Source organism: Dipteris shenzhenensis, chromosome 21, assembly GCF_047967505.1.
Source record: "Dipteris shenzhenensis isolate YYH24624 ecotype China chromosome 21, Dip_SZ_1.0, whole genome shotgun sequence".
Lineage (NCBI taxonomy): Eukaryota > Viridiplantae > Streptophyta > Polypodiopsida > Gleicheniales > Dipteridaceae > Dipteris > Dipteris shenzhenensis.
Window position 1 is genome coordinate 28,592,840 of NC_141616.1, and position 72,089 is coordinate 28,664,928.

General features: G+C 42.3%; 1 protein-coding gene across 2 annotated transcripts; it reads right to left on the minus strand.

Moving 5' to 3' along the window:
- Positions 1-24,371: 24,371 nt before the first annotated feature.
- LOC147888716 (lanC-like protein GCL1) lies at positions 24,372-42,856 on the minus strand. 2 transcript variants are annotated; one of them, XM_087392925.1, is made up of 6 exons: positions 42,549-42,856; positions 26,208-26,452; positions 26,011-26,122; positions 25,708-25,857; positions 25,239-25,553; positions 24,372-25,142 (listed from the first exon to the last, which is right to left on the minus strand). In XM_087392925.1, the coding sequence occupies exons 1-6, from the start codon at positions 42,828-42,830 to the stop codon at positions 24,801-24,803; spliced, it is 1,446 nt and encodes a 481-aa protein (XP_087249051.1). In that variant the 5' UTR covers positions 42,831-42,856; the 3' UTR covers positions 24,372-24,800. The 2 variants fall into 2 exon arrangements, with proteins under 2 accessions (XP_087249051.1, XP_087249052.1); XM_087392926.1 differs by having other exon boundaries at positions 24,373-25,142; positions 26,271-26,452.
- Between the last annotated feature and the right edge of the window lie 29,233 nt (positions 42,857-72,089).

A 72,089-nucleotide genomic window follows, 5' to 3' on the forward strand; every position in this document is an offset into this window, starting at 1 on the left:
CTTCTCCCTGCTGAACCTGAGCTTTGTAGATTTTTTAGTACTAGGAGTAAGCATACTGAGGTGAGGGGGTGATGGGAAAATGTGGTCCACCACTTTCACCATCTTGTAGGACTCTTTCTCTTCTTGCATAGTTTCTCTGCTTTGGCTTGGCCCGAAATGATTGTAATGCACTTGCACAGCACTGACTTCTAATCATGGGATAGTTGTCACACAATCCACAGTGAGTGTCAAAGTGTTACGGCATTAACAATCCTGGAGATCCAAAAAATCAGAATTCCAAGATATGTGAGTAGTCGCAACCGCTTTATGAGCAAGTATAATGATTGTCAACTAACGCCTTGTATTCATGTGACTTGGAATCTTTAGTCATTCATTCAATTCTAGATGCCATTAAATGGTGGATGGTAATATCCAAACATGAACTCGAACCTTTATGGAAGGATGTTTTTCTTCAATTTTTGATTGAAGGAAAACAAATTTTTGTACTTCGAAAACTTGAGGACAAAGAGAATGTCACAGGAGAATATCTAAGAAAAATTGGCATAAACAACAAGACAAATGTTGTGGAGAATGTCATGGGAATGTCCTTTTGTTTTTATTCTTTTTAAATGTAACTTTTAAATTTGTTGCACTTTTCTTTTAAATTTTAAATGTTCATTTTTTAATTTTAAAATTTAAATTTAACCATTTTTGTAGTGCATTTTTTTAAAGCGTTAAGGAGGCTACTATTAGTTAAGGAGGCAACACCTTGAAAAGGCTTAGGTAGTTAACCATACACACTTTTTACATATAAAAGTAAGAAGAGATGTGTCATAACATTCTAATTTAATGTTAGAATGTTTTAATATCATAAATGAAGTAGAGGCTACATACAAAGCTATGGAAAGAAGGGCCTCCTTGACTACCAGTGCTCTACTTGCTAAGGAGAATTTGGGTGAGCTCCAATAGAAGAGCTTGTGCCAAATTCTCTCTAGAGTTGGGGCTATCTTTTGCTTTGTTGAAATCCAACAAAAGGTATCTCACTATCTGTTCCCACGCGACAAAATCCAAAATCAAACCCCCAATCTTGAACCTCTGAACCTCCTTTATGCCATAAAGAAGTCGATGGATTTGTTCCAGTTGATGCGGACTTCGGAGGCCTCACCATAGATAGACAAGCCCCCTCCACATACAAAGATGATAATAATAAGATACTTTAATATGTAGAAAATTTTAGGAAATCATATCTTTGTTTTTCTTAAATTGATTTAAAAATAATATGATATAATATTTCTTTTAAATAAAATCTAACTTACTTTATATAGTAATGTTAAAAGTTATATCTTTAAGTTTTAAAAGCCTAGATATATTAATAATATAAAATTCTGTATAATAAAATAAGTTATTTATATCATTCGTTAAAAAATAAGATTTTTATCTAAATAAAAACTCTAACATTATATCTTTTATCTTTGTAAAATAAAAAATTTAATTATTTTTTAAAATAATATAAAATTTCTTATATAGAAAACTATAAAAACATAAAAAAAAATTTAACATTACATATTTATGTCTGTAAAATATATTTTTTAATTATTATTTGCAAACAATCTATAATTTCTATATAATAAACTATGTATTTATGGGTCAACATTAGGTTAGGTGTAGCAATGGCTAAACTATTTTCGGGGCCATTTTGGGGCCGCGACGCGATGCGTTTCTGGGTGAATATTTGAATTTTGTGCGGACCTGTGCTCTCGTTGAAAATTTTCTCGACGTCATGAAGGTGCACTGGTGTAATAATGAGACGCAATCTATTGGATCAAAACATTGCATAGCTTGACACATGGCATCTCCGCACTGCTTCGCGCAATGCAGTCTCTTGCCTACACTGCCTAATAACTTATTATCATGCAGCCTTTTGCTATAGCTTTGCCACCTATCATTGGACACGTACCCATGTAGATCATTAAAATTGAAGGTTGGCTTAGAGAGACCACCGCGCTGGTTCTTACCGTAATAATTAGATGCAATTTATCATTCTGAACACTGCCGCAGTGCTGGCCTGACCACTTATCATCATGCAGCCTTTTGCCGCTTCTTTGCCCGCAGCCAATGCAAATCATAGGTTGGCTTAGAGAGACCACCACATTAGTTTTTTGCATGATAATGAGATGCGATCTATCATTCTAAGCATTGCCTTAGTGCTGGCATGACCATCTATCATCGCCCAGAATTCAAGGTTGTCTTGGAGAGACCACCGCGTTGGTTCTTGGAGTTATAGCTCCATTACCTATTTTCATGTACTACGGGAGGAGATCTATGAAAGCCAGCGCACTGGTTCTTGGAGTTATATATTTGTGTACCAAGGAAAATGTATTCTGTTGTGCAACCAAACAAAATGCAATTGACGATATGGCCCTTGAGGGGTCTGCTTTAGGGGCAAGGGCCATATCTACGTCCATTATACAATATCTAGGATGCCACTAAATAGAAATGGCATGTCGATATGGCCCTTGCCCCTAAAGGGGACCCCTCAAGGGCCATATCGTCAATTGCATTTTATGACAGTTTAATTGTATTTTTCTAGATGTATCTCCATGCAACCACAACGGTGGGGTCGTTGGAGTTATTTAAGCGCTATTTTGGTCATAAACCAAGGAAATTGTAGCCCTTCTTTCCTAGTATTTTAGTCCTTGTTGTAGTAAATATAAATGATGGAAAAAGTACAATTTATCGAGTGAAAATTGAGCAAAAGAGATTACAATGTACATTTACATCCAATAACAAGTTATATAAAAGTTATCAACTTATAATGAGCAAAAATTGAATAGAGGATCTTACATTTATAAAAACTCGGCAATTGCTGAGAGCCTTAAACAAAAGATTACATGTAGCAGCCATAACCATTCAAATACAAATATAAAAGTTAGCAATAGTGCATACTAAGAGCCTCAAAATGAACAAAAAGAGATTTCATAAATGCCTTAGAGACCAAAACATTACATCTAGTGAGCCAAAAGATCATTGAGCTTGCCCAAAAGATTACATCCAACCATTGCTAAGAGCCTCATTTGAGCAAGAAGGAATTTGCACAACTCAGTTTTTCGCCAGTCTAGCTTATTGCATTAAAAATTTTTAGGGAGCCAAAGGAGGATATGATGGAGAGGCCAAAGACCATGCACATTGCCAGGACTCAGATTATGGCCCCCCTAGCAAGTCAAGAGTACTTTGCTCTGAAAATATTGAGGGCTTCATCGACATCTAAGGGGGCCCCATACAGCACAGCCATAAAGAGGCCCTCTCCTATGAGCATGTTATCCAAGATGATGACATTCAAATGTGTGGGGAGTCACCTGTGGGAACGAAGGGTCTCCACTTGTGCAAGCATTTCTACTCCACGTGAGTGCCACGCAATCACCTTATATGAGAAGGAAGATATTATTATGATCACAAAGCATCGAGGGGGGGACCAACTAGGCATGCTGAAGATGAGTGGGGTGAGCAGAAGATGAGCAGGGGAGTAGATGCAGTGATGAGAGTTGGAGGAGGGAGCATGGAGCAAAGTAGAACAGGGGCAAAAAAGAGAGAGAGGATAGAGGAGGGGTGTGGAGCAAAGTAGCAAAGCATGGGCGGATCAGAGCAACATAGTAAAATGCCAAATGTCACGGATCTTATATATATTATAAAGTTTGAGCCACCACGGTGGCTGGAGCCCAGGGTTCTATCCATATTAATTGCAGGCCACCGCAGTGGAATCCCTAAGACCGGGCTGGTAATCATGAAGAAGATGCCATGTTGTGCCACTCCGGTGGCTGGTAATTAACTTAGCCATGACAGACATGGCTGATGAGAGCCACCACCACCAAACAATAATTCTCATTACCATGTCTAATCACTCATTACCATGCACTCTAGTTCTCTACTGAGCATGTGAGCCCAGTGACTCTTAATTTTTACTACACTCGTAGTGATCATGCATGCTAAAGCGCGGTGGTGGGTGAGCGGTGGTGTGATTGGTAATTTTTGTTGCACTCGTAGTGATCATGCATGCTAAAGCATGGTGGTGGGTGAGTGGTGGCATGGTGGAATCGTAGTCACAACAAACATGGATGATGACAGCCACCACCATTGGGTAGTAATTCCCATAAAAGTAAATCATGAAGCCTAATTACCTCTAATCCCTCATTACTATAATTTACTACACTCGTAGTAATCATGCATGCAAGCTTGGTGGTGGTAATTGGAAGCTGAGTAATTGTGGGCCACTGTGGTGGCTGGTAATCAACTGCCACCCCAGTGGATCTTAGCCGCCACCACAGATGTGGCTAGGAATCTTAGATGCCACCACCTGTAATCATTCATTACCATGCAAGTCAGTACTACCACCTTGAATTATTCAAAATTTGGGCCAACCACCACGGTGGCTCTCACCTTGATAGTAGTCAAGCTACAACCACTATGGTGGCTCTTACCTTGACAGTGTAGTCAGCTATTCCATTCCCTTAACCGTTTCCTCTTATGTCCCTCTTGAATGTTTCGTTCTCCCTTGCAATCTCGAGCCTCCAATATTCCATTTCCTTCACTGCTTCAGCTTCTATCCCTCTTGACCATTTCTTTCTTCCTTGCACTCTTCCTGCAACTTCTATCCCCTCTCATAATGGGCCCTGCATAGTCTAGGAGCTCCTCACACAGTCTTTCCTCCCCTCTGCAGCACAATGCCAGAGCCCCTCCTCCCTTGATCTTGAAATCATGACATATGGAAGCTCCTCTCTCGCTATTCATGAGGATGGTGCAGGAGGTGAACGTGAAGGAGAGGCAACTAGTCTATCAAGGTCACAAGATTACCATCAATGAAAGCGTGATTGAAAAGCCTCTAGAAATTTCTGGAGGCAGTACGCAGAAGATAATTCACTTCTTTCCTAATACGAGAGGAACCTACAAGTTCTGGCAGGTTCAAGCAGCAGTAGAGCAATTGAAAGGACGTGATGTATCTTTCTCAAGGGCAATCTCCAAGAGCGTGTTAACCAACCTGAAGAATTGTGTGGATAGAAAATCCCAATTGTCATCTCACTCCATTGGAGTTGCAATGCACTTGATGGCATCTACCCTCAAAGGGATTTTTGAGCAATACGAGAAGCAGATGTCTCAAAAGGTGACTTTTCTACACGAGAAAGCCACCGATGCAGCAAAGGAAGTGCAACTTGAGAAAAGTCTCAGGGAAGGTGTGGAAGCCAAGGTAGAGGAGGCACAAGCAAGGGCCTTGCAGGCACAAGAGCAAGCTGAGGCCACCATAAAATTGGTCGACATGGAAAGGCATAGAAGAGAAGAAGCAGAGAAGCGCATGAAGGAGCTCCGAGATAGGCTCGAAGAAGTGAGAAATGATGGGGACATGGTAGACAAGGATCTAGAAAAGATGCAAAAGGACCTTGAAGATCAGAGAGCCAAAAAGAAGGGTCTTCACAAACGGCTCTGCAACATGCAGAACTCATTGAACATTGAAAAAATCAGATGATGGAGGAGCTGAAAAGGGAGAATGCAAAAACTAGAAAGGTGATGCAGGAACTGCGAGAGAGCTTCGAGGCCAAGAAGGATGGGGCAAAGAGCAACTAGGGTGGAGAAGAAGACGAGGCAGCTCCTCATGCCAGGAAGGATGCAGAGAGCAGCCATGGTGGAGCACGTTCTAGCCACCATGGTGGAGAAATTTGCAGCAGCCACGGTGAGGGTTGTTTTTTTGAAACACTGTTGGAAGTCCAAAGAGCAAGCTACAATACCTTGCAAGAAGATCACGATAGATGTTTGCACAAGCTTGCCATGGCTTTTGACAGTTATGAAAAGCAGTCTATTGCCCTGCGAGATTTCCAAACTAGAGTGTAAGTCTTGCGCCCATGCAGAAGTTTTTTAGGAATTTATGAAATTTCAATAGATGCTGAGGGATTCAAATGAAGGTGTTGCACAGAGTGAGAAAAAAGTGGAGGAGATGAAGGAGAACATCTGCAGCCTTAGGATGAGGGAGGAAGGAATCAAGAAGCAACTTCATCATGTATAGAGCAAGATTGTGGTATTGATGGCCACAATAGTTAAATCGGATGCCTATCGTGCTATGCAATAGGGTCCAAAATGCATGGTCTGCCATACCCCCATCATAGATGACTGCTATATCCGATGGCCTAAATGCTACCACCCTGTGCACATATTTTGCTTTGGAGTGTGGGTGCATACAAAATCACTATGTAGAGCATGCCATTTGCCATTGCCCAAGTCATGGACAGCAGATCAAATGTGCCTGCCTACTACAGCTATCTACGATGAGAAAGTAGATGCTACAAGTCAATTCGTCATTTGGGCAAAATATCTTAAAGACAAGGAGCTCAAATTGAAGAAGGCCAAGACCAAACCTAATTGCGAGGAAAAGGAGCCTAAAGGGAGGAACCAACCCCCTTTCAAAAAGGAGCAAAAAGGGCTGAGCCTGCAACCAGGAAGCTCAAATCAAGGAAAGAGGAAGCGGCATGAAGGGAAGGAGTCTTTGAGATTGTAATCTATGCAATATGTGTGTTATCTATTGAATTGTTAATCTTCTCCAGAGTTTACTTGGGCAATGTTTTCTCAGCTAAGTGACTAGATAGTGTCCTTTGATCCATGGCAGCACGATGATAATAATGAGACAAAATATTTTGATTTGATCTTGTAAGAAAACAATACAATGTCTGTGCTCAATAGATAACAGGATCTCGTATGCAAGAGAGAAAAATAGATAGTATGGAGAATCAAAAATTTGATTACTATAAAACTGATACAATAGATGGTGCTACCTCCCAGCCGTGTGCTCCTGCGTGAGAAGCTTCGATGGCATGCTGGAAATAGTAGAGGAAGGAGGCTGGATGCTAAGGAATCAGGGTTGCTGTAGCCAGTGATGATAATGGGCTTCATAGGCTTGCTCTTATATAGCCACCAGTCGTAGTCAGTTAGTCCCAATTGGGTGACCGACCCAGTCGGCCCAAAATGGCCGACTAGATGTCAGTCCTGAAATAGGCCACCGACCACACAATAGAATTGTGGTGTAGAATAGAGCCATTTGAGATCATCTGGGGCTCCACCAAATGGGCCCTGCAACCCAAGAGTGGGCTGCCCTGGGAAACGCTCCGTCTACCCTTAGTGCAGTCAATCATGGGATGCCTTCCCACACTTGCATGTAGCCTAGTTGGCAGTGTGCCAACTCTATCTGAAGCTGTCCAGCCATCAGGCCACACATGGCCCCCATCTGGTGTCCAAACTAGGACCTACTGAATAACTGAGCTACTCAAATGCCTTCTCCTCATATGGGGGGCTTACAAGTAGAGTTAGCTGGTTCTCGCGTAGTTACACGAGAGTGGAGCATTGATATCTAACACCCCCCCTCAATGTCTACCTGCAAGTGAACTTACTTTTTCGACCTAATGCCAAGTCGATGAAGATGCCTCTCCAACAAGTCTCTTCCAAGAGCCTTCGTGAAGATGTCCACAGCATTCTCTATAGTCGGACAGTACACCAAGTCGACCTCTATAGGGGTGCCAACTATCTTGCACTCAACCATGCCAAATGCCTTCAGTATCTCTCCAGCATACTTCAGCTGTGAAATGAAGATCTATTTTGGCTCTTGCCAAACTTCAATCCCCAAACAGAATTGCATCATGTCATTTCAAACTCTCTTCCTAGCAAATGCTTTGTCTGCGAGATCTTCTCTTCATGATTCCTTGTTATGACAAGGTCATCCACATAAAGGACCACAATCATACACCTGCCTCCTTCTCGATAGATATAAAAATTTACATCAGATGGGCTCCTCCTGAACCTGTTTTGTAAAAAGTAGGCATCAATCCATTGGTACCATGCTTGTGGGGCCTATTTCAGGCCGTAAAGTGCCTTCTTCAGTTTACAGACTTTATCTTCTGAACTGGGGATCACAAAACCTGGTGGTTGTTCCACGTATACCTCCTCCTTGATATCTCCGTTCAGAAAGGCGTATTTTACATCCATCTGAAACACGGGCCAACTTTCTTGTGCTACTAAAGCCAAAACACTGCGAATTGTGGTTTGTTAGTCGATGTGTGGGAGCAAAAGTATCCTGATAATCAAAACCATGTACGTGTGCAAATCCTTTTGCCACGAGCCGGAGCCTTGTACTTATCCAACGTGCCAACGGACTTGTACTTGGTCTTGTACACCCACTTGGTTCCGATTACCTTGTATTTTGGTGGTCGATCCACAAGGTCCCAAGTGTTGTTCTTCATTATGGAGCCATACTCCGACTGCATAGTCTCCATCCACCTATCATCACCCTGTGCCTCTTCAAGACACTTGGGTTCTTCAACATGGATCACCTCTGTCATTAAAGCGTAGTTGACCAAGTGTTCCTGTGCCCTTCTTTGCTCCTCTAATCTCTTGGACTAGTGGTGTTTAGATGGTTCCTCCTCAATAGCTGGAGGTTCTCTGCCATCCAAAAGCTGCTTTACCCACTTCGGGAATGGTTGTCGTTGTGGTTCTGCAAGCTCTTATTCCTCTTCTTTATCTTGAACCCTCCCAAGCACCATTGGGGGAGTTCGGTCTACTGTTGGTGGTTGTACTGGATGGATATCGTGGTCTTGGTTGTCTGGGAAGGAAGCATCCTCCTCCAATTGATGCGGGTGTTCTAAGAAGACCACATCGTGACTTACTATTACCTTCTTGGTAATAGGATTATAGAGACAGTAACCCTTTGCCTCTTCATTGTAGCCCAAGAAAATACACTTCCGGCTCTTAGGTTCCCATTTGGTCCTGTTAGCATCAGGGACATGCACAAAATAGTCACATCCAAAAACTCTGAAATGTGCAGCTAAAGGTTTCTTACTAGAAAAGGCCTACAGTGGAGTCATCCCATTTACAGCCTTCGTGTAGCTACGATTCAGAATGTAAACTGCCGTGTTACATGCTTCAGCCCAGAAAGTCTTTGGCAAATCTTTCCCTTTCATCATACTCCTGCCCATTTCACAAATAACGCGCATCTTGCGCTCTGCTACTCCATTTTGCTGTGATGTATATGGCGGGGGTTTCTGCCTCTTGATCCCATGACTTTTGCAGTAACTTTTGAATTCACTTGATGTGAACTCACCACCTCTGTCTGATCTCAACTTCTTCACCTTCCTCCCCGTTTCTTTCTCGACCATTACATGCCATTCTTTGAACTTTCTAAAAGCCTCATCTTTATTCTTTAGGAAGTATATCCATATCCTTCTACTGTAGTCATCGATCAGTGTCATGAAGTAGTAGGAACCACCCAAAGCTTTTGTCTCCATCTTTTCGCTGAGGTCCGTGTGAACGAGCTCTAGAGGAGCCTTTACCCTGCCGGCCTCTTTAGGAAAGGGCTGCCGATGCTGCTTGCCTACCATGCAAGCTTCACATACATCGAGCAGATCTGTAATTTCTGGTAGGTCTGCAATCATTCCACTTTTATACATCTCCTTTAAAGAACTAAGGTCTAGATGACCAAACCTCTCATGCCACAGATTAGTGTTGCTCACATTGGCTCGAGCACTAAAAGCTGAGAGTTCGTAGATGTTGTTGCGCCGTGTACCTTTACCAATGACCTTCCCTTGAAGATCCAAAATCTATGTGCCATTCTTATCAAAGTGAACTTTGAGGTCCCGATCCATGATCACAAAAACGAACAACAAGTTCCTCTTGATATCTGGCACATAAAGAACATCGGACAACTATTTTACAACTCCATCTAACTTGAGTGCAATCGTACCTTTTCTTTTTGCTGGACATTTTGCATCATTGCCGACTGCTACCAGGATGTCATTCCCTACCAGATGTAGAGAGGTATACCAATCCTTTCGACTGGTCATGTGGCGCGATGCACCACTCTCAATAATCCAAGGTTCCATCCGCAGGTACATGAACTGCCTTTGTGCAAATCTCCTCAATTGCTATGAACAGCTCTATTGCAATGCCTGCGCACTGTTGCTGGACTCTTTCTTTATTCCATTCTTCTCATTTGCAACCTTTTTCCAGCACTCATTATGCTTGTGCCCTGCCTTGTTGCAATAGAAACACTTGATCTTCTTCTTTCTCTTTTTATCATCAGAAGAAGTCCTTACCCTTACCTTTCTTTGATTTAGCCGAGAGAGCCAAATCTTCTCCAGTCCTCATCTTTTGACGCATCTCCTCCTCCAGAAGCATCGTACTGAAATCCTCAAAGTTGAGGGGCGGATGGTGATGCCAATTGCAGTCATCTGATTGTGCAGATTCTTCACCTTGGTGATGAACTTCTCTGCCATTTCAGACTCAGATAGTTTCTCATTCGCGAGTTGAGTCTCCAGATTCTGAATCCGTGTCTGATTCGTGGTCTCGTACTGAATTTTCAAGACCGTCCATGCCTCCTCTGCTATGGTGACATGTTGAATTAATGCCATGACAGAATCACTTACACTGCAGACAATAGAACACAGTGCATCTGCATTTCTTCTTGTCCACGTGAGAATCTGATCCGTAGTTGGTACTATCTGTTGTCCTGCATTGGCTAGGTTTATTCTCGCAACCAGCTTCATGTCCACCCCAGTAGCAGTATCCCAAAGCTTGTATGTGCTTAGGATGGTCTTCATATTGAACTTCCAGAGTGGATAGTTAGAGCCGTCCAACTTTTCGCTTTCGCCGAACGGTGGGATTCGCAGTCTTGCGGACTGGGCCATCTCTCACAATTTGCTCGCAAACAGAAACACACTACCAAATCTTCTTGCTAGAGCCCAAGCTCTGATACCATGTAAGAAAACAATACAACGTCTATGCTCAATAGATAATAGGATCTCGTATGCAAGAGAGAAAAACAGATAGTATGGAGAATAAAAAATTTGATTACTGTAAAATTGATACAATAGATGGCGCTGCCTCCCAGCCATGTGCTCCTGTGTGAGAAGCTTCGATGGCATGCTAGAAACAGTAGAGGACAGAGGTTGGATGCTAAGGAATCAGGGTTGCTATAGCCAGTGATGATAATGGGCTTCACGGGCTTGCTCTTATATAGCCACCAATCGTAGTTGGTTAGACCGATTGGGTGACCGACCCAGTCAGCCTAAAACAGCCGACTGGAGGTCGGTCTCGAAATAGGCCACCGACCACACGATAGAACCATGGCGCAGATCCATCTGGGATCATTTGGGGCTCCAAACGGGCCTCACAACTCGAGAGTGGGCTGCCCCGAGAAATGCTCCGTCTGCCCTCAGTGCAGTTAGTCATGGGATGCCTTCCCACACTTGCATGTAGCCTAGTTGGTAGTGTGCCAACTCTATCTGAAGCCGTCTAGCCATCAAGCCACACATGGCCCCAATCTGGTGTCCAAACCAGGACCTACCGAATAACCAAGCTACTCAAATGCCTTCTCCTCATATGGAGGGCTTACAAGTAGAGTTAGCTGGTTCCCGCGTAGTTACACGAGAGTGGAGCATTGATATCTAACAGATATGTAATGTGAGACGAAAGATTTTGATTAAATCACTAATGTGAGACAAAGATTTTGATTAGTGAACTATTATACTATGAAAGATTTTGATTAGACAACTAATGTGAGATGAAAGATTTAGATTAGACAACTAACATGAGACTGAAGAATGAAAAGGTTGGGCTCAATGAACTCTCTCCCTTTTTAAGTGCAGTGCAGACACAACTAAGAGCCCATTATGAAATATAGCCCCAAAACTATGTACACCGATCCAAATGCTGTACACTGATCCACCTACTGCGAATCTATGGCATATCCAAAATACTTTGGAATGCTTTTGTTCTATTTGAAACGGATGTTGGATGGCATCCTCATAGAAACAGACCCAAAGGAGGAAAATAGTTGCAAGGAGGACATGCTTCGGTGGTGGGTGTATTACTTGGAGTCAGCACAGATAGTGATTATTAATTTCCCTGGCTATTGTTTCTTCTACTCCTTTAAGGTACTTGTCAAGCTCGTGATGTAGGTTTCTTTTGGTAGGACATGAAAGATGCTCGAAGACATATAGAGCGCAAAGAGCAGGATGAAGAGGACCCCAGTGAAAGGAGGAGATACTATGGGTGTATAAGTCGGCAGAGTCAAGCAAGCAGTGTGTGATCCGAGTGTATGAAGAGGTCTACCATAGTGCAGTAGATTGGCCTCCAGAGTTGGGAGATGCTTGCTTATAGAGAGGTTGATAAGATAGTTGGGAGTTTGGAATTTCCTTGAAATAATAAAAATCTTGTAGACATTTCTTGAAATTGTGGATATTCTCATGGTACTCGTAATACCTAATTTTGTATCGACCTGCTTCCATGTTAGTACTTAAATGTTTTAAGTAGCCGAGTGGTTGAAATATGATAGTTAATTATACCCAGTCTAAAGGGCACTAGCACTGTGCAACAAATTTTAGGATAGCATGGCAGTAGTGTAGGGATAGCATGGTAGGATTAGTGCAAGATAAGTTATCGCCAGTGCGGTGGTTGGTTGCACTAGAATATAAACAACCACCAGTGTAGTGGTTTAATTTGATTCTATTATTACAAGATGAATGGGTTTGCTATGGGAAACCAGTGCAGTGGTTGTTGGGATATACTAAAATCAAGCATGGGATGAAATTTGACGGTTAACGAAACGATAAACAGTTTAAAGGGCACTATTTCAGTATAGCACTGTGTAACAAATTCTAGGATCGCACGATGGTAGTGTAGGGATAGCATAGTAGTAGTGCAGGATAAGTTATCTCCAGCGTGGTGGTTGGTTTGCACTAGGATATGAACAACCACTAGCGTGGTGGTTTGCTTCTATTATTACAAAATGAATGGATTTGTAGGATGTGTGGATTCATTATGGGAAACTAGCACGGTGGTTGTTGGGATATACTAAAAACAAGCATGGGTTTTATCGTTTTCAATTTACAAAAATAATTTAATTAAATGAGCATGGTGGTTGTTTGGGATATACTAAAAAGAAGCAGTCTCAATACAAATTCCATTTTGTAGAACAAGTGGACATATTATTTCCCTGCAATGAGACTACATACATTTTCTTAGTACTATCTCAGTCGTCCTCATCCACTGCTCCAAGACACCCCAAGATGCACTCATGCGTGTCTAAATCCAATTTGAAAACACTCTTGCCCTTCTTTCGTTGTGGCACACGTTGCATCTAGAACTTAATAGCTCTTACTAGATTAGCGTACACGCATGTTTGTGGACTCTTATGTAGCAGTCCGTAATTGCGGCCTCTCTTGGATGTTTTTTTGTACCAAAAATCTTTGATTACTGCATCCCACTTCTCATAGGTTGTTCCCCAATTATCCTTAAATGTTTCCTTAACCTTGTACTTAGGTTTTGTGCACTGCAGCAGAAAGTATGGGTCATCTTCCTTGTTCTCCTAGAGTCTGCAACAACTGCAAAGGTATCCCCCTCTTCCAGATAGTCAGTGAGGTCATCAAAACTCTCCCCAAACTATGGCGATTCATTTGTCTCTCCATTGTTTGTGACTCCATCTGAATGTAGAGGAAAAACTTAGACTCAATCCCATGTCTTCACAATTGCAATGTTCTCACAATCATCATGATCCCCTATGATGCATGCACTGTAGAAACAAGAAGGTTTTCTCATTTTAATTAGTTGGTTGTTTGAAAAGCCCCATATGCTGTGCACACCACGAACTCCTTTAATTTTCTCGCAATCGTGCTGGCTTCTCCTTTGCACTTCATCCACTTTCACTTCATGGAACACTCTACGTACTGCAGTATTCTTAAGGCTTTGTTTATTGTATGTTGAATGCACTCCTATGGAGAGGTTGGCTATAAGCCATGTTACAGCATCATGGGCATTATTGAGTTTTTCTTGAGGGCATGCTAATTGGTGTTTAAATAGAGCTTGCTTAATCATAGCACCACACCTATCATGTTCACCCTTGCCATGGCTAGACCCAAAGAAATTCCTCATCATGTCTGGATCGGTCAGGGATTTGAACCTTGAGACGAAGTAGAATCCATGTGCTCATTTAAATTGAGAGGCAGCACCATCTAACCACACCCAATGTTGTTTTATATTTTCTGCATGGGAATTTTCCTTTTTCAACCATTCCCAATGTAGTGGAAAAGCATGCTGCACAAATAAGGTGTCATGTTCCCTATCATCTGAAATGTAGAAATGGTAAGTGCTTTACACTGACCTGTACTCATGTGAGTCATCAAGCATATTGGCATCAGGCATGGAAGAATCAAGCAAATGCATGTACGTGATATGCACAAGAATTGTTATCTGCTTGTTGTACCAGTGAGCACTTTGTATCTCATCTTGTTCTTAAAAAGAATAATTTTTTGCAAAATCTATGACAGATACAATAGTGTCACAGGGAAAATTGGCAAGGCATGTCCTGAACTGCTTATCCTGCCAGCTGGCCATGAAATTCTGAAGCACATATTTTGGATGGATTGAACCACGTGACCTACAAGCTCCCTTGGCTGGGTGCTTTTATATGACAGTAGCCATCTCTTTTTATTGAATCCTTCAACATTGACATTTTCAAATCTCCTCCATTTTAGAGCAACGTGGTTGTCTTCCCTCATTTCATTTGGAGAGACATTGAATGTCTTCTTCTTCAGCTTCGAATTGCAATTCTTGCATGTGCCGCGAATGCATTCAATCCTATGCCACTCATGGTCTCCCTTTGGACAAACCACTGGCTTCCACAGAGACCTCAGACTACAAAACCTACCCTCCCTTGCAACACATGATGAGGACCCAGGTGGCCTATAGACTGCGCATTCATTGAGGAGGCATGGGGATCGATCCCCATGGAGCAATGCTCCAATCTCGCTCCAATACGACCAGATCTCAAGACATTCATAGCTTGCCATGCCAAGTCAAAGTCTATGTGTGTTTTGCAACAACAAACATTCCTGTCTTTGAGTTTCTTGACATACCAGGGCTTAAAATGATCAAAGCTCCTTTGCCCAATTGAAATGTCTGGATTCTGATCCATAAACTTGAGATACAACTCCGTCTGCTGACCCAACATACGAGAACAACAGAACAATGAGCCCCCTTTTTGCTACTACTAAAAGAATAGAAAACACAGTCTAATTAAAGTATATAATGAAGCAAAACAATTTTTAACCATCGTGCTAGTTTAGGACAATCACAATTTCAATCACTGGGCTGGTTTAGGACACGTTTAGGACAGTCACAATTTCAACCACCGAGATGGTTTAGGACACTGTTACAGTTTCAACCATCGAGATGGTTTAGCTTGACGGTCTCAACTTCACATTTTAGACAATAACAAGTATATTGCTTTTCATTTCTGAATTTTACCATTAGAAAATAACAATATATTGCTTTTCATTTCTGAATTCCACAATTTAACAGTGGTATATGACCCAAATAGCAAGAAATTAAATTTAACAAATTTAAGTACTAAGAAACACAATAATTTCGACCATCGGGCTAGTCAATAACTAATGTATGTTCAACCACGCTAGTTCAAGACAATCACATAACTAGTGATTGAGCTGAAATAGCCACGGCTAATGATGTTCCAACCACCAAGTTGGTTTAGTAAAATAACAATATATTGCAAAATATATTGTTGTTAATTTATGCTCAACCATGCCACCAGGCTGGACAACAACTGATGTATGTTCAACCACGCTGGTTTAAGACAATCACATCACTGGCGATTCAGCTGAACCAGCCTAAGGTTGCATGATGTTCCAACCACCAGGCTGGTTTAGAACAATCACATTTAGTCCAAGCCTAGTTTAAGAAAAGAAACAAGTAAACTATCCCAAAGCTCAATCACAAACAACCACCGGGCTAGTTTAGGCACCACTGACCTGCGTTGTACCTAGCATATGTATGATGTGCTCCTCAAACACCTTTTGTCCCGTCCGCTTCTTACAGATGTCCTTTTTATTTGGAGAAACTCTCGTATTTTTGTGTCAAAACGTCATCATTGTAGCAATGACTTCCACACTTAGGCTGTCTCTCCTTTTCTTGTGTTTTGTTGAAGCTCACGGACTTCTTGGATCGGTATGATCATGCATTGCTTCTACTCTACATCCAACCACTAGAGCCACGTTGGTCCTTCTAATTGACAACATCTTTGACATTGTGCGCCCATGCTGTTTCTCCTTTATTTCAAGGGACACCAACATAGCTAATGTTGCTCTCTTTGTAGCTAGTTGATCTAAGTTGTGCACCCCTTTCACTTTCTGTAGGCCATTTCTCAAGTTAGAGAGCATTGCCTCTTGGTCGTGAATCTCCCGAGGTGTTGGTAGGGTTGTTACTCTATGAACTTTAGGATGCAGGCTAAAGTGTGTGAAGACTCAAGACTGGTAATCACCTGAATGGTCTAATGTTGCTGCCTCGAATGCTCCCACCAATCGTGATACCACAGCTCATGTTCTTTGCTCCGATGGCAATGATCGAATGCATGCATCTGCAACCACATCTTGCTTCTGCTCTGCAAGGAGTCTTCTTTGTTCTCGTTGTTTCTCCCTTCTCAGATGTTGCAAAAGTGTCTTCTGTTGCCAACTTGATACCGTGCCAGCGCTTTCCTCGATCCGCACTATGTTCCTTGTTCCTTGACCTAGCTTTTTAGCTTTCCTATCTCACAGCCTCTGTCTACTTCTCTTTCAAGCCATGGCGAGCTGCATGTTACCATTGACGCCATGGCCACAATCAGTCTAGAATACACCCAAAGAAGCTAGCTGGTGAGGCAAGCAAAGAATAGAAGATAACTTACCGGAAAGAAGACAATGGCAAACCAAAGTCTACGCAAGGTCACGTCGAGGTGTGTGCGAGTTACAAGGCATTTGCAGGGCGGGGTCATCTTGCATGTACTTAAATCTTTCAAGATTTGATGGGTGCGAGGTGTGAAAATTCAAGATTCCCACAAAAATAGTGAAATTGGAGCTGCCGATTTTTCCCCCTCCGATGATACACATCAGCAGAATTGGATATCCCAAACAAGTGCAATGTGGCCTAAAATGCTTCAAAACACAAATAGGTTAAAGGGCACGCTATCGGGTTTGATGCTGTGTGTTATTAAATGCAATGACCTTTGGCATGCTTATGAGCCATATATCAAGAAGTGCATGGAAAAAGAAACAATTCAAAATTATAGATAGTGTTGGATTTATTAAAATATCTTTGCATATGCACAAATTGCACTCATTAGGGGAGAATTGGGGTCTCCAAAGGGCCCCCAATCAGTGTTTCCTAATTTCAAGGGATTAGTGAGGTATTTGAGGTGTACCAATGGGAGTGCTCCTTTTTGTGGGGCAATGCCATGTTGAGGTGGAGGGTGGGCAGGACTTGCAAACAGCCCCTATTGGCTACTCCTCTTACACCGGGGACCACTCAAACCATCCCCCCCCCCTCAACCCATGCTTGACCCTTCTCCCATATGCACCTCCCCCAAACAAACCTACAAGTCATTCAAGAGGCGGTGGGCCCTTCTGGGCAAATTTTCCCCCCCTCTCAGCTTGTTACAGGCCTGCCCCCTCCTCTTCTCTGGTCTAGCTCCATTCTCCCTCCATTTTTCAAATGTGGGAACGCATTTGGCATCTTTTCTGCCCCCTCCTGCTCTGGTCCACTGTGTTTCTCCCTCTCTAGCACCTCCTGTAGCAACTGCTCATTCTCTCTCCACTCCTAGCTACAGGACCTCCTACAGCAGCAGCTACTCATCCCCCTCTACTCTTTCTTCCTCCATTCCTAGCTACAGTACCTCCTGTAGTGGCTGCTCATCCCCCTCTGCTCTTTCTCCCTCCATTCCTAGCTACAACACCTCTTGGAGCAGCTGCTCATCCCCCTCTACTCTTTCTCCCTCCATTCCTAGCTATAGCACCTCTTGGAGCTTCTCTCAAGCTTCAGTTGAACCCTCTATACCTTCTCCCTCTCTCTCCCTCTATCGGAGCTGCTCTCTCCCTCCAAGCTACACTTTCTAGTCCACTATTTCTATTGTGACCTCTGTACAAGCATGGTGAGGAGACCATACATGTACTCTATGTCCTACAGGAGCAAAAATGCACTGGTGAATGGGTGCTTGCACCTACAGCTTGAATGATAGGATAGTCATGAGGATCTGCCAAGGGTCCACATAAGCTTCCCAAGACCAAAAGAGGTGATCTTTTGCATGAATGGAAGGGCCACATCATGAAGTTCAAGCTTGGGAAGAAAGGATTGCTTGCAAAGGTGGAACACATCTATATGGGGAAGGACATGCACCTTACTCTGTCAAGCAATCAATCGACAATACCATTGCATTGTAAGCCTGCATTTTGTGTAAGATTTTGAAATGTAATGAGTCAGCTTGAAATTTGAAATAGAACCAGTGTAATGAGTCAGTTTGAAATTGTATTTTGAAATAGCACTTGTGCATAGCAATGTATTTCCTTCAGACTTTAGGAGTGGGAACTAGCCGAGTGCTTCTTAGGTAAGTATACTGCCATTCATGAGCATTTAGGAAGGCAAATGCATGCTGGAGAGAAGTCCTCTGCTTTGAAATAGAGAAATGTCTATTGGGATAATGCCAAGTACATTACTCCAAGGATGGCATCAGGCTATGGCCATCTTCAATGCATTGCAACACCACAACTTGAAGACATGGATTGTAGCATGGTGGACACAAGAACAATGCAATCATACAAGGAAAAGATTGCAAAGGATGTGGGCATGGCCATGAAGTTTACATTTGGCTCTAAATGGGTAAGGTTGTCTTGGTTTATGCCTCTGCACATTTTTGCTTCTTGTTTTCATAATATCCAGATGCACAGAATAAAAACCATGTGATCATGCAAGTGCCTACATGAGAATGCCCTTGAGGAATTGCTTGGGGTGAATTGGGGAAGCAGGTCAGGTGAACAAAAGGGTGATCTGTTTCAATGCCATATATGTAAGGACAATGTGGTTGTCAAGTACCACATCTTTCGCCAAATGTTATATTTTGCTTTCCAATATAGGCGCTCGAAGAAAACAGGTGACAATTGTCTCCCCCTTGACTCTAATGATGATGATAATACAGGGGTAAGTTTATGTATTGGTTCTCATTTAGGAGATGTTAAGAATGCGACTGTCACATATCACAGTGGAGTGTCAGGGACATGCGGGAACACCTATTGGTCATGGAGGATGGCATGTCTGAGTCCTTTCACTTTACCTTAAATGGTGAAAAGGTAGGAAAGCGTGCAGAGAAGCTCATGCATAGTGCCACTTTTATCCCTCCTGCAATATTGAAGATTGTCTAGAAAATGTGGTGTGGAACAATTGTGGATTTTGACATTTTCCAATTAATACTGGTGCAATTAATTTTGATGTTTTGAATGGTTTTGTTTCATGTCAATGTCAAGTTTTTCCCAAAAATTTTATAATTCTTTTTATTTTTTATATTTAGAACATTTGGGTATATATAAGTTATAAAGTTACTTTAGTTTCAAAGTTTCACTATCATAGCCATAGTTCTCCTAGCTACCAAACTACCATGGATTCTGCTAGGTCTGCCTTCCACAATTTCATCTCCTGTACTCCATTAATTGATAGAGAGGAGGAGTTATTTCCAGTCTTTGATAAGAGCATAGATGTCCTAGGCACCTACTTGGGAGCCCGAGATGATTTTGAAGACCTCATCAAGTACATGCAAGACTACATCGCGAGTTTTGCATATCAACTTGATGAGTCTACAAAAAGATGGGTCCCAATTGATTATTTGAAGTACTTGTTCAGTTAAGAACCCAGGTTCATGAAGCGTTTAGATCGCTTTCGAGCCCAGCTCACACCCCTAGGGTTTAGGGAGGTGGACACTAATGACCTCCTAGCATGTGGAGTCATTGGAAACACAGGAAATAGGTTTCTATCCTAGGAAATGACCTTTATTTTCCTTCTCCAGGAGGGACAAATGGAAGAGGAGGTCTCGACCTCAAGCCCTAACCCTGCCCCTGCCCTTTCCGATCCTCTTATTTATGTAGATGAGCCCAACATCTACAATGAAGAGCCCATAAATGAAGAAGATGAGGAGTGAGAAGCTGCATTGGCCCTGGAAGTGCTCCAGCAACCTCCTGAACCCCATTCTACTTCTCAAATTCCATCCACCTTGGGCACCACCTCTGTTGACCCCGCAACAATGATATGGTTTCTTGCTCCCCTTCTTGTCGATGGAGAACAATACCTCTTTCTCCATGACATAGAGGTTATGTTTGGTCTCCGGGAGGATGAAGCTCTTAGTATCCTGTGTGGATACGAGGTGGACATGACTATGCAAGAACCTGGGTTTTTGGGAGTAGATGATTCAATAGAAAAGGTTCTTGCTTTAACATGCCCAAATCAAAGATGTAGAGACATCAATCTACTCCGACCTACCTGATGTTCCAGAAGAAGCCTCCACATCTCACTCCAGACAGCAGGAGGCCTCTGGATCCATCCTCATTGACAAAGAGGAAGGGATTGAGCATGATGACTCCATAGTGGTAAGAAACCATGAGCTTTGAATTTCTTCTCTCTTGGTATACTTTTGCTTTAATGGAATTCTAATGTAATGTTGGACTGTTGCAGGAGGCATTTGAGGTCGACCTATTCTCATCTCGGCAACACCTTGTTCGCAGTTGCTTCGGCCGAGATCACTCACTAGCACATTACGTTGGCCAAGCAAAAGGGCGCTTTGTGGTTATCCACAAAAAGTTTTCTCCACATGGCACTAATGACCTCTTGAAGTGCAAGGCCTTGTCAAGAGTGATTGGTCATGCTGACATTAATCACAATGTTGACAAGCTCATTTTGGTGAACCGCATGGCTGCCCTCAATGCCTTTGGAACCAATTTTCAAGGTATGGCATTGATGGCAGCAGCCATGTCCCTGGCCAGCAACGACAATAGCAATGACTATCGACTACGTTTATAGCTAGGAGTGTATTTGGGAATTCAAAGCCTAATGTTCTTAGTGTTTTAGAGAAGAGAGAAAGGATTTGAAGCCTTATTGTATAGAAATTTTATTTTATATGAATACAGCTATACTTTTTATACAGTGCCCCATTTTGTGTTCTTTTACAAAATTTATTTTATATTGTCATTGTATTTTGTAACTTTAATTGTTGTTGACATTAATATTTTCATTCACTATTTTGTTCAAAAGCATGCGATCAGATAAATATTTGCGCTATAATGGTCATTTCTTAGCAATCTAGTATGAATCTCACCACGCGGCAGAAGGCAAATGTGTTCGTCATCATGCGGGGAGCCCAAAAATGGCAAACCCCTCTATGGCACATATGGGGCCTGTTTGATCAAGTCAAACAAGCCCCATACATGCCATAGAGGGTTTCGCCATTTTTGGGCTCCCGACGCGATGCCGAACACATTTGCCTTCTGCCGCGCGGTGAAAAAACATCATTTGACCACTCAAATTCACACTGAACTTGCATAAACTGATGGAAAGCATCACGTAACATGTATAATAACATGGGAACAGTAATAGAACATAAAAATATCTTTTATTCATTGGCCTCAAAGGGCAGAGATTTACAAAATGATTCAGGTTACACCAAATAAACCTAAACAACATCTAGGGCCTAAGGGAGGGATCAGAGCGGATGCGCTTATGCGAGTGCAAGGTCCTTGTCCATCACTGTTACTCTTTTGGCATGGATAGCACATAAGTTCGCATCTTCAAAAGACCTACTGTCATCTGCTCCGTTGCCTCCTGAATTACTCCCATGCGCGTGCGTGTGTTTTCATCTCCAAAAAATGTGTGTGTGTGTGTGTGTGTGTGTGTGTCTATGCATGCGTGCGTGCATGCACGTGCACGCGGGCGTGTGTGTGTATAGTCTTTTAAATCTATATAGACTAATAATATAAACAGATTACATAAACTGTATATTTATATTATTCTTTTAAAAATAAGATATTACATGAATACAAACTTTGTAGTTAGGTATTTTATTTTGTATTATAAATAATGATGTATCACAAGCTTTAAATTTACATCATAATCTTATAATCTTTAAAATTATATCTTAATCTTTGTAAGCAAAAGCGCTAACAAGATTTTTTATAGTGGAGGTGGCCTTCAACAGTATTCTGGCAAATTTTTGCTATCTTTTCTAAACATGATGAGGATTCTTCTTAGAGTGCTAGAAAGACCCCATCAGCATCTGCCTAGTAGTCTACATCTTTGGACCGAGAAGGGGCTCATGGCCTTCACACTCACCTACATTGTAGTTCAAAGTCAAAGACAATATATCCCATGAAAGGATTTTAATATTGAATTATTGAAAATTATCAAAACATTACACATAAGATAAAGCATTCTTAGCTTGGTCATGCAAAACTATGAATTATCACTAAGATACATACGTAACAATGCATAATATCGTCTTGTAGGGTTCCTATATAAGTGCGAATATTATTTTATTTGTAATAATAAATCAAATTATATAATGTATTATAAAGCGATTACAAAATTAATATATTTTACTATGAATTTATATAATAACCTTTCAATATCCACAATCCATTGTTACTATTTTACTATTATAAAGCTATTACAAAATTAATACTATTTTACTATTTCTTTATATAATAACCTTTCAACATCCAAAATCCATTCTTAGCCTTGTTGATGGACACCATCTATCCACAAAACTCATCCAACCCTTGGGAACAAATATGTTTTGGTACTTGCTGAGTCTCACTAACACCAAGTAGGGATCATTGCACTAGGAAATGCCCATGGTGGTTCACATACTTTAGAAAAGAACAATTCAATCCTTCTAAGCCTTGTTGATGGACACCGTCTATCAACGAAAGTCTTCTCAACCCTTAGGAATTCCAGTACTTCCAGGTTCCACCACGGGGGGACATGTCATTGCACTAGGCAATGCATGTGGTACTTGAAATGTTCTAAACAATCACAATCTAACACTTCTTAGCCTGGTTGATGGATACCATGTATCAACAAAACTCATCTCAATCCTTGCGAACAGAATTTCTTGGAACCGTACTAGAGTCATTGCACTAATACCCGTGGTGGTTCAAATGTTTTTTGACAACCACGATCTAACCCTTCACCTTTGGGAACAATGACTTTCCTAGTACTTTCGAGTTTCCACTGTGGTGTAGGGACCAATACACTAGGCAATGCCCATGGTAATTCAACTACTTTAGACAACCACAATCCAACACTTCTTAGTCTTGTACATGGACACCATCTATCAATGAGTGGTGGAAATAGTAATAGAATAAAACAAGAATTTATCGAACATTTTCACAAAGGCTTCAAATCCTTCAATCGGACGTACTCGACTTCTTGTGTTAAGGAGATATGCTAGACGCTTCGTGATGACACCTTCAAAACCATCGTAGTTTCCTGAAATATAGATTGCATTGGGAACTCTTACACGTGTGGGTACAACTTTTGAGTGTGGATGTAAATCATATGCATACAAAGATCATGGTTGAGTACTTTAAGGATGCACAATATGCACTCATGTTTAGGACAAGGCAAGACCTGCACCTCCGATTCAAAGACCTACTAACGAGGCAGGACATGCAGCTTTAGTTCATGGACGAGCAAAACAAGCACCTTTAGTTCAAGGATGGACAAAACATGCAGCTTTGATCCAAGGGCATACATATGAGACAATACTATCACATTCATCCCAAAGCATCAAATGGATGATGTGACTCTGGCACAAGATAAAGTACAAGCCTTGAGTGCATGGCAAGTATAGATAATAGAAAAAGAGTGCTAACCCCTTTTTGAGAAAAAGCGCCGTCCCTCCACAAGAAAAGAACAGAGAGAAGCCAAAGAGAAAGAGGAGAAAGAAGATTAAGAAGTGGAAGAAGAGAAAGATGAACTCAATGAAAACCTGAATATCCATCTTAATGAGACGATCACAAAGGATTATGTCAGATATATTTAGGGATGAAATTCATGTCCTGTGGGTGTCTTTGATGTGGGGAGGACAGGCATCTTCACCAATAACAAGAATCTCGATATATCATATGCTAGGTAAATATTTGAGGCTTTGTTGGATGCAAAGAAACCCGTAGTGTCCAACATAGTGCTACGTCTCCAATGACTTTTTCTCCAAATAAAGAGAGCTTTGTGAATGCAGTCATGTTTGCAGAGCCGAAATATTTTAAGCTCATGTTCACTAAAGTCTTTGGATAAAATTTTCGAAGATCCGAAAAGAAAACTGTACATAGACAGATCCCTAGAGGGATAGAAAGGACGTAAAGAGAAATTGCTGATGCAGAGCAAATTTAAGCCAATTGATGGTCAACACTTTGTCTATGCTTATAATTATATCGCTATGAGAAGAATTACTTCACATATTTTTTCAGAGATATCTTAATTCCACTTTCACGTTACAACTATATGTAAATTAATCATGAAACCAAATAGCGAGACCTGGAGCCAGCATATAATGGATATGGACAGGACGTCTGAATGTTACATGTAAGAATGTTGAATCTCAATTGCGAACGCTCATACCTGGGGCCTTTTCTTGGTGAGAATGTTGCATCTCAAAACTAGGGTGTAACCAAGCATAACTACGTCCTAGATCTGGACACATCCTACATATCAACAGCTAAGACAGTTATAAGCTGAGACTGAATTGAAACAAAACTACCTATGGAAGGTGACACGTGCAAAAAGGGTAGGTAAAGTGTCAAGCCACGTTATTTTGGAGAATTCGCCTTGCATGCACTGCCTTAGCTTTATAGCCTATTCTTTCCCTACATCTCAAACTTAACCTTGAGCCACGATCTGAAAAGACAGTTCATGCAAATGCAGTAGAAATCTCATTGTCTCTAAAGCTCGTAACCCGGGAACCTAGCATCGTCAGGTCTTGACATATCCAACCAAAGGCAGGCAACGCCTCCCAAGCCTTCAAAAAGCGAATATGGCCGATCACCTCCATGCATTTGGCCAGATGATATCAAGTTTAGCCCATGTTCATAGAGAAAGTTGGAGAAGGATTGTGCTCGGTGTAAGTGGCGCTTCTCACCAGTAAGCCTGTGCAGGGACAAAAAAGTGTACGTGTTTCCACTTACACCATGACAGAGACCAACTTTACGGAGTAATCCTCGTTTCCATACTACCTCCCCTGCATCCACTGCAGCTTCCCTGAATTCCGCATCTAAAGGGAACACCTAACAAGCAGAAAAACGGACACTGATGAGCTAGTCCCTATTTACAAATAACAAGCAGCAGTTGATGCATAAAGGGATTGGAGGTCGTTCAAATACCTGTGCTGCTTTACAAAGAGTCATTCCAACACCAGCAGCCCCATGACACCACTGAACAAGTCTGTCTTTTGTATTTCCCTCACTGGAGGGATAATTTCCTGAATGGAGGCGGTTTGCTATCATATAACGAAGTGTTCCCTTCACATCTTCTGCATCATTTCCAGTTAGTGGAAAATGCATTAACACATGCATAATTCCTGCCAAGCCATGTGCAGCACCCCAGTATCTTGTGTCATGCCATTGATACATAAGTGGACAAGACCTATGATGTGAACCTGCTCTCCCTGCTGCAAGTATCGCACCTACAATAGGTCCCTGCAATACCTGATTTAGTTAATTTACCGTATTTGCCTGAGTAACAGAACCGATGTAGCAGCAAATCATCCTATATTTCTGCGATCTAACAGATTTCCAGCTCCCCACATAATGATTTTTTTTTAAACGAAACTAGACAGTTATGTTCACTTACAGTCGTACTCCAAGGAATTGTCTCATTTCCGATGTATTTATTTATAAACAAACAAGCCCATAAGAAACCTGCTCTGCCATAGAGCAGCTCATAGGGCAGACCAAAGCCACCTTCTGATGGACCCGCCACAAGTGCCCTCTCATTTGCAATCTGTCCATAATCACAGGAAATGTGAAGCCTCCCAAAGAGATTAGGAGCACAGATGGTCTCACCTTATCCCACATCCCCATATGAAAGATTACAAATGCTCACTTCTACTACAAACAACTGACAATACCTGCACTGCAAAGAGCTACACCATACCTCGTTGAACAGTTGCAAATAATACCGCATCCTCTGTTTATCTCCTGCATATTTAGCAGCTGCAGCTCCTAATGCATATATACCAGCTTGTCCGCATATAAATGTCACATATCTGTAGCAACAGCATCTGTTCAAAAAATGTCTACCAATTTTGCCAACTTTTGCACCAGGAGAAAACCTGGAGTCTCCCAACAGACCTTGAGTAAGCAAGTAAAATCTGCCCACATTTAATCAAAAGTGAGATACAGATGGTAACTGACTGCTTCATAGACAGAGCAGCAGCAGCACAGCTCTCTGTTATTTCCAGGCACAGTGCTAAGTCCTCCATGCTTCCTGAAATCTCGTAACACTTCAAGCATAAAAATGCAGTCCCAAGCACTCCTGTATACAATATCGGATCCTTCACACGAGCACTGCTTCTAGACCATGTGGCTTGTACAACCTACAGAAATTAGTTAGCAATTAACATCTGCAAACCAAACCAGGCGTCTGCCCATCCCTTATTCAGCAAGTTTTCTACCTTTCCGCATCTGTCTCATTCTTGCTGACTTGCGCTATAGCAGATTATCACAGATAACATGAGCAGGAAAAATAACATTGAATACCGAAAAGGCATACAAAGCTCCAAATTTATTCTAGCAAAGTCGAACCTTCATTGCCAACAAAGAAACAAGCCTTAGATAATCTATGGACAAGACAAGAAACTGCATGTCAAGAAATCAAAGAACAAATTCGAGAGGCATAAATTGCCCTAATTGGTCACATCATATCTGTTGAGGGATTATAGAGATAAGAATTATTTTTTAAAAAAGATTTTAGGCATTAAAATTCTTAAATTTTAGTGATTTTATTTAACATGTATGAGAGATTAAAAACCTTGTTAGGGTTGGTGGGGCTCTAATTTGCACCATTTAGACTTTCCTGCATTTTAAGCCAACTAAATACAAGCCCCCTACACTGTGTACATGATTACGGGACTGTATCATTGCCAGTGGAGGATGAAAAGTTGAGGTGGGCGTGTTCTACAGTAGTATCAGCTACATCCTTGATAGACTTCAATGGCATCACCTTTCTCGCTCTTGATAAAAGTATGAGCACAAATTTTATCCAATCTTTTGATAGGACATCTCACACATCTGCTTCATGGGATCCTGTCGAGCATATCAACTCGTGTATGCAAATGTGTCTGCCTACCTTAGTCTCCCCTGCTTGCATGACTACACCTTGCATTTCCGTTCTACTTTCCTTTTTTCTCAATAACCTTTGAAGATTTATCAATGGTGCTGCTATCATGGCAAAGTCCTTCTGAAAGAGGCCAACAAAACCAGAAAAATGCTTAACTTTGCCAATTGTTTTATGAATTGACCACATTTGTATAGCAAACTGCTTATAATCTTCCTCTCCTTGTTGTCTGTGAGGTGCTATCACAATATTTAACATGGTATCACAGCTTCATGGTTCACTCCATGGCCTGTTTCCCCACTATGCTGGACAGTCCTCATCAAATTTGAAACTATTGGGCTTGATTCTCAAAATTTTAAAAGTCCTCACTCATGATGGGAATACCAACATGAGGTCCACTGCCATTTGTTACTGTGAGGCACCTGCACCAAGAGAAATGCCCGTATCATTCACCTGTTTTGATTGTTATTTCCTTTTAGGTGCCATGTTTCTAGACAATCAAAGCTTATGGAGTGACAATGTTACATTATTCTTCTTCAAACTTCAGAAGTGATGATGTCCCACTTCCCACTCTTCAGAGGAGAGAAAGTGTCAACTGAACTTAATGAAGTTGTGCCTTCGCTAGAACCCATCTAGTTTTTGTCATTTGTCTTGAGGCTGCCTTATCTATTAAGTGTTTCTACACCCGCCAAGCTCTCCCAATGTTGCTACTATCCCATGCTCCTGTTGGATGATGGGAGCAATCAAAGGAAGCTGAAATGCAAGGAGGAGACAACAAGCTGAAGGAACTGAAGTGTACTTGCAAATGGATAATGGGAAAGTACAAAGATGGCCAATATTAAGGCCCAAGTCAGCTAAAATGTCCTGTGTGTACTAGGTGTCCCAATAGGAGGACTACTTGGACTAAGTTGCCTGACCTACCTACAAGGCCAAATCAAGGCTAGTGTCAACAAAGCCCCCTCCATGGTATGGCTGAAGTATCCTACATATATCTCAGGTATACCTGGAAACTACATCATGGTTGCACATATTCGTCCGTAATGGATATAGCAAACTATGATAGTATAGGAAATAGAATCACATAACCAATGGTACGACGTTTAAAGCTTGCCAAAAAGCTTCAAACTTGGGTCGTAGTAGAGCCTTCGCCAATAGATCTAGCGAGTTACTCTTGGTGGGAACATAGGACAACTATATTCTCCAATTGACAGTTGGTCGAACATAATGATAGTGCACCTCGATGTGCTTGTTACACGCATGAAAGACAGGATTACGCAGAACAGCTGATACGTATGTGGAAATCTTGGACATAGCTTATCAGACAAGCTGTCATGTGCACGGATTGGTATCTGACGTGTACTAGGTACACAGGACTAGCTCAGGTTAGCCTGGGGAGGCTTAGAGCTAGGCAGGCTTGATTCTCGGGTTGAGTGGCAAGGGTACGGACTATTTATAGGTCTTCGCTATCCAGGAGATGTCCCCTCCGAGCCACAAGCTGAGCTACTGGCACGAACTCCCAATCAGATCCGAACCAACCTGGTGTCCCATTCCACCAGGTGGCGCTGTGAAGCCCTGGATCTGCCACTGGGCCTTGGGCTACGCTAAGATGTAGGCGCGCATCCGCGACTCAATCCAGGAACAGACCTGGCACCTGGGAACGAAACTTGCTCCCAACTGCACACTGAGAACTGAACCCCCTGGGCCCCTTTTATAGACTCGGGCCCCGAGCGCCAAAAATAGCGAAGACTTATAAATAGTCCATACCCTTGCCACTCAACCCAAGAATCAAGCCTGCCTAGCTCTAAGCCTCCCCAGGCTAACCTGAGCTAGTCCTGTGTACCTAGTACACGTCAGATACCAATCCGTGCACATGACACACAGGAGATATCCCCTCCGAGCCACGAGCTGAGCTGCTGGCACGAACTCCCAATCAGATCCAAACCAGCCTGGTGTCCCATACCACCAGGTGGCGCTGTGAAGCCCTGGATCTGCCACTGGGCCTTGGGCTACGCTAAGATGAAGGCGCGCGTCCGCGACTCAAACCAGGAACAGACCTGGCACCTAGGAACGAACTTGCTCCCAACTGCACACTGAGAACTAAACCCCCTGGGCTCCTTTTATAGACTCGGGCCCCGAGCGCCAAAAATAGCGAAGACCTATAAATAGTCCGTACCCTTGCCACTCAACCCGAGAATCAAGCCTGCCTAGCTCTAAGCCTCCCCAGGCTAACCTGAGCTAGTCCTGTGTACCTAGTAACACGTCAGATACCAATCCGTGCACATGACATACTCCCCCTCCCCTAAGAACTCACTCCTGAGTTCGCTAAAAAACCCGGAAATGTTCTTTGGAGGTTTTGTAATGTCTCCCATGTTGCATCCTCCTCAACACGATCCTTCCACTTGATCTTGTATTCCGTGATAGATCGATTACGAATCTGTCCGTCACGAAATTCAAGAATACACTCAGGTTCGTGAGGAATAAAAGTCAAATCTGTAACTTCTATTATCTCGTGAGGAGAAACAAGTTGATCTTCCGCACCCAAAAGTTCTTTCAGTCTACTGACATGAAAGACTCGATGTACTTTAACATCAGGAGGCAATTCTAGTCGATATGCAACTGGTCCAATTCTTTTAATGACCTTGAATGGGCCACAGTATCTGGGGGATAATTTCGGAACCAAACCAGTACTTAGGCTCTTGGATTCCTTCGGAATTCGCAAATATACCATCGTTCCTTCAGAGAACTCTCTAGGTGAACGATGTCTATTAGCATAAAATCTGTCCCGATCTTGGGCACTTCTAATCAACTCCTTGGCAAACTGCAACATTTTCTGCATGTCTAGCAAGAAGTTCTTAGCAGCATCATTTTGAATTCCTTTTAACCCAACCATAACTGGTGACTTAGGTTGAAACCCGTACATAAGCATAAAAGGACTGTAACCAGTACTAGAATGCTTTGCACTGTTGTAAGCAAATTCTATCATAGGTAGATAATCTTCCCATGAAGACTGTCTCTTAGATACATATGCCCGAAGCATGTCTTCAACCAACTGATTGACCTTCTCTGTACTGCCATCGGATTGTGCATGATCCGAGGAACTCATACTTAGAGTAGTTTCTAACTTCTCAAAAACAAGTGTCCAAAAGTTACTTGTAAACTTGGAGTCCCTGTCACTGACTACGTCAGATGGCAAACCATACAGCTTAAACAAGTGGTCCACAAACTCGTGAGCCAGCTGAACAGCTGAAATAGTTGTTCTAGTAGGTAGGAACCTAGCCATTTTTGTCAACCGGTCAACTATGACCCAAATGGAGTCATGACCCTTGCGCGTACGAGGCAAACTAGTAATAAAATCCATGGAAATACTTTCCCATTTATTACCTGGAATCTATAATGGCTGTAATAAGCCCGTGCTTCTAAGGCGTTCTGCCTTAGTAACTTGACAAACCCGGCAACGTATTACATAGTTCTCAGTAAATGCACGCATCTTTGGCCAATAAAAGGTATGCTTCACAAGAGATAGAGTCCGATGTATACCTGGATGTCCAGCACTAGGAGCATCATGACACTCCCAGAGAATCTTGGATTTAAGGTCCAGAACATCTGGCACATAAATCTTTTCATTCCAGAACAGCAAGCCGTTCTTAATCATCCACTGACCTCCCGCCGCCTGTACCGTAGGTGGCACAATCCCTGAGTCCTGGTCAACCATGGAGCTCCCATCCTGGACTCTCTGCCAATAAGAACTGAAATGACTATCAGTTGCGTATAGCCTTCTCAAGGATTGAAATAGGTCTGAGGATATTTCCGTAAATGACAGAGCATTTACAAACTTAACTCGACTTAAGGCATCCGCCACACTATTCAACGAACCCTTACGATAACGTATTTCAAAATCAAAATCTTGCATTAATTCTGCCCATCTAGCTTTTCGTCCCCTCAATTCAGATCCATCACACACATACTTAATTGACTGATGATCAGTCAATACAAGGAACTTTGAACCATACAAGTAGTGTCTCCAAACCTTAAGGGCATACACTACAGCATAAAGTTCCTTTTCTAGTGTGGGCCAATGATATTGGGTGTCGTCTAGCTTCTTACTCTCGAAAGCTACAGGTCTGCCCTCTTGGAATAGAGCTGCCCCAATCGCATAATCACTCGCATCGGCCTCTAAAACATAAGGCCGGGTAGGATCGGGTAATGCAAGAACGGGTGCTTCCTTGATAGAGAACTTCAAGGTTTCAAAAGCCTTGTTCATTGCATCATTCCAAGGGATCGGCTGGGTAGACCTGCGTCCACGACCTTTCAATATGTTTGTCAGGGGTGCTGTGATTTGTGAATAATCACGCACAGACTTCCGTAGAAATACCGTAAATCCTAGGAAAGAACGAAGTTGTTTCACAGTCTGAGGGATAGGCCATTCTAAAACCTTCTGGATACGATCCAGATCAATGCTAATACCTTCAGAAGAAATCTTGTGTCCTAAGTAAATGATCTCCTTCATAAAGAAGTCACATTTACTCATCTTGGCATAGAGCTTATGCTGTCTTAGAATAACTAAGACAATCCGGAGGTGTCCTATGTGATCCTCAAGCGTTCGACTATATACCAAGATGTCATCTAAGAATACAACAAATTTGCCCAGGAAATCCCTGAACAAATCGTTCATCATCTGCTGAAAAGTAGCAGGAGCATTGGTCAAACCAAAAGGTAATACGAGGAACTCGTAATGACCATACCTAGTTCGGAATGCGGTCCTATCTATGTGTTTAGCATAGATACGGATTTGTTGATAACCCGTCCGCAAATCAATCTTAGTGAAGTACTTCGCTCCGGCCAAACGGTCTATCAAATCATCGGAACGAGGTAGAGGGTATCGATTCTTAATTGTCACTTTATTTAATCGTTTATAATCTATACACATTCTCCAAGAAGAATCTTTCTTCTTTCTTAGGAGGACAGGTGCACCCCAAGGTGATTTACGTGGGCGTATATAGCCCATATTCAGGTAATCCTGTAGCTAGGTAGCTAGCTCATCCTCCTCTACCTGGCTCATCCTATAAGGTGGTACACTAATAGGTTGAGCCCCTGGGACTAAGTCTATGCGATGATCTACTGCCCGTTCTGGAGGTAAACCTTCCGGCAGTTGAGCAGGGAATACATCCTTAAAACTATCTAACAACATTCTCAATTCACAGTGTTCAAACACACTTAAATCATTCTTGTTAATTACAGAAACAACAAATGAAGAAAGCGGAATCAAAACACACTGATAAACATCATAATGAGAAGTGTTTAATATATTCCGAAGCTGCATCGCAGATACAATAGGTCCCTGAGAAGAGGGAATTTTATCACACTGAATACAAAATTGGGTGTCCTGATCTACAAAAGAAAGCGTATGCTCCGTCCATCCAATCTGAATATTGTGGGTTTTAAACCACTCTATTCCGATCAACAAGTCTACATGCTCCAGGTGCATAACATAACACGTGAGAACCCCTATGTAGGCTTGAATCCAGATAGGAAGCGCTTCAACCTTGCGATCCCAAAACTGCTTCCCAGCTGGAAGCTGCACCTCATAGGTGTGATCGCTAGGTATTGTGGACAGCCCCATCTTCTGCACAAATTTGTAATTAACAAAGTTGTGAGAGCTGCCCGGATCAAAGAGAATGTGAACCTGTTGGTCCATAACTTCTCCATAAAGTCAGAAAAGATCATGGGAACCAAACAACGAAGTATTGAAAGTGCAATTACAAGAAAGTGGGCAGGTAATGACATTGACAGAAATACCTGTCATTGAGATTTGGTTCACTCCCTTGGCTTTGGTACCTGTACCCGCCTGGAGCTTCGGTCCAAGCACCAACTTTTGGTTCTTGCGCTTTGGACACTCATTCTTGGTGTGGCCCCGCTCCTCGCAATAGAAGCAACGTCCTTCTTTCTTGAGCCTCAAAGTACGAAGGAAACGGGCTTTACCATTCTTTGCTTGAGTCAAGTTTTTCTTGGAGGCGTTGTCCGTAGACTTCGTCTCCCCAGTACCAGTCGTAGGCTGAAAGAACTTGCGTTTGTTCTTTCCACTCGTGTCGCAAACTATAGTTGCTTTGGCACCGGCCATGGTATCATCATAAATGCGCGCATAATTCATGGCCTCCTGCAACGTTGTGCATTTGTTGTTCTTTATTTGCAATTTGTATGAATCTGGCAAACCATCCACGAAGAAACCTAACAGGGTCACTGGATCCATCTTTGTGGCCTTGGTTTGCAGATCCTGAAATCTTTGAAGATAAACTTCAAAGGACAAGTTTAGCTTTGACATATCGAGGGCTTTAAGCTTGCCAACGATATCATCATCGTCCTCCTTCTTCAGGAACTCCTTCCTGAAGACCCCTTCGAAATCTATCCATGTATCTGGCTTAGGCTGGAGTTCCTTCCACCATAGCAACGCTTTACCTGACATGAAACCCGCTGCAAGATGAATTTTCTTCTCATCTGGGTATGGGTGGAACTGATAGTGTACCTGCCACTTGTGTAACCAAATGTCAACTACCTCCTTCGTTCGAGACTTTTGATCTCCCGGGAAAGGGTCTGGAGTTATATTCGGGCCTAGCACTGAAGCCATGGCATCCACATGCGTGAGTGCCTGCACACTGCTAGCAAGAAGACTGAGAGTCGCTTGAATCCCTTGGAGTTGCTGTGTCAACCCCGTTTGATTTACATTAACCTGCTCGAATTTTCCATCCAGAGCAGTGGTAAATTCACTGAAGGCCTTTTTTGTAATCAGGTCATCATAAAGACCCTGATCCTCCTCTCCCACAGGAGTGTAATCCAAATCCTGCTCTCCCATGGTGAACTCGGGATTTGCAGGATCAGACATAACTGAAATCTGATTTGAATATAGACTGAGAGAAATAACTGACTGGATCGAAGCGAAAAGGAGAATGGAGCAGAGGGAAACCGTCCCAAAAGATGCTGACGGAAGGAGATGCTGAAAACTGGCGAACCAGAGGCGCAACAATCCCGGAGTCTGGCTGAACTCGATGCTGGATGCAGCGTTCGGAATCCTGTAGCTAACCGGAATCCTGCTGACCGTACATTTGACGCAGCAGTACGGATGGCTGACGTGGCTGTACGACTGCTGACGCGATCCGTACGGCTGCTGATGCAGGCCGTGCAGCGGCTGACGCAGGCCGTACGGCGGCTGATGACGCAGGTGTACGGACGGCTGGCACAGGCTATCCCGCCACTCGATGGCGCAGTGAGGCTGTTTGCAAGTCTATGGCTGGGCTGGAACCCTGCCCATCTATATAGGGAACAGGGCAGCCTAATTAGGAAGCCCTGCTTCCAAAAAAGGCTCACCCTCCCAGCTTTGGAGGGTGATGCTTTTTCGAAAAAAGCGACCCTCTTCGCAGGGTGGTCGCACCCTGTTCCTGCACAATGCGCCTCTCCCAGCCCTGACCAAAAATCCGTACCAGCCATGGCGTCCAATCACCGCCTCCCCCGCAGCCCTTGTCGGTCCCTTCGCCTCTCTTTCCTTCTTCTCTGCTCTCTCCCTTCTACGTTCCCCTTTCTCTCAGCACCCTTCAGGAATTTCGAAACTCTCTCCTTCTTCCTCCTACCTTTTCCTACATCCTGAACACCCCCGCTAACCCAAGAACCCAGCAGAATTCTCAGCAGCAAATTTCGAATTTTAGGGCATACTTGGAGAAAAAATTCGTCAAAAATTCTCGCATCAGAAGTTCCTACCTCAGGAGCTAGCTCTGATACCAACTGACACATCCCCGCACTCCTGAAACCTCTGATCTGCAAAACAAACACACACCACGTGAGAAACTGAGCAGGCTGCTCACCACCCAACCATGACAGCTATGGGATGCGATCCCGAATCAAGAGATGTCCCCTCCGAGCCACGAGCTGAGCTACTGGCACGAACTCCCAATCAGATCCAAACCAGCCTGGTGTCCCATACCACCAGGTGGCGCTATGAAGCCCTGGATCTGCCACTGGGCCTTGGGCTACGCTAAGATGCAGGCGCGCGTCCGCGACTCAATCCAGGAACAGACCTGGCACCTGGGAACGAAACTTGCTCCCAACTGCACACTGAGAACTGAACCCCCTGGGCCCCTTTTATAGACTCGGGCCCCGAGCGCCAAAAATAGCGAAGACCTATAAATAGTCCGTACCCTTGCCACTCAACCCGAAAATCAAGCCTGCCTAGCTCTAAGCCTCCCTAGGCTAACCTGAGCTAGTCCTGTGTACCTAGTACACGTCAGATGCCAATCCGTGCACATGACACAAGCACAGGCTTGATGTCATCAAGGAAGGTGATTATGTCTTGCTATGTTTTCAGAAAGCAAGGCTGAAAAGTACACGGGGTCGTACTCAGCTGTTCCCTAAGCTAAGTATGAGGTACTATGGGCCTTTCAAGGTAACTCAAAAGATTAATGATGTAGCATTTCGCTTGCAATTACTTGATCATTGGAAGATTCACAATGCTTTTCATGTGAGTCTCCTTAAGCCTTTTCAAGGTGATGTGCCTACGGATTTGCCTTTGGAGATTCAGCCAGATAGACAAGCAAATTTGCAACACACCACAAATCACAGGGGAGCTAGAGCGCTCCTACTCAGAAACAAAGACATCGATTGGTCCCAAACGTTGGCGCCCCTTGTAGGATTTATTTAACATTCATTTGAAGCCAAGAGGCTGAGTACAAAGGTCTCTGAGAAGCTGCTCCACAAATTGAAGCCAAGAGGCTGAGTACAAAGGTCTCTAAGAAGCTACTCCACAAACCAACGCCCTAAGACTTCCTGTCCAGCCCACCATGTAATTTCCTGCTCAACTTCAAACGGTGAACGGCATCCAATCCCTAGGCAATCCTGTATCCTCAGCAAACAAAAGCATGCAACAGAGACCCCAATAGCATCCACTGTCTGAACCACTCCTGCAATCACACATCCAAGTGCCCAACCAGCCAAACACAGCTAAACAACTGCAAGACAAAGCCCTCAACAGCTGAACTCTCGTGCAATCAAACAACCAAACACTTCCCAGCGGATTGCCACACTCTATAGCCTCCCTGGTTACTGCTCAACAGCATAAATCAACCCTTCTTCGCGAGGAAAGAAACCCAAACGTAATAACTAGCCAACAACCAACCTAGGAACAGCAAAAGCAAGCAAAGACAAGCCTTCTTGTACCTGGAATCCATAGAAGAAAGGTCACCCTGGCTAGAAAACCAAGATCCTGCGGAGATAAGCTAATTCTACTCTGGCACAGCCCCAAGAGCAGCTTAGAAGCAAACACCCATACTTGGAAAGTTGCCAAATTCAGCTAGCACAGCCCAAAAGCTACCAGAATCAAATCGCAATCTTCCTCAACAGCTTGGACAGCCCAAAAACTAAATCGCTATTTCCCTGCACAGCCTGGACAGCCCAGAAATAAAATTGCAATTTTCTTGTGCAGCCAGGACACTCCTGAAAACAAATCACAATTCCTATAGCAGTTCGGAAATACCTGAAAACCGTACTAGAACAGGACGCACTCACCTGGCACAGCTCGGAGGACCTGGAAACCCGATCGCAATTCACAACAGACACCCTTGGCAAAAATCGCAATCTGCAACAAGCCCTGGATCTCGTGTGTTTTCCTCTGGCACATCTTAGATGTGCTGGTACAGGCTCTGACTGGTGACGTTTTCCCCTGGCATGGTCTTAAAGCTCTTGGGAATCTGCAATTTTTGCTCTAGCAGCTCCGGGCAGGCTCTGGCAAGTCACAACTGATGATCTGGCTCCTTCTGAAACTGATTTGGCTAACTGAACCCAAAATAAGAGCTCTGGGCTCCTTTTGTAGTCTTGTGCTAAAAATAGCAGTTTTTAATTGCACCACTCTTTTGACCCCCTGTTGTACACTTTGCCCCTAGGAATTAATTGCCTAGTAACTGAGTGCACATTCACTATTTCCAAGGGCCTACTAGGAAAATTTAATTCCCCAAGTCCCGTCCCATGGCCAGATCCTCACGTCCTAGAGGCTCAAGGCAGTCACGCGCCAATTACGAGAGTTGCAAATCAAAAGTATCATAATTTCACGTCCTCATGACAGACCCCCCCCCTTGAAAGAAGGCAAACGTCCTCGATTGCCTGCAAACCAAAACAAAGTAGCAATGGAAAAATCAAAAGCAAATGAAATAACAAAGCTGAAATAGAAAAGATAACCAAATAACCAAATCTGAAAGACAACCAACAATGCCATCAACAGATCAACCAAGTCTGAAATGGGAGCGACCCAACAGACCAACCAAACCTGAAAGGACAGCGTACCAATGCCACCAACAAGTCAACCAACAATGAATATGTATCCGTAGAGTCATGGTAACAAATACATAATACATTGCGTATAAGATGCATCAAAACCAAGTGGCTAGCACACCAATCATAGAGGCCGTCATGACGAAGATACTGTCAACAACCAGTATCTCGGGTGAAACAAAATGCAACACCAAGTGTCCTCTATGATACATGAGCGGGTCTGTACAATAAGAATGGAAGCGCTAACTTCCCCCCTGTGCATCAGGTAATGCTACAGACACCCGGCGCTTTGTTGAACCTGAATGAGTACCACGCAAAGTGGGCTCCAACTGAAAAGCCTCAAGATAAAGCTGTAATACCTGAGGAGTATCTGCCAACTCGTCCTCCTCCATCCACTTCGCATGCAATGATGAATAGTTACAAAACTTCACCAAATAGCGTCGGACAACTTTACCTTTTACCTTCCTTTCCCGATGTGCTAGGATCTGCTCGGGTACGAGGATCTCATCCAAGTCCTCCACTTGTATTTGCGTGGATCCTACTACCCTTTACGTTGTTGAGGCTGGTTTCAACAGCCAAAGCACTATGGCTGTCAATGAAGATCTTGGTAAAAGATGCCTGGCTGACATCAAGATCTACAAGTGACTTGTGAAGCCAAACACACTTTATGTGGTATCTGAAATGACACATCCAACAACTATGTGCACTTCCGAACAGCTTGTTTGTCATATGCATCAAGGTGATATGTCCCTTTAAAAAGTGTGCCAGTAAGTACCATATAGTTGTCATTTCGGTTATCATACACAAAACAATGATAACCATTAAAAATAACCCAAAAGCCATTTGTAGAGATGGCTGAGATAGAAACCCAAGTTCTTTTTTTAACCTGGAACATATAACACTTTCAATAGAATCATTGCATCCCCTCACGGAGGTGACCTCAATCTGTACGATTGAGCGGAGATCCAATTAGAGGTAAAATTGCACACATTCACGTTATTAGATATACCTAGATGAGTCTAGGAACATGCCCAAACTCATCCTCTGAAAACACAACATAGTGCACACTGCAGTTTCAATCTCACGGGGCATTATTTGCACAAGTCTCAATGCCCCGTCTGGAGCATCAATCAAGGACTGAATAATGAGGCAACTACAAGTCCAATGATAGCAGATCTCACATAGAGATTTGCAAGAGGCAATGTAACTTGAAGCACCACCATCAAAATATCAGGCTGAACGTAGAATTTGAAATTGACCAGGCTGATGCGTGCATCTCCGGATTGTAGTGGTAGGCCACAACAAACGCCCATAGTAGCGTGTAGTGGTTGTGGTGGCAGCAGGTGCCTATGCCGGAGAGACAGGTCTAGCCTCTGATCCAGATATAATACCCTAGAAATTCTTGGATACCAATAGGTGGCACACCAAGTACAAACACATTGGGATGGTTGTATGAAACAAGTCCTTGTGGACCATCACAAATAAAAATCCCAAAAAAGAAAGTGGCTGCTCAAACTCTAAGCAAATGCAAAAGTGTGTGCCCAAAGACTACCCTACAAAGACTACCTACAAAAATCTATGTCTGTCCGAGAACTCTCAGGCCCAGCCTCAAGTTGAAAGGCAAATGTGTGCCCAAATGTACTAGGAAGTGAAATGCCAATGCCTTGGGTCCAATGTATGACAAGAGTTCCAAGAGCCTCAACTGTGACCCCAAATTTGGGAAAAGAGGGTGAATCTGTCCAAGCAATAATTTGTACCAAATGTGCAGGAAATTAGGAAAAAGCACAAATTTCATTAAAAAGCCCCAAATTTTTTGTGAATATCTAAGTTAAAAGGAGGGCAAATGCTCCCAATGCCAAATTTCACCGCAAGAGACTGCAAACGTACCAAAAGCCCCAAATTTCGGAGGGAAATTGCACCAAAATGAGAGCAAATATGAAAAATCCCCACATTCTCAGCTGTACCAGACAAAACTACTGCAGATCTGCAAATTTGAGCCAAAAGGAAGTAAATCCCAGCCAAATGCTACTGCGGCTTGTTGAAAAAGATGGAGAAGGGCTCAAACGACATCTGAGCAAAAGATGTCAAATCACAGCTAGAAAACAGCAGAAAAACGATGCACAGTCATCATACGGATTTCTGACAGTTTTCCACAGGCATCCAGATAGTCCTGTAGACGTCCATACTAAGTTTGACCAAAAAAAAATTTGCCAGATGCTGCGCCCTGATATTTCACCTGTCTTGGAGCATGGCGTGAAAACGATGTCAAAATCACCTGCAGAAAGGCCAAGGTGCAAAAACGAGCTGCATTCGTAGCTCGGTGTTGGACAGGGAGCTGAGCTGAAAGTGAGAATGAGGGTAAGGCAAGTAGGAGCAAGAGAACCTTCTCAGATACCACTGTTGGATGCAACGAGCAATGGAGGGAAGCTGGAATGCAAGGAGGAGACAACAAGGACCTGATGTATAATGTGAAAGTACAAGAGATGGCGAATGTACAGGTGTCCCAATAGGACTAGTGTCCTAACTAGCCTACAAGGCCTTTCCAAGGCAAGTGCCAACAGCTCCTTTTCTCACACAAGCCGCACTGTCAGTGTCCAACTGACCCACAATTAAACCTTGCCAGCCAAAGGCAGAAAATCAGTGTCTAACCTAGAGAAGGCTGATGATAAGGATACAAATATATTGGTGGTGCTACAAGAGAAGCACATCAGCCATAAGATGAACGTGACAATAACGAGGGATGGTAACCAGCTATAAGGAGTAGGAGGGTGAAGTGAGCGAAAAAGAATGGGTCAACTCGCCATAGGAGCTTGTGTTCAACAGCAAGCTAAATACATCGTGTTGCAATAAGAGGATGGAAGGACTTGCATCACAATGATAAGAACATGGATATCAAGAAGGCAAAGGATGGCTCATCCTCATAACGTGGCTGAGGTCAAGCTAACCTATCTTGTATCCTAAACTTGGGACAATTAGGATATGTAGTACCCTTGGTACATTTAGGGCAGGCTTAGATTAGACACATAAGACACCCTATACCCCTATAAGTGTGACCTTAGGCTCATTTGGGTATGCATGTGGGCACTCATAGGGTTTATACCCCACAAGTATCTAAATAGACTAAGCCTTGGGAGTGAGCCTTGGGTGTGCCAGGCAATAATGCTTGGTTTACAAGAGAACAAGATTACATAGTTTAAACTTTTAAGATCGACGTAAAACCATCAATCTTTCTCAGTGAATTCTAGCATACCTTGAATGCTCACATGCACATTAGATAGTACACATTAAGCACTAGTTTGGGTTGAATCTTGGAAGCAGAGTTTGAGTTATGGCCCTAACAAGCCTCACATGCATTAGATAGTACACATTAAGCACTAGTTTGCGTTGAATCTTGGAAGCATAGTTTGAGTTATGGCCCTAGCAAGCCTAGGATACATAAATGTACTATATACCTAGATGAATCCAGGAACATTCCCAAACTCATTCTCTAGAAACACAACATAGTGCAATTTCAATCTCAAGATAGTCACTCATAAGGTTGAAAACCATAAACTCCATCACGCATAGCTAGGACTAGCTACTATTTGTGTAAGCGATTGTATGCATAGGTAGAAGAGTCATGGGGCAAATTTTTTAAAAGAAATGTGAAATAGATTAAAATATTAAAATTTTTTTCTGATTTATTTATGTTAAAATATTTGTTTAGATTATATATATTTACATGAATTAAATTCAAAAAGCTATTTTTAGATTTTTGCAATTACTTAGAAATAGATATTTGCCTACTTTCTCGTTCATTCTTGTTTATTGCATGCATGAGATCTTGCATCTTCTTGCGCCAACCAGCCAGTTCCTCCTACTTCCATCTTGCTTTCCTCCTCCCTCAAGGTGTTCTTATTGTACAAAGCTCCTTCAAGACAAATTTCGAAGTTGCTCACAACTACTCCATCCAAAGGCCGTTTCCTTCGCTCTTTGCTTGAATGTGTTCCCTCAAAACCCACTATAATCCTATTTAAAAGCGCCTACTTGTTTTCACTCTCTAAAATGAATGAGAGGCCATCCAGCTGCTGTCCCAAGCCATCGTGGATAGAATTCTGTTTCTCATCTTGATCCTTGTGATTCATCTACCCGCTGCCCCAAGCTATCTTGAACAGGATTCTGTTTTTGAGCTTATCTCCTCATCTAGGCACTATTTTCTTTGGCTGAGTTTTGGAATATATACACAGCAAGGATGGCTGAGTTTTGGCATCTAACACGTGGTTCTACACCATCTTGGGCTTCTCCACGATTAGTTTGGCATATTTGCGTTGCACTTCTTCTAATTTGTTAAAAAGGATGATAGTACTACTCTCCTAGGGCTTTATTGGTTTCGTTTGAAATATTATTAATTCAAAATCAAGCATCATTGGAATATAGAATTATGTCAATAGCTTAGCTCTAACACGAGTGATCCTCTGACAAGCTCGCTTTAGCGCTACTCAAACTAAATCACTTCCACATCTACAGCTAATGAATGAGAAGCAGCTCGCAGCAGTGACCACCAGAAAAAAGAGAGAGTCATTGTTGGAGCGATGAATGGAAGCCACCAATTGCATTAAGAAGACGATGCCAATCAAGACGAGACGGCAGTCTAGTTTGTAGATATCTCCAAAGTACTCGGGTACAAAGGAAGAGGAAGAGCGGAGGAGTCGTGGTGAAGAGACAGGGAGAACGTTGATTAGGGGACCCGATACAAGAAAAGACAACACAGCCCCAATCGTTCCAGAGGGTTAAGAAGATGTTGCAAGAAGAACACGAGGAGGAGCACTACACAGAGGAGATGAGCTTCCAGACCATTATGATGAGGAAACAAAGCTGAACTTTGCGACTCTTCTACGTGATGGATCAGCAGCAGCGTAGACATGTTCGAAGAATAGTATAGCTTCAAGCAAATGATGGGTGAGTGTATAGAGACAGATTTTGGGCTATCCTCTTGAAGGTTCAGAGTTTCCATCTTTCAGTTCTTGCAGCTGGTCATCCACACGCCTTGTAAAACACTCAAATCAACGTACCTCGTTTTTCAAGTCAGTCGCAGCGGAGAGGAAATTCTGAGAGTATGAGAATCGGCGTTTGCGAGAAGAGGCTGCCGGGTTGGGTGTGATGCTGGGAAACTGGGAAGACGAGCGATGGGTGGTTTCGTCATCGCTGCTATGGTAGTCAATGAGATTGTTGTCGAAGCAACGATCGGACATAGCTGGAGAAGGAAGAGGCGAGCTACGACGGAGAAAGAGTGAGAGAAGACGAGGCTGTTTTGTGAGATGGGTCGAGGAGCTCAAGCCACGGAAAGTGCTCATCCAGAAAGAGAGAGAAAATCGTTGCACCTCATCCAGAAAGAGATGGCCATCGCATGTGCCAAATTCCAATGCCAAAGTTAACAAGTATTCTTCCTATTTTGGCACGCTTCACACATGTGAGGGTCGCTTGAGAGTCTGCTGCTCCATCTCGCCTCCAAAAGGTAGATGTTTCGTCCCATGCCGCCATAAAATTTTAATTTCATCATCACAGACTGCACCAAAATCATTGGTTTGTATTGGCTGGACTCTTCACCTTGTCAGACTTTGCATCTTGGGACAGAGGTGTGGGGGGTACCCCTCTCCACCCCCCAGACCCTCCTCAGTGGAGGGCTGCACATCTTCTGAGGATGCCTTGCATGAAGGCATGGGGACCAGCCCTTACCTGCCAGACCAGCTTGCGAAGGCAGTCTGTGCAGGGTATGGGGACGGCGTCTTAGAGGCACGACTTCACACCTCGAGAGTCTTCTTAGAGGCTCTTCCCATGCACGGAGGTGCCAACCAATCCGATAGACCAAAGCTGTGAGGGATTCGTATTGCGCACCCTCTTGCACGCCTCACGGATTCTTTGGTGGCCAATTCGATAGACCAAAGCCATGAGGGATCTGTATTGCGTACCCTCTTGCACGCCCCAACTGTCCATGTCAAGCACCTGGGTGTGCACAAGAACAACTTCTTAGTGGGTGGGCGTTTCAACAAGGATAACTCTTTGTTAGCCTCGGAAAAAGGCTATGACCAACAAGGTGCATCTTGGCACGGAAGCAGTTCCCTTTAAACATTACATGTCGACAATAGATCGGCGTCCATAACCACAAAATTGTCGAGTGACGCAATTTTCTTTAGCCATTCTGTGAAGTCAAACTCCTGCACTTCTTTAGCCAATCTGCAAAGTCAAACCCCTACACTTCTTCTCTGCCTTGATTATCCACAAGAGACTGACTTCGAATCTGCCCCATGCCTATGTCTCCACTACAGCCCTTTTCTCTTGGAGTCGCTCCTAACACCAAACTTTCATTCTTCACTCATGTTGCATAGCGCGAGAGGTGAACCTTTTTATGTTTTACATAATCCGAAGAAAAAGATTTGTGAGATACCAATACTTGAACTATAACTCCTTGCCCCAACATCAACATACATAAATATGCAGTGAGCAAATATTTGATCCTCTTCGCCTTTCCTTCCAATACGATTCAAGGCTTCAGTGTCTCTTCCAAATATTTTGCAAGTAGTGTTGAGTGTATGCTATGATACCAATTGCTTGTAGGAATAGATGGTCTGGTGCAAGCTTATTATGCAAATCGTATGCTTTGGCAAGTGCTTCTATTTCTTCACAAAGGAGACATCACATGAACGATGCATGAGAAGCCCAATCAACGCAAATATGGATACTTGTGAGGAATACATTGGCAATGATGGCCAGCCCAATGACAGCCTTGACTCTCTGAAACAAGGAAAATCAACAACTAGGCATAAGTAGGCTACACCCTCGAAAAGCCACACTGCAACCCCAAAGAAAGGGACAGGTTAGTTGATCTTGGGCTCCAAATTGCTAACTCAAATTTCACATCTTCTTTCACGATTGAGTTTGACATCTCATTCATGCATTGACTAGAAAAACTAGCCTGACATTGCACATCTGCTGATGTGACCGTTTGCTGGAAGGAGCATGTTGCAACTTGCTCCGGCAGTTTTTGCAAGTCACAAAGGAACTAACGAATCAGGTCATAGCATTTATGGACTCTTTCAACCTAGCCTAAGTATAGAGTCAGAGATTGAATAAGTATTCAATGCGACCTTGACACCGTTCATGATCAAAAAATATCCACGTAGCAAAACGACTCCAAAAAATACCCAAAACTATTTTCCTTGAGTTTTTTGGTGTAGGGCTTAGGGGGTGCATTGGGGGGGGGGGGTACACAACACCCAGATCCCATCCAAACCAGGAAATGGGCATGTGTGATTACACACCATATAAAACTAACAAGATCTTCATTTATTGCAAGCATGTGAAAATGCCAACCTGGTTTAGGCTGAGAGGAGGCTAAGTGACTTATCACTAGTGTGGGAGCAAAATAGGACATAAAAGTGTCATTTTGATGTTTTGGCAAAAATTTCAAAACTTTCACTCTCTTGAGCTTAAGGTAAACTCATAACACTATCTGTAAAAATTATAAGAACATAAAATTGCATTACAAATTATTACAAAGTGCCCACAAAAGTATAGTAACACAATTTTTACCTAGGTAGGATACCTAATAGGTTTCACAGCAAATCTCGGGCAAATCTCTGGATTATAGTTTTGAGTATCCACAAGTATTCTACATATTAGCATTTTTTGTTGGTATCACGCTCATGACTAGAGTCAATCTATATGTATAATTTAGACCATTGAACGTACCTAAGATATCACATAATCCTTCTATCTTGAAGTTAGCATAAATTTCAACAAAATCAACAATCAGAATAAGGTTTGAATTTGATGTTGTGCATCATATTAGGTTCCCTAAAAACTCATGCTAGTCCATAACATGATATTGAAGACTTATTCAAGGTATAGTTGAGTTTGGAACTTGTTATACACTCATTATACATGTCAAATAACATGCAAAAGATCAAATTTTGCCTAACGATTTAGAAAAAAATTGAGTCCATAAATCATAGTAAGTACAATTATCTAACTCCAAAAGCAATCTAAACATTTGCATAGTTGTTATTATGGGACTATGGTCATTTTATCCAAAAGTTGAGAAGTTTTGGTGACAACTTGACCTTAAAACTTTGAATAAATTCCAAAGTCATAGGTGTGCCATTGGGATCGTGTCTATTAGAATTCCAAGTTCTTTTATGGTAAATAATCAAAACCACAAAATAGAATAATCCATGAAGTGGCTAAGTTAATAGGACATAAAAGTGTCCTAGGACATTTTTCTGTCCTTCTACCAAACTGAAACTAGTGTTATGATTGGCTAGTGAGAGTTTGGATTGCTAGATTCCCAAGGAGAGGATGGGCTGACCACGGCCTTCTTTTGTTGTTTCTAGAAACATATCCTCACCCCCCTTCAGTTGGCGTGTCAGTAGATCTTTGACTCAGGTTCACTCCCTTAGTCCCTGAGCTGTTGTGGTGGATTTGCTTGATTCCAAATGGGAAGGATAGGTCAAACATTTGTCAGTGGAGACCAATTACCTCCCAATTACCCTATTAAACACTGCATACAAGACCTTGTCCAAGGTCTTGATGTTGCAACTATTGCGGCCCCACCTTCGAGATATTATCCATGACACTCAAGCTGGTTTTGTTAGGAGTGTAGTATCGTAGAGAACATCTTCATGTTCTGAGAGGCCAAGGATGAGGATCGGCCTCTTGATATGTATTTTAAGAAGGCTTACCACAGGGTGAAGTGGTCCTTCTTGGAGGGCACTATGCAAAGGAAGGGTTTCTCAGAAACATGGATTAGAGAGGTCTCAACTTTATATATAGGGAGCTCCAGCTAGGTGATCATTGGAGGACATGCGGGAGAGGCTTTCTCAATTTTGCAATCAATTCGACAGGGTTGCCTCCTTCCTCTTCTACTTCGCAATTGAGGCATTGGCCTACTTTCTCCGAATCCAGGCTACGGGCTTTACGATCCACTAGGAGGGGGAGCTTTTGGACTTGTAGTTTGTGGATGACAGAGCCGTGGAGTGCTCTGTTGTGATCCTTGAGGCATTGAGGGGACCCTTGGCCATCTACTATGAGGCCTCTAGAGTGAGTATCCATTGTACCAAATCAATCATTTTTTCCACAAGCACAAAGAAGGTTCAGGAGGTTCGAGATTGGGGGTTGCCTTTGGTGTCTGGTGGATCCACATGGGCAAATAGTGAGATACATAGGCTACCACTTGGGTGTTGAGATCTCCGCAGAGCAACAGATAGCCCTGATTCTAGAGAGTGTTTGGCACAAACTGTATTGGAGCTCCACCAAACTTTCCTTAGCAGGTAGAGCGTTGATTGGTGCTCCTTGCCATGACTGGGTATATAGCCTCCTATTGGTGCTTTCACAGGGGATGCATGGAACAGTTCAAACGCTTGGTTTGCAACTTCCTTTGGGCAGGTTTGGATGGCATGTGGAACACCAAAGCTAGAGTTTCTTGGCAAACAATGATTCTATTGGAGCCATGAGGAGGGCTAGGCATCATTGATCCAGAGATGCAGAGCAGAGCTTCTTTTTTGGGCAAGTTAGTGGTCTGTGGTCTCACCCCTGATGTAGAGACTTGGAAGCTTCTTCTCCATAGGGGTGTCCTCAAGAACACCCCCCATACAGGTAGATAGTGGAAGTAGTCCCATAGATGGATCTTCTTGGAGGCCCCCTCACAAGGAAAGGCTCCCCTCTGGGGACAAGTGTAGTGAACGTTGGCTAGGTGACTTATTTGAGCTAGCTCCATGTGCCACCTAAGCACATAGTGCCACATAGGCATACTATTGTAACCAACATGTGACCCACACTGCCACATCACCAGATGCCACATCATCATTTTCTCTCTCTCTCTTGATCAAAGTTTGGCCATTCTCTAGGAGCCATGACTTTTGATCCAGGTGGAATTTGGAGGAGCTATAAAAAGAAAAAATGATCAGCACATCATGCTCTACATGATTAGCAAATCTGCCTTTTGACTTCTCTAAGGTGAGAATCATTAAATCTCCATCATCAAAGCCACCTCCTGATCCATTGCAACCACCCAGCACATAAAATGAATCAAGATAAAATTCTTTTGCTGCATTTTTACGCTTTGACATGTAGTCTAGATATATACTAGCATAGACATAAAGGAGATAAACTCCATCAAGCCAAGTAAGACATTGCCATATCACCAGTCTAGTTCCCACCGGTGTCAGTCCATTTGGATCTATCATGGATATATACTTACACATCTGACACCACTTCAATACATTTGGCCATTTGACACTTCTTCACATCAGGGATTTGTGAAACTTGGCATTCATCTTCCTTTTGGATTCAGATTGTTGCATTCTTCTTGCACACACATATGCCACCCATGTATTGTGATTTTTATTGACTATTTTTTGGCAGTGGTTCCTAAACATATCCATCAGCCTTGTGTTGGTAAGCTGAAAGGAAAGCAAAGAGTGGACACAAACTCAGAATACTTGCATTACTTGCATTATGGAATGAAGAAGAGTGAGGTCCTTAAGTAGGCACCTCATACATGCTCACTGACATCACTGATGACTTCAGAGCTCCACAATCATCTCCTCAATCTGCTCCTAGATTCTCTCAATCATCCTATGTGGCTCTCCACCACCTAACTGTGCTTGTGGGCACCTAACCGTGCCTCTAGCACTCACACAATTGTATTTCAAGCTTGATCTTTTGTAGACATGCAATTCTTCTCACATGACTTGGTTTTGACTGTTTAGCATAAACCGCCAATGGCAACTCGATCGTAAGACCCGAATGACAGCTATCATACAATGTTCTCATAGGTAGACACTCTCATCGGTACATGGATAAGCCTCTAGAACAGAGCACCAGACCACCTCTAGCATGGAGTTATGCACATCACACAGTTGATGATACACTAGTCATGACTCCGAATGAGATCTATGATGAAAAGAGTACTTAGACCATTAAATCCCATAGGATATGTATTTATTTATGATGCTGACTCCGTCATTGGTATTGAGAGATCAGACATAGATGTATCACATGTTAGCATGGGTCGGCCCACACTTTTTAATCATGCACATTTCTCGGTAAGCCCTCAACACGAGGCACATAGTAAGCCCTCAACATGAGATGCCCCCATCTACATCATCACAACTTGATTCTAGTGATGTACATCCATCACATTCATGCATGGATCCAACTCCATCTATTGCCACGACAGATGAGACACATTCCCAGCCACAGTGCATCCAGCACCTTATATGATTCATTCAAGCATCCATCTCACTGATGCTTTCACATTTGACATGGAGCTTATTACATCCTTAGACATAGATTCCATTAGGAGTATAGATCAGCATATTAGTCTTTCGAGCAATCTAGCATCGGCTCAATCATGACACATTGTACCACTCTTGGGTCCAATGATCACCACCTCTTTCGATCAATAGATCATTCCTCAGCATGAGGACATTTATGCATCAGTGTGGTCCTACCCCAGTGCACCTGACATCATCAGGTTCAGGCATAGTGCAACCTAGGGAATCTTAGTGTTTCAGCATGCACTTATGGCTGTAGTATATGGTCCTTACTTGATGTAGATTAGTGGTTGGATCCAAGACTTCATATCAGTAACTACATCAGCATTAGGCACCTCATATGCCTCAGGGACATGGTACACATTTGTAGTGATATTTCAAGCTTCTAATATGCCGATGGATGTTTAGCCATGCACACATCAGATTACTTTAAGCTCATGACAAGTGAGCATATAGGTTTGGTAGGCCATCATGTCTTGTTAGTTTTAAATGCCTCTTCATTAATAGAGCAAATAAATGCACTTGCACCTTTGGCCCCAACATTTTTCCAGTCCTTGGATCACTCTATCCACATTGATTATGTAGTCTTATTTGACCTTGCATCATGTGATAGAGATTACTCTACTGTAGCATACCTCTGACATTGCTATCAATTCTTTTGGGTTGGTGACACTCTTGTATGTCATAACTTACCGGATTCTTTCTCCATAGCTACATTGACTAGCTTCATGTCTAAATGCCTCTAGTTCTACATAGAAGCTGCACAATCCACAACGACTCATGACATGTTCAACTTTCACATGTTTGGCATGCAACCATACACATTGTTCTTCACTCACGTAGTCATCTTTTGATCAATCAATCTTCGATTACTTCTTGGATTTCCTTCCTCGTCTCTTCAACTATCTTTTGGGCTTTGTTCCCAAAGGCAAAGGATGACCCACAACTTATGAGGGAGACATGAACATCTTGTACAGGATCACATAAGTTGTACTCATTGTAAGGCTTATGCTACATAGTCATTGTGCTCACACATGCACATACTACTCTGATTCTTTCCATTTTTCTTTATCAGTTTTGGATGCTATCATATGCACCAAACGAAATCCACGAAAAGGTCTTGTACACACACCCTCTACTTACCCAGTGCAATTTAAGAGGGGCTATTGAGGATGGTGTAAATTGCACCATACCTTACAGAAATTAGGGACACACCCTAATCCTAACCCTAAGGGTGTCTCATGCATATATTCATGTTTATGTTTAGAATGGAAACTCTCTCACATAAAGAATGGACCTCACAGATCTCTCACTCGAATATGGAGGTTGCCTCACACAAGGAGGGCTTGGTGCCTTGATGCTCTAATACCATGATAAAGTTGAGAGAGAGAGAGAGAGAGAGAGAGGAGTGCACACACACACACACACACACACACACACACACACACACACACACATGCACGCACGCGTGCGTGCACACACACACACACGCACGTGCATGTACAGAGGTATGCACACAAACTTGAATTGGTATTCTTGTAGATAACTTGAGTGGATTTGTGGTCTAAAAGAATGTAATCTCTCACATGCTCACACACAGGCATGCTTAAAAACATGTTAACAAATGAAAAAAAGGTAGCCTTCATTGGGAGACATACAACAAGTTTCTTGAAAATGAATATATTTTATGTTTCCTCTCCTACTTTCATTCCCTAAAATCTTGATCATTTGAATTCTTCTTTGGTTTAATTTCTTGAATTTTTTTGGTTTTTAAACACCCATAGTTGAAGTGTCTATTACAACCATACAACATTATCATAATACAAAACAAATCATTGTCATTCCCTTGAACCTCCTATAAGATTTTGGAGAATGGTAATATTTCCATTCTATCCATTGCATTCTGATAATAAGAGGTTGGGAGAGTGATACTATTGCCATTCTACCCATTCTACCCATTGCATTAGGATAGTGGCGGAGAATGATACTATTGCAGAGAATAATACTATTGCCATTCTACCCATTGCATTGGCACAATGGCACCAGTGACATTCTCACAATGCAAGGTGATAATGGTACTAGTGCCACTCCCCTAGACCTCCTATGAGGTTCTGTAGAATGTAGTAGTGCCAATCCCTGCATCCTTATAAGAGGTTGTGGAGAATGATACTACTGCCATCCTCCCATTGCATTGAGATAATGGCACTAGTTCCATTCTATCCATTGTTTATGCCCACTTCAAGGGGATAATGGCACTAGTGCCATTCCCCCAAATCTCCTATGAGGTTACAGGAGGTTCTAGAGAATGATGCTACATCCATCCTCCCGTTGCATTGGGAGATTGGAAATAGTGCCATTCTACCCCTTTTTTATGCCTATTGCATTGGGATAATGGCACTAATGACATTCTACCAAACCTCCTATGAGGTTTTAAAGATTGACAGTAATGTCATTGTACCCATTGCTATGAGAGGTCGTGGATAATGATAGTAGTGTTATTCCTTAGTACCTCATATGAGGTTCTAGAGAATGGAAGTGCTACAATTTCCCACACCCTTATAGGAGTAGTGGAGAATGATACTACTACCAACATATTCATTGTATTGGGAGAATGGCACCTATGCCATTCCACCCAATGTTTATGCCCACTGCAAGGGGATAATTGTAATGGTGCCATTTCCTTGAATCTTCTATGAGGTTCTAGAGAATGTCAATAGTGCCATTCCCCATATCCTTACAGGAGGTTGTGGAGAATGATACTACTATCATTCTTCCAATGCATGGGAGAATGGCACTAGTGGGCCATTCTACCCATTGTTTATGCCCACTGCAAGGTGATAATGGAAATAGTGCCATTCCCTTGAACCTCCTATGGGGTTTTGGATGAAGGCACTAGTCCCATTCCCCATATCCTTATAGGAGGCTACGCAGAATGATATTACTACCATTCTCACATTGCATTGGGATAATGGCACTAGTGCCATTATACCTATTGTTTATGCCTCTACTAGAAGGGGATAATGGCACTAGTGTCATTCCCCCAATCCTCCTATGAGGTTCTAGATAATGGAAGTGGTGTTATTCTCTCTATTACCATGGGAGGTTGTGGGTAATGATAGTGGTGTTAGTCCTCTATACCTTCAATGAGGTTTTGGAGAATGGTGGTAGTGCCACTCCCCACATGTCCTTATAGTCCTGAGGTTGTGGAGAATGATACTACCACCATTCTATCCATTGCATTGAGAGAGTGGCACCAATGCCATTCTACCCATTGGTTATGCCTACTGCAAGAGGATAATGGCACTAGTACCATTCCCTCAAACCTCCTATGAGGTTTTGGAGAATGGTCATGGTGCCATTCTTCCCATTGCCATGGGAGGTTTTGTACAATGGTAGTAGTGCCATTCCCCACATCCTTATGGGAGGTTGTGGAGAGTAATACTACTGCCATTGTACCTATTGCATTTGGAGAACGGCACCAATGCCATTATACCCATTCTTTATGTGGGAGAGGAGAGCACACACAAAGGGATAAGGAGACACCAAAAGTGGTGGAGCAAAAGCTACTCCAGCTTATTCCTCTTTCATATATGTATATATGAGTATCCATGGGCACTGTATAGTGGGTGGCCACACTGCCCTTTACCCCAACCCACTTAAAGGTAGTGTGCCTTCAAGGGAGTATAGTACACATATAATACAATCAGCCATAGGTTGAAAAACAAGATGACCAGACCGTCATCCTATGCCCATCGGCACTTTACAATGTCCAAAGTGCATAGAGGATAAGGTGCTAACAGACATCAGGTCTGCAGGATAGAAAATGACAAGCTGTAGATGCCTATCAACCAAGATCTCATGTCAGATCTCACTGGGAGAGTGAACTCTCACCACCACATGCTCCTGTGCTAAGTCCATAGCACCCGACCTGTCACTGTGCAGAGAAAATGTCTCTATACCACCTATGACCATAAGCACATGCCCTACAATAGACCTCTGTTGGTCTACCCAACTTGCATCACCTGCATACTGCTCTTGGAAGCATAAGGACCTGATGTCCACAACCGCTTCCCTACTGCCAAAATCTGCCACAATCATACTACCAACTCCCACTGCAACGGAAGCAAGAATCAGAAGTGTAGCCCCAATGGCAAACATGTGAGAACCAAGTCTCAACACAGTCATGGATGCATGAAGTACTATGGCTGCCATATCAACCATAACTTGCTGCTCAACTGATCTGTGATCGTCAAACCTATTGTGTTTCAAGTATGGAGCCAATACAGGCAATGGAGTACTCAGTAACTTCTCCCTCTCCATACTGAAACAACCTAGTATCTGACAAACATCATTAAGACCATGCAGCTCCCACTACAAAGCATCCCTGTCCATAAGGAACCATATGGCAAGTAACCTCAGAAGGATAGCAACCTTCTGAATACTAAGACCATAACCTGTCTCATTGTGCATCATATCCTGAGCTCTCATAACGGTATCAAACCTATGAAGCCAAGCTCGAGGGGATTGCTTCTGGCCATGGAGGCACTTACGAAGCAAACATATCAATGATTCCTGCCCATGCACAATATGACTCGAGTCAATAACTATAGAAACCACATCTGTCCTGGCATAACCAGCTAATGGATCATACTGTGCATCATTAGCCAAGGTATCCTCCTCACCATGCATAGCCTCATCCTCATCTGCAAGAGGCACTCCGCATCTTGGGAGTAAACTGTAACTGTCCAAAGAAGATGCATCAATAATCTCCATAGGAGTATAAACTTGTGGAATACTCGAGACATCTGACCGTCTCAAAATCAGGAAGTAATCGTGGCTGTCCCAACTTTATAACCTACTCACGGTGGGAAAAACCTCCCATTCAAGGGATATGGGCTGCCCCTGCAAAGAATTCGGAGGTATCAGTGCACTTACACCCTCCTGGAATACCACTCTCCTGCTATCCATAGTCCTGGGCTGTCTAAACATAGCATCCTCTTTGAATTGAAATAGACATTATGGCTATGTATCAACTCTCTAGTTGAAGAATCCCATAACCTGGAGTCCCTACTGGACTCACTATATCCAAGGAAGATACACCTCCTCGATCAGGAACCATGAGCATAAGCCTCGTAGCCAAACACACATAAATGCTCATAAAATGGTGCCCTGCCTGTCAAGAAGTCAAATGGCACTCTACCATTCAGAGATCTCTTGGGTGACCTGTTAAGCAAGTATGCAGCTGTCTTACATGCCTCAGCCCAATAGCATTCGGTAAGACTTGCATATCATAGCATGCTACCAATCTTGTCCAATAGAATCCAATTTATGCCTTCTACCAAGGCATCGTGAGCAGAAAGATGAGGAGTGGTCAACACCCTCCTGATACCAAGTGTATCACATAGATGTTGAAATCTAGAAGAGGTAAACTCTGCATCACCATCAGTCATCAAGCTCAATAGCTTCTTTTTTGACTGATTTTCAGCATTACCTAAGAAGCGCTGAAATGTATCATATACATCATGCTTCTGCGGAATCGGATATACCCATATGTACTTTGTAGTAGCATCAATAAATGTCACAAAGTAAGAGGCACCACCCAGTGAAACGGTAGGCATAGGCCCACAAACTGCATTATGAACCAACTACAATGGCTCAACATACCTCTCACTGACTGTCTTCCTCACAAAAGAGGATCCTGACTGCTGACCATCATCACAATCATGACATAAAATTTGAGAGACATCCATAACACGAATGTATCTCAATATTGTAAGGGCTTCCATACCTGTAGTAGACATATGTCCAAGTCTGGCATACCATAAACTAGCTAATGGCTGCTTACCAATCATAACCATCTTATCCTGGACACCTGATACATGCAATGCATAAGAGAATCCAACCCGTGATCTCCTAGCCATAACTAGATTGCCTTTAGCAATCTTCCATGCATGATCACCCAAAGAGACATGATAACCTGCCTCAACTGTCCAGTACTGATCTTGCTTGTAGCAAGTCCTGGTATATGTCTAACCCTCTGTAGAACAAGAATAGAGCCACTAGGCATAACAAGGTGGATATCCCCATAACCATAGACATCCATAGAATGATCAATGCCCATCAAACCACTCTCCACAATGCATTCCTGATATGCATTGAACCATTACCTATGAGGGGCACATGGATCTAACATCCAATCACTAAGAATGGGTACATCAGTGGCCAAGAAGGAGGTGTCAGACATAGACAAAGAATGCCTTCATCGCTGCTATTGTCAGTGGAAACCCTGGCATCCACGCCTTGAAGCTCAACATGCTTCTTCTCCTTCTTCCTGTCATTCTTAACCTTGCTCTTCTTCTTGTATTTTCTCAGCCATTTCCAGCAATACTTTTTCATGTGGCCATACTTTCCACAATAGAAACATCCAACACAAGTCCGAGAGCTAGACTTGCTCTTGGAATTCCCCCTTGAACATGACCTATTTCTACCAATTGATCGACATTTGGAGTGCATATCAAGGCTTTATTTCAGCCCATCAAGACATATCAGCCCATCATGCTATAACATAACACTATCATGGTCATACATCCGGCATATACGAGTATAGAACTCATATGCATGGCAGTCTACACCCTATACACCATCCTGTACCTACAAGTAGACTAACTTCGAGAGTGATGACTGAATGATTGAGCATGCTTGCTCATCCATGTCATCCCAATCACTCTGTTTAATGCTATTAGGCTTGACACCTTTGCATTGAATGGGCTTATGCTACCTTTTCTGCACTAACACATCATAAATCTGCTCTTTCCAATACTAAAAGTTTGATCCATCCAACCTCTCAATATCAAAGAGGGCACTACCAGCTGTAGATGCCCTATCTATGGCACAATAGCTCACAACCAAAGAGTAGTATAGTACAATAGGTAACCCAAATGACCAAAAAATATAGTGTTGTCTAGACCAATCAGGTCTCTAAATAAACTGGCTGATCCAATGCTCAAAAGCACTGAGCCATTAAGAGGCATAAACAAGAATATATGTAGCCCAGTAACCTGCCAATACCTGGCAATCCAAGTAAGAAATGCACTGAACCAAATAAGCAATGCCTGCTCAACCAATGGCAATAGGAGCCCAGCTCAACTATCCATAAACATCAGTGCGGCATCCACCAATGCAAATCCATAATGCATCGAAATTGCATTTACTACATCACCTCAAGTGTGCAATCCTGTAATTTACTGTGAGTTCCCAATTCATTGTTGTGCAAGAGAAATTCCTACAACAATACCTCACAGCCACTTTGGGCAAAATAACACACTGTCCCTGTTTTTGAACAGCGATATCTTTTCACTGAAAGACCAAATGCCAAAGCTGTGAACAGCAAAGTTGTAGCTTGTAGAAAGATCTACAACTTATTAGTTGACCTCAAGAGCCAAATCCTTGTGGATTCTCAGATATTCTCACCTAAAAAATAGCTTCCTCTACATTGGTCACAAATAGACAGTAGACTACAACTTTTTGTGGTTTTGCAGAGGCTGTAACTCCTGCAGCTTATATCGGATCAACTTGCTTCCAAAAGAAAAGTTGTAGTATGTTCTATGAACTACAACTTTTCAGTTCGACACAAAGTGCAATTCCGCACCAAGAAAGAGATATTTGGTTCTAAAAATGACTGTTTTGTCATAAAAAAATAGCAACAACAGCAATTGTAATGTCTTGACCAATGGCAAACACAATGCCATAAAATCAACCCCGAATATGGTAACAAATCAGCCCCAAAATTCTGACAAACCAGCCCTGAAACAGCTCCAAACAATGCTAATCTGACAGGATCTCAATACATCACCGTACCACCATATGTATCCAACATAGGCAAATAACCATGCATCCAACAAACTGTCAATGCATCTCAACTAGGCATGTACCACTAGTGGTCAAAGCATCTGTCACTGCCATTGCCAAAGTGATGTACAGATCGAAAGCTCCTTGTGCAAAACTGCAAAAAGAAAAATGGCACTGTACTTGTGCTGTCACTGTCTTTAAACAGCAATATCTTTTGATCCAAAAGTTGGATCAACTTGCATCCAACAGCAAAGTTGTAGTGTTTTGAAGGATCTACAACTCTCTAGTTGAACATAGCGGTAGATTCTGCATAGGTGAAAAGATAGATAGTCTGAAAAATGGATGTCTGCACACTGATCATCGAACTGTCCCTATTTTGGACAGTAAATAACTTTGTACTGTAAACTCAGATGACCGAGCTGTCAATAGAGAAAACGTAGCCCTTCCAAAGTTCTCTGACTCCTCTGCCGGGCACTGAGGCTAAATCGTTATGGATTTGCAAATACTTGCTGTCGAAAATGGCATTCTGCTCACTTTTACTGTCTGAAATACTGTCAGATTTCCAAACTAAAAACAAAGAACTCACTCTTTTTCTCCAAAGTGGATGTTGTTGCTATCATTGGGCTGCTCTTCCTTTGCTCATGGGATGGAGTTGCTGCTAATGCTGGGATGCTCTTGTTCTCTTGTTGAGAGTGTGAGAAAGTTTTGAGTGATTATTGAGAGAGAGAAAAGAGAGACTTCTCTCCTTCAAAGTTTCAAGAGAGACATTTCTGAATTTTGAGAGTAAGAATCCTCTCCTATTAAGCAACTCATAGCCCACGGCAGTTAGAGCGATTTGTCGGATCATCCAACAATTAGGGCCTTTGTAGAGGCATTCGTCTGTCCTTCTTCGAAGAAACTTCCATTATCGTTGTTCGATAAACATTCGAAGGCATGCTCAGAGCAGAGAAGGTTAGCAGTGTGGTCATCACCCATGACGCCCAACTCCTCCATCAATGACTCTTATGTCAAATAGTTACCATCGAAGCGGACCTTTGAGCTTCTTCATACACGTCTACAGTCCCTTCTCCACAATGCCCAATGCAATTGCATATCCCAGGCACCAGCTGACTAAGCACCAAGTCGAGCTACCTCCATCTTCATGCAACAGGCAATGCATACAATGCCACACCCATCTCCAAGCTCTCAGTAGATCTCTCAAAGTAGTGCCGGTTCTCCTCTCACCGAGCTCCTCGTAGATTGAACGCCATGGGCTTTGATACCAGTTGTGGGAGAGGAGAGCACACACAAAGGGATAAGGAGACACCAAAAGTGGTGGAGCAAAAGCTACTCCAGCTTATTCCTCTTTCATATATATATATGAGTATACATGGGCACTATACAGTGGGTGGGCACACTACCCTTTACCCCAATAGTTTATGCCTGCTACTACGAGGGGATAATGGCTCTAGTGCCATTCTCCTAAAACTCTATGAGGTTTTGGAGAATGGAAATAGTGTCATTCTCCCCTTTGCTATGAGGAATGGCATAGTTGTCATTCCCTTAGCCTCCTAGGAGATTTTTAAGAATGAGAGTAGTGCCATTCCCCACATCCATATAGGAGGTGGGAGAGTACTGATGCCATTGCTTCGAATATCCTATGATTTCTAGAGAAGGGTAGTACTTCCATCTCTCACACACTTATAGGATGCTAGGAGAATGGTGCTCCTACCATTTTGTCCATTGCATTGAGAGAATGGCACCAGCACACCATTCAGCCCATTGTTTATATCCACTGCAAGGGGATAATGGAAAGGTTCCAATCAGCCACATAACCTCTTGTGAGGTTGTGGATCTTGTCATGAAATGCCTTTCAAATAGTGTTTTGACATGAGGAGATGGTATCAGTTGGAATTATAAAATGTTACTTTGCTTTCATTGAGAGTGTAATATTTTATAATGCATTTAAATTGTTTTGAGTATTCATTGTTTTCATTTTCCATAAAAAGAAAGGACATTTAAAATGGTTGGTAATGGAAAAAGAAAGGCTCTTGAGTTGTCTCTTTTTGATGGGGTGACTTGTGGAAAAGGATGGTATCTAGACTTGTTCAATAATGACCTCTAGAGGCTCCATAAGGTGCATTGTTTTGTGAATCTTCAAGGAGCAAAATTTGAAGATAACAAGTCAAAGTAATAGAGGACGGAAAAGTTAATGAGAACGACATCACCCCTTGCCTTACCATTCATGTCGCGGTGGGTCATAGGATATATCAGTTGGATGCATCTTGTTGCAACCATGCTAGAAATGAAAGCCATATGAGATGATACAATGGCAGCTCACGGCTAGAATGTCAATCCAAAGAACTATGACAATTGGATGCATTTGATTATTATTTGGGCTAAGTTAGCTACAAAGGCAAGGACGTCAAGTCGTGTCTCCTCCTCCATTAGTGGCTCTTTGTCAAACTTGCGAGGCACATCCACTGTAGTTGTTGGGGCCTAAATTGTTGTGTTTTGTCAGCTAAGGTAGTAGCATCGCCTGGAGTACTGCTCAAGTACTATCTCTTTTTGCAGCTACAGAGTTGGTGCAAGCCATTGGGAGGATTTGTGGGGATTCATGGTAGGCACACTATCCACATCCCCATGATAAGGTAGGATAGCTAGAGTCTTGTAGCCAGGCAAGAGGATTCGAGATAGCTTCTCTAGGTGGTCCTGCCACTTCTCTGTTAATTCATTGTTCATGGCATTGGCAAGTGCACTAAGGATCCATGGGTTCATGGGGATAGCATCCTCATTCAGGTTGGTGAGGCTTGAACCTGCACCTCCAAGAGTGTGGCTTTGTGAGTGGCCACCTACTAGCACTTAACAAGAAAGATAAAAGAAGACAATCCAAAGGGAAGAAAAGTGTCGAAGCAAACTAAGATAACCAAAGGCAAGGGAACAAGCTCTCGAGTATCAAAAAAACAAGGAAAGTGAACGAAACAAGAGAAGGTGGGAATGTTACCAGGCCAGGTGGGGTGGATGTAGGGGCAAGCAAGAAGGACACAGAGACAGGGGGAAAGGATAATCTGAGTGGTGGCAGGAGGATAAATTTGGGAGACAAAGAGGATAACTATGGGAGACAAAGAGAGTTAAGATAAAGAGAAAGAAGAAAAAGAACCAAGTGAAAAAGTAGGCCGTGTTGGTGATAGGGAGAAAGGAAAGGTAGACACGTCTAGATCCGCAATTCCACTATATAAGAGGCTAGACAAACCTATCAATTTCAAGGTGATACAAAAAATTTCGAACACCTGTTCAACATGATTAGTGGGTTATGTTCTTGCTCTAAATTGCTTCAAAGCACTAGGTCAGTATGTTTATAGAAAAACTCTAGAAAAATGACTACTAGTTATGTCAACAACAAGTTGGTGAAGGGCTTTGCCTTCATGTCGAAGAATCCCACCACCTATGCATATCTAATGCCATTTCATAGAGACACAAACATTGCCATGTGCAAGGAAGAGTTACGTAAACAAAAGTTAAAAGAATATACATATTGGATTCTCGCAAGTCAACATTCTATAAATGCTACAAAACATTTTTAACTCATGCATAGGGAGAAATCTTCATTCAGAGAAGGTTTTTACATATGGAGGATGCCACAAATTGTACTCAATGCACCATCAGGTGCAAGTTGTAAGACCTCCTATATGGCCAATATGGAGGCACAAAGTTTCTTGAAGAATTAACCACATATTGATATCTTTGCAACAATTTAAGGGTGTAATGAAACGAATTCGAGATTACCCAAGAGCCAACCCAATGCCTTGTCAAGGGACATAAAGATCACCAAACTTGGGATTGAGTAATAAACTCTAATTTTAGTTTTTCAATTCATGTTTAACACACTATTAAATTTTTTTGGATGTGTAAAGTCCAAATTAAAAAATGGGCTTAAAAAATTCCAAAAAATATTAATACACTAGTAATGGTGTTTTTTGGCTAGATTTTAAAGCCAAAGTTTATTGAAAAATCCAAGTATCTACTAAGCTTCCATAAATACTTCTTATGATGAATAGATTGGTAATGAGAATCTTCAATACCAAAGTGTGATGGGATAACCGCTTACTATGCTTAATCACTAGGTATACACTTTTAAGATGAATAAAATATGATACTTGTAGAATTATTAGAACACTTACTATGCTTAATCACTCATATACAACTTTAAGATTAATCAAATATTTGCTATGACTATTCTATCTTTTGTTTGGAAGGGCATAGTCAAACTCTTTCCATGAACAGTGCACTTTGAACTATCATATCGTAAAAACCTCAATAGATTACCAATTCTCTTAAAAATATGGTGTACCATATACAACTTCTTGGTGTAAAAAATCACCCTTAATTATAGAATGAAACTAATAAACAACATTTATAAACATTTTAAATAACAGTACCATCATCAAAACAGACAAAACACATTGTACTTGGTGTGCACATTCATGAGAGACCAAAATTAAATGCCTTTAGTCCAAAGCTTGTGATTAAAATGCTCTTAGATTTCATCTTCTTAAGCACCAATCTCTTCAATACTATGCCCTTGACTACTAGGATTGACTAATAGGCTACTCTAGAGTGTGCGAGGTTACAAATGAGTGCCTCTTGCTAGCTGTTCCTTACCAAGTTATGGCTAATCTTTACTTTTTGTTAAAGGTAATTCTTCCTTGCTTTGTTCCACTCCCCTATCCTTCAACTGAGACTTTTCGTGGCTTACTAGGTTTCAATTTTAAGGGTCATGTTTCCACTTCTATAGCCTTACCTTTTCCTATGATGTGGTGGACTACTTCTTTCTTTTGGCTTTTTTGTGCACGATGAGGAACCTCCTTGACACTTTGGGATACTAGGAACCCTTGCATCTTCATGCATAATTTTTTTCATTGCACGTCATTGGATATAGAGTTATCCTCCTTCTCATCATCTGAGCTAGAGCCATCATCAAGGGAAATCCTACAAGTTTTAAAGAAGTGTTGCCCATCAATGGGCTCAAACTTGCATCTCTCCAAGAACCTATCTTTTTCCATCATATATCTCTTGATGATGTCACTCCTATCTCGACTCTGGTACAAATGCTCTAGTACACAAACAAAGTCTCTCTTTGAAGTCTTCAAAGGCTTGGAGAAAATCTCCATGCTTTTAAAATGTGACCTTTGTCAATGTAGTATTGATCAGCTTCTGGAAGTCTCTTGAACATCATAGGATGGAGAGTGATATTACTTGTGGTGTTTTAGCTTTCCTCATGCCTTCATACAATTTGCCTGAAAAACACTTATCCAATTTTTGTTGATTTGTGAACAAGGAAGCTGGACCAATAAGTACTTATAGCCATGCTGAATGGCGATAATTCCCAAACATATCCCTCGTCATCAGGAGGATGTAAGTCGAGCTTATGAAAAAATCTGTATGCATATCTTCTTCATGTGGATCCTCTTCATCGTCACTATTCAACTCTTTGCCTATTTCTAAATAAGCTGCATATCTTCTTCATCTGGATCTTCTTCATCGTCACTATCCAGAATAGCTATGGAAGTTGAACTTGCCCCAGTACAACCCCTTTGTGTTCATGTAGTTACACCCGTAGATGGCATAACTATAGCCATAGATGGTGTAGTTATAGCCATAGATGGTGTAACTATAGCCATAGTGGTGTAGTTACAACCGTAGATAATGTATTTATAGCCAAAGGTGATATTGGGGATACAACCTCAGAGCGAGATGGTACCATTGGCGTACTATCCCACTTTTTTCGTAGTGACTCCAAGGCATTAAGTAATTCTCGAGATCCTTGAACTGAATCTAATATAGCCTTTAGAAATTACTTCTTGTTGCTAGCAGGTACTTTATGTACCAGATCTTCATCCTTTTTGCGATTGCACACAACTTTCATCAAACCATTATCTTCAATAGTTATTTGTGTGACAACACCAGCATTTCATACTATCTCCGCACTATATGTAGAGCTTGACCCTTCTCTGTGGTGATCACCATGTAGCACTTTGAATTCCTCTCCAAGAAATATTACCATGATCAAGAAATTTGAGATTGATCTTTGGAATATAAGACTTTGCCATGATTTCCTGGAAAATTAAATAATTTATATTAGATTTCAAACTTTAAATTGACTACATGGAGTCTTACTTTTACATTACTTTACTAAATTTAAACTAAATTTTAATTATATGATTTGTTTAATTTTGATATTTTAATCAAAATTTGTAATTTAAATTTTCTACTTAAGATATCATGAAATTTAAGATTTGTTTTAAAGTAAGACAACTCTATAAATTTTAAATAAAAATTTAATGAACATATATTCTCTTAAAACATAAAATTATTATTTTTAAAATAGATTTATATTAATTTTTAAAAGTAAATTTTAATATGAATTAAAATGTTTACGTAAAATCTAATCGATTTCTCTTTAAATTTTAAAGAAAAATATAATAAGCATATATTATATTAAAATATAAAGTAAATTTCTTTTAAAACATATTTGTAAAATATAATGAAGGTATATTGTTTTAAAACATGAAATTAATTTTTTTTAAAATATGTTTATTTCAAAATTTTAAATTAATTTTTAGTATAAATTTAATGTTTTGGAATAAAATTTAAATGTTAATATAAATTACCTTTTTTTAAATAAATAAAGTACAGTTTAATAAATCAACCCCCCTAACCTTGGCTCCCTTCCTCGCGCTACCCCTATTCGGCTAGCACCCTACCCCACTGATCTCGCCCCCCTCCCCCCACTACCGCACCCTTGCTAAGCCCCTACCCATACCCCTAGCCTGAGCTAACCACCCTTCCCGCTGCTACAAACCTTAAAGGGAGAAACGTGTGCACACATACACACATTTAAAACAGAGAATATGTGGTAATGAAGAACATGTGATGTTCACACACACACACAATTAACTAGAAAAGAAATCAATGCATGAGGCTAGATGCTAGACATGGTGACATTCGAGGGCCATGGAGGAAAAGGGAACGTGAGGGAAGAAGCATTAACATAGTGGGGAAAAAGGATTAAGAGGGGTGGGAATGAAGAGGGGGACTATGGCACAAGGGGGAAGGAAGAGGGGGAAGAGGAGCATGTACATGATGGGAGGTGGAATGTAGAGATGGAGACATCAAGGGAAGAGAGTCATGCTTTATTGGAAAGATGGGGGGGAAATCAAAGGACTAGCTAGGTGGCTTTACAAGAATGAGCGTGTCCCATCAAGGAATAGCTCCCTCCTTTTATAGCCAAGAGAGGAGGTCTCTCCTAATAAATGCATCCTCCCACATGCATGGTGTGTGTGGAAAAGTCTCCCATGTGGGCTAGGTGGTCACGCACTCTCAATTGTGTGTCAACCCTTGGCCTCATTTTTCCACATATATCAACCCCCATATCCTAAGTCTAAGATACTCCCCTGGTCTCTTTCCAATTTTATAATACGTTCAATCATCTAGGAGGACAAGTGGAGGGTTGGCACAAGGAATCTTGCCACCTCATCCTACTTTCCCCATTATTTAACTTGCATTCTTGGACTATCTACACCCCCCCCCACATGGGCCTATCTTACATGGAGGGAATAATCCAATATAATATCCATCTCCACCTATTTTATATTACTTCTCCCATGGTCCTTGGTCCATGTCTCACTAAATGTAGGCTTGGGACTGCTTAGGTGGAGGGGTGGCACATGGAGAAACCATGCCACCTTAACATTTTATAATATAACTACCATGGATTATGTACAACACACCTTATGGGTCCTCTTACGTGGAAGGGTGGCACATGGTCATGCCCTGCCACTCAACCTTGGGCCCTATGCACACCATATTTTATTATACTATTGCCACACATACAAGCACACACATATATTTATGCCTTTTACCTTGGTAAAATTTAATTATAATAGTTCCCCCCCCCCCAGGTAGGGAATGCACAACATTTTTATGCTTGAGACCATCACGAACAAAGAAGGGCTTCAGATAATGCTTGTTGATCACCTTCTTGCCATATGGCTCATGCAGCTCCTGTACTTGTACAGACCCATTGCTACGTTCCTTGATGACTTTGTATGGACCGGTCCACAGTGGAAGGAACTTTTTATCCATCTGGTGGTCCAATCTATTATCAAAGCATAGCATAACATCCCCCTCAGCAAAGTGTCTTTCCCATCCCTTGCGAATCTTAGCATCCATGCGGACCTTTTGTCGGTTCTTTTGGACCTCTGTTTGATGGAGTGCAAGGCGTCGGGTTTCATCTAGCTTCTCAATGTGGGGGTTAAAGGTCATTGTGCCTTTACCCCGGTTATGTACAATACTCAAACACATATATAAATGAATGAAAAAAGAAGATTAGGGTGGTTCTGCACCCACCAAAACTTGTTGCTCTCTGTCTCTGTCTCTGTCTCTCTCTCTCCTTCTTCTGTTCTTGCTTTCGTTGAGAGCACTCTCAACTGGTATCAGAGCCCGGGTGATCTAGCTGAGCGTGCGTGAATGCTTGGAAGCTCAGCAGCTCTATGGGAGGAAAGAGAAGTTCTGTGGGAAGCTTTGTGGGCGACTTTACTTGCATTCGAGTGTGCAGAGACCTTGGAGGAACCTTGGAAAAGTTACTTTGGTTTTGCGAAGTGGTTTTGAGAGCCTGTTGAGTGTTTTCAAAGAAAAAGTCGTTTTTTGAGCTTTTCCCTGTTTCGTTCGATGACAGAGACTCCATATTGACTTGTAGAGGCAACTATTGCTTGCTTTTGGTGTCCACTTCACTTCAGGAGCTTGGAAACACCTTCATTCTTGAATCTAGGATCATTTCATTCGATTTCTGACTCAATGTGTCAGTTTTTGCGTTTTTTGCCTGAGTGTTGGAACTCAAGTTTGGAGCAACCATTTGCAGATCTATCAGTTCCGGTGGACTCAGGAGGTCCTAAAACTTCTATGTTGCTCATCATTCACACTCCGGTGGAGTTTACAAATAGCTCTGTTTCCAAAAACGTTTTTCAGTCCATGTGTTCGACCCAGTGATTGAGACCACGGTTTCCAAAACCGTCTGTCCCATTGCATTCCGGACGCCCAAAAACCCCTACCTATCAGTTCTTGCATGATTCGGTGGAGAATTTTCAGAGTTATAGATCTCTGTGTATTCGATTTCGTCTCTCTGTTATGCATTTTTCATTCTAAGGTTTTGAAACCTTAGATTTATGCCACATGGCAGTGGATAAGTGTTGACTCCCATTTCTCACTCATCGGTTGGGATTTTGGAGTTCTAGCAGAAGAGAGATATTTGCAGATTTTCTTGCTGAGTCCGATTATGCAATGGCGCCCATGTTTTGAGGCATCTCAGGTTCTATTTTCAATAGCGGTCATTACCGTGGGACTATGATTTCTTGAGCATACCTTATGCAGATCACTCTGGTTGCAGTTTGAGTAGTGTGCGCTCATTCGTGGTATGCATTGGGTTGCAGTGGATGATTTATAGGCCATTTGGATGCATTGCGGTCCTTGTTGGATGCGCTGATAGGCCCAAATTGCCTTGTGGGATGCTATTTTTTATGGACGCTTTGCACATGGATGCTATTTTATGCTAAGGGATAGCTTTGAAACATTGCAGGTGATGCACTGATAGTGCTATGCTCTCTTGGATGCGACATTATTGATGCATATGCCAGTGGACAGTGTTTATGCTTGAGTCATATGGCACTTATTGGCATTTTCGTTTGGGCCAGATTTGCTCATATGGATGCATAGTATATGCACATGAGTCAGATGCTTTGAGCTTTGAGTTTTGGTGATATTTCACTCTATTGTGGCATACACATTTGGGTGCATCTGGTATTTGGTGTGATTCTCTCTTGAGGCACTAGCATTTTGGAGTTCTGGCAGAAGAGAGATATTTGCAAATTTTCTTGCTGAGTCCGATTATGCAATGGCACCCTTGTTTTGAGGCATCTCAGGTTCTATTTTCAGTAGCAGTCATTACCATGGGACTATGATTTCTTGAGCATACCTTATGCAGATCACTCTGGTTGCAGTTTGAGCAGTGTACGCTCATTCGTGATATGCATTGGGTTGCAGTGGATGATTTAAAGGCCATTTGGATGCATTGCGGTCCTTATTGGATGCGCTGATAGGCCCAAATTGCTGTGGGATGCTATTTTTTATGGACGCTTTGCACATGGATGCTATTTTATGCTGAGGGATAGCTTTGACACATTGCAGGTGATGCACTGATAGTGCTATGCTCTCTTGGATGAGATATTATTGATGCATATGCCAGTGGACAGTGTTTATGCTTGAGTCATTTGGCACTTATTGGCATTTTCTTTTGGGCCAGATTTGCTCATATGGATGCATAGTATATGCACATGAGTCAGATGCATCTTTTGATGCTTTGAGCTTTGAGTTTTGGTGATATTTCACTCTATTGTGGCATACACATTTGGGTGCACCTGGTATTTGTGTGATTCTCTCTTACAGGCACTAGCATTTGGGATTTTCTTTCATTTGCATCATGGCATCCTCTTCCATGTCTGAAAAGGAGTTTTTCAGCATTAAAAAGTTTGATGGGACAAACTTTTTCTTTGTGGAAAGAACAAATAAGGGATGTGCTTATTCAAAAGAAGCAGATTAAACCCTTAGCAAGGATTGAAGCTAAGCCTACAAATATGTCTGAGGATGATTGGAATGAGTTGGATGCATTAGCAAAGTCTACTATTAGACTTCATCTTGCAGAGTCAGTTTATTTCACTTTAGTAAATGAGTAGACTACGGAAGATTTGTGGAAGAAACTGTGTGCCACTTATGAGAAGGAAACTGCCTCTAATAAAGTTTACCTCATGAAGAGGTTGTTTGAGCTACAAATGAAGGAAGGGGTCTCCATTGCTTCTCACTTGAATGAATTCAATATTATTTTCAGCCAGCTTCAGGCTCAGAAGATGAATTTTGATGCGTAGACTAAGGCAATATTTCTTTTATGTTCATTGCCATCCTCATGGGATATCTTCCGTATAGCTGTTAGTAACTTTGCACTTGGTGGAGTATTGAAATTTGATGATGTTGTGGGTAGCTTGTTGGCCGAGGAGATTAGACTGAAGTCTATGGATGGCAACAGGCAGGATGCAGCCTTAAATGTGCAAAGGGACAGATCACAGTTCAGGGGGAAGTCCCAAGAAAGAGGGAAGTCTCATAGCAAATCCAGGGCATGGAACATTGAGTGTTACCATTTTGGCAAGAAGGGCCATATGAAAAAGGATTGCTACAAGCTGAAAAGAGAAAGCTAAAAAGAGAGCAAAAGGATAAGAAAAAGAATGCAAATTTGGGTGCAAATCAAAAGGAAGAGAGTCCAAGGGAGGACAAAGGAAAAGTGAAGATCGAGGAGATCAATGCAGTCACACATGATAGTGACAATGATGTTCTCTTCATGTCTAGTTTATCTGCAGAGTTGCTTACCACTTCAGATGATGCATATTCCTAGGATTGGATTTTGGATTCTGGTGCTTCATTCCATGTTACTCCCCATAGGGAATGGTTCTCCACTTATGATAGTGGAAAGACAGGTTGTGTGCATCTTGGAAATGACTATGCATGTGACATAGTGGGAGCACGTGACATAAACTTTTCTTTTGCAAATGGGTCTGCATTTGTTTTGAAACATGTGATACATGTGCCTAAGCTGACCAAGAGTCTTATTTCAGTGGGTCAGCTAGATGATGTTGGTTTTCACAGCACTTTTGGCTTTCAGAGTTGGAAAATTCAGAAGGGCTCTATGCTTTTGGCTAGGGGTGCCAAGTGTGGGACTTTGTATCCCTTACATGTATCAAGGGTATTTGATCATGTTGTTGCAATAACCGAGCAGCCCAAGCACTTCTTTGTGTCATTGCAAGTTGGGGCACATGAGCTAGAATGGAATGAAACTCTTATGCCTTTTGGGTTATGTACCGCATTTGAGTTTCTCTGATTTTGAATTTTGTGGGCATTGTCTCTATGCGAAGCAGACTAAATCAGCCCATAAAAGAAGGGGAAAGAAAGAGTTTGAAATGCTTGATTTGGTGCATTCAGACGTATGTGGTCCCATGCCTACACGGTCATTAGGTGGGGCTGAATACTATGTGACATTCATTGATGATGCAACTAGGAAAGTGTGGGCTTATGCTATAGCTCGGAAGAGTGATGTGTTCCAGGTATTTCAGAAATGGCTGGCCTTGATCAGTCAGGTAGAACACTTAAATGCCTACGGACTGACAATGGTGGAGAGTATGTCTCTCATGACTTTTAGCATTTCTGTGATACACGTGGGATTAAGAGGGAGCTCACATCCCCTCGTACTCCAGAGCAAAATCCAGCTGCAAAAAAGATGAACCGTACCATTCAAGAAAGGTTGCAATGCATGCTTTCCAATGCAAGTCTTTCTGGTGGTTTTTGGGCTGAGGCAATGAAGACTGCAGTGCATGTGATCAATAGATCACCTAGTAAGAGTTTGGATGGTGGTATTCCTGAAGAGGCATGGAGTGGCAAGAAGCCCTCTTACTCTCATTTGCGTATATTTGGGTATGAGGCATATGCACATGTGCCAAAAGAGCTTCGAAAGAAGCTAGATCCTAAGTCTAGGAAATGCATCTTTCTGGGTTATGGTGAAAGTGGAGGGATGGGCTATCATCTCTGGGATCCAGAAGCAAAGAAGATTATACGCAGCCATGATGTGGTCTTCAATGAGAAGAAGATGCATAAGGCACCCATGAAGGATGTGGAAATGAGGAGAATCACTTTCCAAGATGTGAATCCACTTGCATATGTTGATAGACAGCAAGCTGCCCATGCACCAAATGTGCAAGAAATGGTACCACCACGTACCCCCACAAGTATACAATCAAGGGTAGATGATGGATCATCTATTGGTGGAAATGATGAGCCAAATGTGGCTGATACGCAGGTGGGACAACAAGCTGAAATGCCCTTCAGAAGATCTTCTAGAGTGTCTAGACCGCCTGATAAGTTTGTTCCAGGGGTAGACTATGTGATGCTTACTGATTGCGGGGAGCCTTCTTGCTACAGAGAGGCTATGATGCATGAGGATCAATGCAAGTGGGAGTATGCTATGCAATCAGAGATGAGTTCACTTATGAAGAATAATACTTGGGACTTGGTTTCTTTGCCGCATGGAAAGAAAGCCTTGCCATGTAAATGGGTCTACAAAATGAAGGTCACAGGTGATGATGTGCCTAGGTACAAGGCCCGTTTGGTTGCTAAAGGGTTCAAGCAAGAGAAGGGTGTGGACTTTGATGAGATATTCTCTCTAGTTGTGAAGATGACCACACTTAGATGCATGCTTGGACTAGTGGCATCAGAGGATATGGAGCTTATGCAGATGGATGTCAAGACAGCTTTCTTGCATGGGGATTTGCGTGAGGAAATTTACATGGTGCAACCGGAAGGCTTTGAAGAAAAGGGCAAAGAGCATTTAGTTTACAAGCTGAAGAAGAGTCTCTATGGTCTTAAGCAAGTGCCTAGAGAATGGTATCAGAAGTTTGATGCTTTCATTCGGTCCCAGAGTTTTAGAAGGAGTGAAATTGATCACTGCCTCTACACTAAAAGAGCTAAGGATAATAGCCTGATAATCTTGGCACTATATGTGGATGATATGCTATTGGCTAGCAAGAATACTTATGAGCTAGATGCATTAAAGGCCAAGTTGCATGAGGCCTTTGGTATGAAGGATTTGGGTCTTGCAGGTCATATTCTTGGTATGCGCATCACGCGTGATTGGAGTAGGGAACTCCTTTGGCTTTCACAAAAAGAGTATGTTACAAAAGTATTGCAGCATTTCAATATGGAGGGGGGGAAGGCAGTGAGTACTCCATTGCCTCCATATGTGAAACTGAGTCATACAGATAGTCCCAAATCAAATGAGAAAAGGACCATGATGGCCAAGGTTCCTTATGCATCAACAGTTGGGAGTCTTATGTATGCTATGATAGCTACTAGACCAGACATTGCATTTGCAGTGGGAGTTGTTAGCCGGTATATGGCTAATCCAGGAAAGAGGCATTGGGAGGCTGTTAAGTGCATCATGAGGTACATGAAGGGTACCAAGGAGATGTGCATCTGCTTTGGTAAAGGAGACATGCGTGTACTTGGGTACACAGATTCAGACTATGTAGGGCATGTGGATAGTAGGAGATCCACTTCTAGTTATGTGTTCACCTTTGCAGATGGTGCAGTGTCGTGGATGTCTCATGCACAGAAGTGCGTTGCTTTGTCTACCACAGAGGCTAAGTATGTTGCAGCCACAGAGGGTTGCAAGGAGGCTATATGGCTTGATCGGCTAGTGGGAGATTTGGGGATTCATACAGGTGTACCGACATTGCATAGTGATTCCATGAGTGCTATTCAGCTAGCACAGAATCTGGTCTTTCATGCAAAGACCAAACACATTGAGGTCAGGTACCATTTCATCAGGGAGGTACTTGAGGACAAGCGCATAGAGCTTGTCAAGGTTCATACAGATGATAACCCTGCAGATATGCTGACGAAGAGTCTACCTAGTTAGTGGTTTGAGTATTGTCGTGTATTGATGGGCATTGGATAGTATGCTCACTGGTTGTTCTCCCTTAAAGGCACATTGTCCTTTAAGTGGGAGGTTGTGGGTGTTAAAGGTCACTGTGCCTTTACCCTGGTTATGTACAATACTCAAACACATATATAAATGAATGAAAAAAGAAGATTAGGGTGGTTCTGCACCCACCAAAATTTGTGGCTCTCTGTCTCTCTCTCTCTCTCTCTCCCCTTCTTCTGTTCTTGCTTCCGTTGAGAGCACTCTCACTCAAGTTATACCAACTTGGCCTCTACATGTTCATCTTTTGTCATCCTCTATTCTTGTGCCAAATCTCAAGGCCGAAATCTCTATCTCTAGTGGTAAAACTGCCTTAATACCATATACCAACTCAAAAGGAGTGTGACCTGTAGACGTTTTATGGGTGATGTTATAAGCCCACACGGCTTCATTGACCTTCTGATCCCACTAGCTCCTGTTCCCTGTAGCCATTTTTCCCATGGTTTTACAAAGGATGCCGTTGGTCCGCTCCGTTTGTCCCATCGATGCTGGATAATAGATGCTAGAAGTGCGATGATCAATACCCATGTGATCCATGAGCAACTCCACTGCTTCAGTTAAGAATGGACTCCCATGGTCAAATACTATTTCCATGAAATTTGAAACTGCCTTACCATTTGCAGTGGGGAGGGCGATAGCTTCAGCCCACTTAGTGACATACTGAGTGATTACCAAAAGATACTTCTGTTTGCAGGCAGTCATGGGTAAAGGCCCAACAAAATCTATTCCTCACTTCTGAAACGGATGGATGGACATCACTGGGTGATGTTGCCTAGGATGCAAATCCTTCCTACCAAAGAATTGACATGGTTCACAAGTTT

Coding starts and splice junctions, on each gene's coding strand:
- LOC147888716 (XM_087392925.1), bottom strand. CDS start 42,830: ATGAGCACTTTCCGTGGCTTGAGCTCCTCGACCCATCTCACAAAACAG. Junction 25,554..25,707: donor CAATTCCTTGGAGTACGACT/GTAAGTGAACAT, acceptor CAGGTATTGCAG/GGACCTATTGTAGGTGCGAT. Junction 25,143..25,238: donor CTCTTTGTAAAGCAGCACAG/GTATTTGAACGA, acceptor TCTGCTTGTTAG/GTGTTCCCTTTAGATGCGGA.